The following is a 72089-nucleotide window of genomic DNA, read 5'->3' on the forward strand; positions in this document are numbered from 1 at the left end:
ATACTGTGGCCACCTGATGTGAAGAACTGACTCATTGGAAAAGACCCTGATGCTGGGGAAGATTGAGAGCAGGATGAGAAGTGGGCGACAGAGGATGAGATGGTTGGATGGCATCACCGACTCAATAGACAGGAGTTTGAGCTAGTGAAGGACAGGGAAGCCTGGCATGCTGCAGTCCATGGGGTTGCAAAGAGTTGGACATGACTGAGCGACTGAACAACAACAACAATTCTTATCACATGCTAACTCCACAGAACTTGCTATAATGACAGTGATGAATAGCTAGTGTCAGAAAAGGAGTTGTACAGTGAATGGGAAACATCTCAAATCCTGCAGTATCTTAGGACATGATAAAACACACTTTTCTCACCCTCTGAACTTTGAGGCTTTCCCTGCAGTTCTTTTTCCTGCTCATTGGCAGTGGAGCAATGGTGAATGCAGAATCTGTCAACTTACTTTGACATCCTTAACCTTACACAACTCACTCCAGTCATACAGCTCCATTTACATACCCTCCTCCCCAAATCTCTTCTACATCTGATTTCACATGGAGATCATTACAGGCAGAGTGTTTATACAAGTTTCCATGGTGACAATCCATTCTCTTGTCTCCACGGTGACACGTGCAAATAACTCATAACCTCTCCAATTCATTTTGTTTATCTGAACCGTCTACTGATTGTTATCAGCCTAAGCCATGTATAACAACACAAATTTATGTCTTTCTAGGAATAAAAAGGGAGAGAATAAAGTAAAATAATATTTAGGGCATGTCTCATATGGAAATAATGCACTAAAAGAGCATATGGGGAAACTAAAACTCTAAATTTTATTTCATCCTTTAAATATACTGAGAATGCATAATTAGCACTTACAATTATTTACAAATTGTCTTCAGTGGTAGGACAACTATAATCTCAGTAAAAACAAAGATGGGTAGGACAAACATCGCCGAGTCAGTAATCAGAGGACCTGAAATTAAGACCTAATCTTAGACTGACCAACCATTCCAAGATCAAGGGGGCTTCCCAGCACAGGAGACTTTAGTGCTAAAATCAGGCCATCTCTAAGTGTCCTTTTTCTCTTCATTGTTATGGGGGTGCTGGAGAGAACCACTGCTGTGGTTCCTTCCAGACTGAATGTTTTGTGATTGTACAAAATAGAGCTGGATATTTTTCCCCCAGGACCATCCAAGTTCAGTGTGAGCGTGGTAGATCGTACTTTATTTCCCAATTATAAATGCATATTAGAAGTGAAAAGTGCAGTTCTTTTAGAGCTGAGTGTGCTTAGGTACAACAGAGGTCAAGCAACTAGTTACGTTGTAAACTATAGCAAACCGCCTTAAATCATATGCATTCTTCTCACTTGGGCTTGTCTCCTAACATTTTCACCAAATAAGGAAAATCTGTTTGGGGGATTAAGAGTGACTAACATTTATTTTTCAAAGCAACTGTGTTTTTTTAGGGTACATAGCCTGCCATTGCAAAATACCTCCAACCACCAGTAAGAAAGTCACTGGTGTGCAGACTCAGGCTGAGAAATAAGAATGGATGTTAAAAGGTGCAAGGTCAGTATACCTCTTTGCTTCACAGCATGAGAGAACACATGTAAAAAAATAGAGATTATTCGGAACCAATCTCTTTTATTTTCCCACAACTGGAAGGTTCACCATGTTATTACAGACTGCGGAGATGGGTGAGTCAAGCAGAGATGTTTTGAACAGAAATAATGTATTGATATGCTTCCATTTCAGTTCACAGCTTTGTATGTCCCTTACAACCATTTCTATGTGAAGAAAAATTGTTGTTTTTGTAGAAGGACTATGAGCAAGATTTTTTCATTCCCCTGAAATGCATGTTTACCATGTTAGCTGAGGCTTCTTTCTTCACAGATAATTCTTTGGCAACTTGGTGACTTTGATGTGAAGACTTGCTCACCGGCAGTTTCATAATTGATAGGCTGGGTTGCCTAGCAGGTTTATCTGTCAGTCTCTAGCTGTCTATCTTGAAGAATGGTATTTATAAAACAACAGTTATATACAGAAATATTAAAGGAAAAAGGACTTTTTAGTTATAAGGTTCTATCTTAGAAATCCTTTGGACTTATATCCATCTCTGTTTCTTCCAATTCTATGTTCCCTAAAACTTTCTAAAATTAATTTTACTGATTTTTCCTCATTAGTATAAAATTAATCCATTGCTTATTCTCTTCTGCAGCAGGATGGAGTCCACTGTCACCTTGACTTTTTTATTACTCCTCATTCTTGCCCTTGAAGGGAGAGAACAAGGGCATGCAGACACTGAAGCTACGTGATGAGAACTGATCAATATCAGCAAAAAGAGTTTTGTTTGCTTCCATAGGTGCTGCTCACTCAAGGGTTCGAGGGTCCAGTTTTGTTTCCTTGGGCTGGAAAGAGGGACAGGTGTTGCTGGCCATGATCACAAGGGGCAGGGAAGACCGCAGGCAGGGGAGAGAATACAAAGGGAAAAAGAACTTCCTGGTGTCAACAGCCAGTGAATTCTGTATGGTTTGAAAGGCAATCTTTGTGGGAATGAGAATTGAATATTTGAGCCATCCTCCAAACTCTTTGCATGTGTGCGATCACCTATGAGTACATTTGAGTTCATTCTTGAATTATACCTTACGAACATGGAAGGGGTTGGCATTGCTGAAATGTAGTACGGGGAGTGGCTACATCAAGTGAAATAAGCCAGGACCGCTGTACTGCGGTAGACAAGTGATAGGCAGATTCAGCCTGAGCTGCTGGTGTACTCAGTGTATCCTTCCATGACAAGGAACATCAAGCACTGAAATCTGCTGTGTGGATAATGGCTTAGCAGAAATCTAGAACTGTGCTATGATGTGAAGGCTCATCAGTATGATTCCACAGAATATTTCCTACAGAAGACGCTGGCAGAGTGGGAAATATGGACTCTCGTATCAGCCAATATAGATTTTAAAGAAGGTGGCATTAGTCCTTGGCAGGACGGGAAGGATACAAGTGGAATGCTGGAACTGGTGGGAGGGCCTGTCCCCATCAAATCTGGCCTTCCAGCCTCACACCCCCCAGGACGGTGGAACACAAAGTGGGAAAGCAAGGTGTTTGTGGAGACTGTGGATTGAATGCCAAAGGGAGGAGTATAAACCACTGCTTGCACACATTTAGGAAATACTCTAGGAAACAGACTGTCTCAAAGAGCAGACAATGCAGGAAGATCGTGGTGAGACCCCAGGATCCCACTCTCTACCTGGTCCCAGGGGCAAAAGCGGAGAAGCAGGGTGCCCACAGGACTGTCTGCCGGCTCCAAGGAGAGTCTGCGACAGAGATGTGATTGCCAACAGCAAACACCCAGCACCGCCCAGGAGAGATGAGACCTCCCAGTCTGTTCTCTCAAATTGGTTCAGAAGGTTCAGGAAAGGCTCTGATCTGGAGGGCGGAAGTGGCCAGGATCTGTGGGTTTAACTTTGGCATCGACAGGCTTTAGATCTTGGGGGCTTCTACTCTGCTGCTTCCACAAACTCTGATGGGAGATATAAGAGGCAGGCTTTGTGTTCGGCTGGGATTTCCTCTCTCCTGCAGACCTCGGTACTGGATCATTCAGGCTCCAGTCAGAAAATAGACAGTCAAAAAGGGCATTATATACAGGTATCTGTTACACAGATGACGAAAGAGCTGAGAAGTCAAGCAGGATTCAGCGAGAAACCTACTGATTAGCAACTGAGGAAGGCCCTCCCACCGTCAGATGCAGAGATGAGCAGGATGGTGATGCTGGGACCCAGGAGCGGGGACCACTGGACAGAAGCTGGAGCTTTCCCTGTGGAGAGGAGCTAGTCTGGTGCGGGTTAGCCCTATATCCGCTGCCTCTCCTGCAGCAGAGAGAAAGGAGAAGACAGACTCTGGCTTTTCCCCTCCTCTGGCCCTCCGGGATTCAATCAGTGTTTCCTGTTAGCTGTCTCTTTCTGGAAAGCAGAAGGCAAGAGAGCCTGGGAAATGTCTTTCCCTGAAAAAAACAGCAGAACTTCCCAGGTGGCACAAGGGGTAAAGAACCCGCCTGCCCATGCAGAAGATGTAAGAGACGCAGGTTCGACCCCTAGGTTGGGAAGATCCCCTGGAGGAGGGCATGGCAACCCACTCTAGTATTCTTGCCTGGAGAATCTCTGTGGATAGGAGAGTCTGGTGGGCTATAGTACATGGGGTTGCAAAGAGTTGGACATGAGTGAAGCGACTTAGCACAAAAAGGGAAGGAGAAGACAGAAATATGATTTGCACTGGGGTTGAAACAAATCAGAGATTGCACTTTTCTTTTCATATGAAGGAAGTATGGATGTAAGTTGTCCGGTGTTAATATGGTGACTCCAAGATATTAGCAGGAAGCCAGGCTACTTCTCTCATGCCACGCCCCCTCAGTGTGCAGCTTTCATTGTTCACCCTCCTTTAGGGTCCCAAATGACTGCTGTTGCTCTGGTTGTCACATTTACCTTCTAGCATGAAACAAGATGGCTGAATAGAACATAAAGAGCTTTCCAGAAGCCATGCCCCAAGACTGCCACTTACATCTATTTAGCTATTCTTGCTGGTGAACGAGACTTGAAAGTATTGTTTTTCAGCTGGGCAAATTGCCCTCGCATTTGGCCTTTAACAAAAGGGAAGACGGGATACTGGGTAAACCACAGGCAATTTCTGTCACAGAAAAAGAAAGACTGGCATTTAACATCAAGTGAAAAATAGAACAGGCTGGTTGGGCAGCATCTCAGAGCAGTGTCTCAGACACAGGCCCAAGTCTCATAATCCACAGAAATCCAAGGCAGAGGAATAGGAAGGGAGTGCCAGCTCTATACAGCTCTGTCCAAATTTGAGTAGAAACCTACAGAAAGTATTCAACGTTGAGTACAGTCTTGATCGACTGCAAGTAAAGATAGATTCTTTCTGTGCTAATAGCATAGTGTTCCAGATTATCGGGTACATAAAAGAAATCTCACCATTCATTCATCTACTCATTATTTCAGCAAATACTCATCAGGCACTGTACTATGAACCAGGGTCTCAGAGATGAAGAGAGAGAGCAATGTCTGCTCTAATTGAGCTTACAGTCCTTTCTGGAGGCTCCTTAATGTTTGGCCTAAAGTTCCCAAGTGAATAAGCTGTGAGTCACCTATATGATTTATTTCTTCCAGAGTGTTAACTAAGGCACTATTTTTTAAATGCATACTAATTGATAGCTATTATGAGCTAAATTTTGTGTTCCTTGCAAAATATACGTTGAAGTCCAAATCCTCAATACCTTAGAATGTGACTGTATCTGGAAAGAGGGTCACTGCAGATGTGATTAGTTAAAATGAGGTCAACTGGTAGGATGGGCCTTTAATTCAATATAACCTGTTCAGTTCAGTTGTTCAGTCGTGTCTGACTCTTTGCAACCCCATGGACTGCAGCACGCCAGGCCTCCCTGTCTATCACCAACTCCCAGAGCTTATTCAAACTCATGCCCATTGCATTGGTGATGCCATCCAACCATCTCATCTTCTGTTGTCCCCTGATCCTCCTGCCTTCAATCTTTAATAGGATCAGTGTCTTTTGCAATGAGTCAGTTCTTTGTATCAGGTGGCCAAAGTATTGGAGTTTCAGCTTCAGCATCAGTCCTTCCAATGAATATTCAGGACTGATTTCCCTTAGGATGGACTGGCTGGATCTCCTTGCTGTCCAAGGGACCCTCAAGAGTCTTCTCCAACACCACAGTTCAATATGACCTTTGGTGTCCTTATATGAGGGACAGAAGAGTCACATGTGCGCTTTCCAACCTATCATGGAAAATAATTAAAAAAAAATTATATGTATATATATGTATGCTGCTGCTGTATATGTATAACCAAATCACCTTGATGTGGATGTAAAACTAACATAATATTGTAAATCAATTTTTAAAAATCAGATTTTTTATTTCTCTTGGAAGACAGCAGATCTGGCAAAACTGGGCCCAGATCTTACATGGCCACAGTGCTGGAGCTGAGAAACCACTATATTCTCCAGTTACAGTAACCGTCTGGTTTATTTTCCACATTAACTGGTTTATTTTCCACAGCTCTTAATAGGAATTGGCATTTGTACCCCACTGTCTCCAGCTTTATTTTTTGCTTTTGGTCACAGCCTTATCTGATGGACTTGACATATGAATTCTGTGTTGTCAAAGGGCAACAAGTATTTACTTAAAATCTCAGTGGAGATTTCTCTGCCCATCCTATTTATTATTGCTACTCCACACTCTATTCTCTGCTTTGTATTTCTTTCTTTCTATCCATCTAACTATCTTAGCTTATTTACTTTTTATGCTCAATTCTCAGTAGAACATAAGTTCCCCAGAGGAAGATATTTGTCTCTTTTGTTCACTGTGGCAGCCCCAGTGCCTAGAGAAGTGTCTTGCTGTGAATAAAGGAACTATGGAATGTGAAAGCTATAATAAATCCCAAACATTAACTAACCCAATCTTAACGTTTTAACTCTCAAGGAAACTAACCAGGCTGAGAGAGGACATGATTTGAGAAAGGTCATATAGCCAATCAGCAGGCAAGTGAGTCAGGATTAGGACTGAGGTTTTTCTGCCCTCAAGTCCAGTGATCATTCTGTAGTTCCAGGCTGCCTCTCTAGTGATGTAATCATAGTATTTGAATTTTAAGAGTTAAGAATTTTAATTTTACCATCAAAATGGTAATAGAAAAATGATAGCTCTTATGTATTCCATCTATTTATCTACTAAATGTTTTCAGAACAAAACTGAAAAAATATTAATTCATGTTTCTGATATCTGAAAAGGTGACAGATTTACTGCTTCTTTATGATTATTCATAGTAAAGATTTAATTGTCATAGTTTGGTAAACACCTTTTTGATTTCAGCCTCAGAAGAGAACCCAGCTGATTTCTTGATAGCTATATTATATCTTATTATTAAGGAGGTAGTTTAAAAAAAAGAAAATTACATTTCCATCCACCAGGTTGAAACATAATATGCCAGAAACTCAAGTGATGGTTTTTCATTAATTAACCCATCTAATCTTTCTAAGGAAGTTCAGTTTGGTTGTTGAAAAGAGAATATCACATCAGAAAGAGCTGGTATGTGTTCACCACTATATATCAGTCATTCATTCATTCAGCAAAAATGTAATGAGGTCTTGCTATGTGCCAGATCTCTCCAATGATTAAAACCAGACAAGGTACCTCCTAGATAAAGCTTCCCTAGTGGCTCAGCTGGTAAAGAATCCACCTGCAACGGGGGATACCAGGGTTTGATCCCTGGGTTGGGAAGATCCCCTGGAGAAGGGAAAGGCTACCCACTCCAGGATTCTGGCCTAGAGAATTCCATAGACTGTATAGACCATGGTGTCATAAAGAGTCAAACACAACTGAGCGACTTTCACTTTCAGGTAAAGCTTATGTTCTAGAGCAGTGTTTTCCACAGCTGCCTAATAAGAGGAGGCTCCTTGGCACCTGTAAAACATGCAGACTCCTAATTTCTACTCTAGACCTACAGAATCAGAAACTCGGGGAAAAAGACCTGGGAATCAAGTGTTCAACAAGCATTCGGGTTCAATTTCATCAGGAGTGCTCGGATGCTCAGTCACTCAGTTATGTCTATCTCTTTTGTGACCCCATGGAATGTAGCCCACCAAGCTCCTCTGTCTATGGGATTTCCCAGGCAAGAATTACTGGAGTGGGTTGCCATTTTCTTCTCTAGGCGATCTTCCTGACCCAGGGATCGAACTCGTCTGCCCTGTGTCCCCTGCATTGGCAGGTGAGTTCTTTACCACCAAGTCACCTGGGAAACCTTCCACCAGGCAAGTTTCAGCAAAACTTGTAATGGGAGCTATAGACATTAACAAAGTATTTACACTAAAGCATGTGTGGTTCCCAAAATAAGTGCTATGGAAAATTGTATACAGTGATTGCTCACTAACTGTTTATTCAATATGTTTTTATTGAGCACCTAACATGTGCTAAACACTGCTTTAGATGCTGAGCATACAGCAGTAAATAAAAGAGATACGATTTCTGCCCTCATGGAGTTTTCATTTTAGTGAGGGAAACAGATCATGAGCACACATTCTAATGAGAAACCACAGTTGTGAACACCATGCCCTTTGGGGAAGCCTTTCTGTGCCCGGTAACCAGGCTAGGCAGAAAAGGAAGAGAAGCCCAAGAGGCTGGCTATGAAGGGTTTAAGGACTCAGGTGTGTTGATTTATTTCAGAAAAAGTCCTGGTTTGTCCTTCTCTAGGCCCATCTGAAAAGTCTGCGCTTCCCAGAGAAGCCCCGGGGTTAAAACTATCCGCTGCATCCAACAGGCAGGGAGAGGAGAGTAAAATCGGCTGAGAAAAGTAGCTAAGAGATTGTATGCAATATCCTCTCTGCTCCATTGATTCTCCATGGCTTTCTCCCAGAGTGTTAGGAATCTAGACATTTCTGTGTCTGGGGTGAGGGGCCGGCATGTGGAAATAACTGAAGATATCAGCTGGTGAGTCAGTGATGCCAAGCTGGTGGCATCACCGACTCGATGGACATGAGTTTGAGCAAGCTCCAGGAGTTGGTGATGGACAGGGAGGCCTGGTGTGCTACAGTCCACGGGGTCGAGAAGATTTGGACACGACTGAGCCACAGAACTGAACTGAACTGAGCAGCTGGTGAGCTCACTGGCCAGGAGGGCTCGGTGCAGACCGGCACTATGGCTCTGGAGCTGGGAGCCACAGCAGGGATCAGCCAAGCCCCAAATCTTCTGGTCATCAGAGCTAGGCCTCCAAGCATCAGCAGCACAACCAAACGCAGAGTAAAGAGACAAGTGGGCAAGGGGGAAACCATGAGGGTTCAACCACGACGTGCTAACCTGACTCAACTCTGAAAGTCACAGTCTCTTCAGAAGCAGAGGACCCAGAGAGGAGAATGCCCTGAGAGTCAGACTTCATACCATCCTCTATTCCAAGAAGACACTAGCCATCTTTACAAGGCACTATCTTGAAAAAGAGGAGAGACACTGCTTTGGGTTAGAAAAGATTTTTTTTTAATTATGAATATTTTGAAACTTGAAAAATAGAATAGTATAATAAATTCCATATATAAATTATTCATGTTATAGTTTTTGTCATTCTTGTTTCCTTAATAACTCAATTCTTTAAAAAAAAATATTTTACAGCAAATCCTCATGCCATTTTGCTTCTATGGACTTCAGTAGGCATATCGAGAAATACAATTTCTAATATTACCTCAATGTTATCATCACACTTAGGCAATTAACAACCATTTCATGAATTATCTAATATGCTGCTGCTGCTGCTAAGTCATGTCAGTCGTGTCCAACTCTGTGCGACCCCATAGACGGCAACCCACCAGACTCTGCCGTCCCTGGGATTCTCCAGGCAAGAACACTGGAGTGGGTTGCCATTGCCTTCTCCCATCTAATATGCAGTCCATTTTAAATGTCTCTGATTGTTTCACATTGCCTTTTTCTGTTGGCTTGTTTGAATTGAGGTTTAATCAAGGGTGACATGTTATGTTTGGTTGTTAATGTCTCTTTAAGTGTCTCTTAATTTAGAGCAGCTCCCTTGCAATCATCAGAGCAAGAATTTAAGAAAACAAGATCAATTGGGAAAAACAAATCATTATCCTATTTTGCTCACATGAGTCTGAGGGTGTATATTTTGACCCCACAACAAGAAGAAGCATTAATAGTCATATAGAATCTCATGCAACTGGAAGGTACCTTTAGGAAATCTTCCTGGGTAAATTATGTTAAAAAGCAGCAAGAAGGTACTGGAGCAAAGGCTCTTATTCAGAAAATATTTTTCGGCACTACTACAAAGGCCACTAGACGAGCATGCTTCCTCAATTTCTTCCTTGCCATCCTGTAAATCCTGCAAGACTCATTATAAGCAGCACCTACTCTGACTCACAGACTATTAAAGCTTATTGAGAAATAACCTGGACTTCCCAGAAGACTAATTTACGTCAGCAAGCAAAAGGATAATCACAGCCATAAATCTCAAACCGATCCAAGAGTATAGCTGGTTAAAAAAAATTCCGTAGTATTTTGTTACTTTAATCCAAAAGGCTTTGATTTTTCTTTCTTTAATAATCCACAATGTTTTAAAAGCCACCCAGTTTTATTGCTGTTCCTTTCCTGCTATTGTGCAGGGTAACATCAAATAAGTTATGGCCGAAAGGCCAAAGTTCACTGTTAGCTTCTCTCTGTTCGGTTTTACAGGCTGTTGGGAAACCAGAGAATAAATACTTGGAAGGAAAACAGAATTTAGACAATGGTACACATAAGTATAGAGAAACCCTCACATAATCAAGTATTACCAATCTTCATTTGTGTGGATTCCCATTTTTAGAAATTGAAGCCATTCTCTCTTATCGGTTTATTGGTTAATTGCTTCAAAAGTGCCTCTGGGAATAATTCCTAAAAATGGTGATTAAAACAGTCTCCTGAAATGCAGATGCTCCCCATCGCCAACCCAGCTCATTGCTCTCTGTGTTCATGTTAATATTTCTCTGGCCAGTGTCTGGTCAAAGACAGATTATTTATAGCAGAAACACCAGAGCTCAAAGCATCCTGCTTACCTTGTGTTGTCAAGGTAACAACTTAAGATCCTTTCCCGCTTCTGCTGAAAGGTCAGATCTCTGATGATATGAGTCACAGAGCTCAGGGGGATTGTTAAAATTGAGATAGCACTTTGTCAAAGCCAAATTAAAAATAAGGCTTTATAAACATCCAGACCGTTTTAAATTGGATTGAAACCACTAGGTGGTTTATAGTACGTAATTAACCCTGCCGCCTCCCTGGTTGGGCTCTGGGAGGCGTGGCTTAGCCTCCCGGCCACTCGAAGAGCTTTCTTCCGAGGACAGCAGCGCTCTCAGCTACGTACTGACTCTGTTAATTGCAAACAGAACTGCTAATTCTCATTTGCGTGAGACATGACAGAGACTCCTAAAAATGTTTTTTTTCCTTTAAATTTCACATTTAGAAACTTCGAAAACTACAGTGGGGTAGGAGATTTTGGAGTTAACTTTGAAAAGGAATCACAGACCAATGCAATAGGAGGTAAGAGCGACTTGAAGCATTATCTATGAATTAAATTCTCAGAACAACTTTCTAAGGTAGAAAATATTAATCTCAAATCCTTTTCTTTTTTTTTTTTAATAAACAAGGATGGTGAGACAGAGATTGAGTAAGTAACTTAGCCCAGGTCATAGGAAAACTTGAGGGAGAATTTGCTCCCAACAGTTCACTTGATGTCTACACTCTCACAACTTGGCCAGAATTCCTTTTAACAAGCTCATCTCTCAAACTGAGTTACAGGAAAGTCCTAAGGTGGCGTTCCGCTCCGGAGGGACCCATGCCAACTTGTGTGCTTGTGCTTTCGTGGGATCCTCCAGCACCCACATACCTCCTCCAGTATAGGGCCCCACTTCCACCCTGCAGTGCCCAACAGAACTAATTTAAGAAATAATAAATCTGGGATATAAATAGTTGAGTACCTCAGTCCAACCTCGTCCAAAACAAAGTTTTGAAAATTTAGGTGCATAATGTTAGGGACTTTGTGCAAGGGACTGACTCCTTTGAGCTGACCGCTAAGCAATGAACATGAAAGGGAGCAGACTTTTTAGAAAGATAAATAATCTTGAGCAAAAACAAGATTTACAATACCTGCCAGTCGCTTTGTACTGTGTGTACATGTTTTTTTTTTTTTTTTTTCACAATTAACTGAAGGAGCAGTTTGTTCCTGACAGTCAACTTTGTGTCAGAGGCTTAAAGAAGAGAGGCTGAGGGGTATAGGGCATCTTCCAGAACCTCTCAGAGGAAAATAACCAGACACCCTACCTTTCCTCCCTAAAGTCAATTTAACCACTGTTTTCTGCAGCATCTCCAGGCTCTAATATTCAAAGAGATCGAGAGCACCAAGGAGTTTTAGCTAAATCGATTCTTCTGGCCCTCCCGTATAGCTACATGACAGAGGTTTGTTCAGATTTATAAAAGATTATTTGGATCCTAGGAACATCTGACTCATGTGTGTTTGAGATCTGCATAACTACAGATAAGATTCGACTGGATGCACCAGTTTCATACATCAAAGAAATAATTGCTACCGAGTGGAGGATTATTACACAGATTCGGATGAGCCACCGCAGAAGTCACATTGCCCCTCAAGCGTAGCATCCTTAATTAGTTAAAGCCTGATGGAACAAAGCGGGGACGAATGAACACTTATTTAGCTTCCTGTGTGCTCCCCCTTCCCCAACCCCGCCCCCCCCCCGCCCCCCCTGCCCCCCCTGCCCGTCCCCTCCAAGTCTGGCAGGCTCCTCTCCGTCCTCAGCTCAGGCCTCCCCTCAGGCGGCGCGAGCTGGAGCGCTCAGGCCAGCGTAGGAGCATCTGCTGTCTCCTGCCCCAGACTCTGCCCCGCAGCCATCTGACACTTTCAGGCCCTCGTCACAATTTGCAGTGAGGGATTTTTTTGTTTGTCTATATTCTGCCTACTCAATAGCTTGCAGGTTTTTGTGAAGACAGAGGCCACATCCACACTAACAGCAGCATTCAGGAGTTTGACTCCTGGCCAGAAGCCTGTGTTGTGATTTTTTTCAGGCCCAACCACAGGCCTTTACCAAGGCTCTGCCTGAAAATCTGATGGAGAAAGTCTGCCCTCCCCATATCAGACTCACATCATCAGCCTTCCCACCCCCTACCCCTGACTGGTCAAACTCTTACAGGTATTTATATTTGCAGCCAAGGGATCTTTACATGGGGGGTCTCTTTATCAAGATCCTTAAGTAGAGGCCTTGTTAGGTGCCTCTGAGAGCTGGGAGTGGGGTTGCAGGCGGTGGGAGGCGGGGTAGATGCTGGAGAAATGAAAATCTGAAGATATTTTCTCCACTCTGCTCAGTACTCGGTGCTTTTTGTCTTCCAGCTATTTCCTCTCCGCCTTTACCCCTCTCCCACCGCACGGCTCTGGGGTCCATAACATGGCAGGAGTCTTTCAACCAGGACTCTTGATAGTGAGACAATTCCCCATGTCTGGGCTGAGCCATCTAACCCTCGCCAGTGTCCTTCTCTAGGGAGAGTGGAATAATGGGGGAATCTGTGCTTTCTCTACTATAACCTCATGCTAATATTATCACAGAAAGTGGTTAAAGGCTAGACCGTTTCATTTTGACTTGTCTTAATCAGCTACTCATATGTTGGTGGCACAGTTCAGCTCTCAACAAAGATATAGTAGATACTCAATAAATATTAAACAAAGATTCAATGAGTGAATGAATGAATAATCCCTGTAGGTATCACGTATTACGTTAAGTACTTTACCCACTCTGTGAGCATTTGCTAAACACCTCCTACGTGCCTAGCACTGTTCTAAGCTCCTGGGATTCACACAAAGATTTCCTGCCATCAAAGACCTTACATTATATGCATTCTATTATTATCCCAGTTAATCCTCACAGTAACCCTGTCAGGTGAAAACTGAGAATTATAAAGATTAAAAATTTGCTTAAGGTCATAAAATTGTAAGTAGCACAACTGAAGTTGAAAAATCTCTTTTTTTTGTGGCTATGGCCTTGTCTTCCCAAACCACCCGGGTGAGGACTAACTTCTCTCCTGATCTCAGGAGTCCACAATCTGCAGTCATCACCCAATAACTGTAGCAGCTTCCACTTCGCTGGTGTCCATAGGACCAACAAGGCATGTGCACCCAGAATCCTCTGTTCCTGCCCCCTAGCAAGGCTCACTGAAGTCTTCTTAGCCAAAGAAATCTGAAAGGGGCACCTTCAGTGGTGGCCCACAGAGGCAGGACAAGGAAAGAGGGGACTGAAGGACTGAGAGCTGGTGTTGGCTGTGCACTTTTCCTTTGTGAGTAGAATTCTAAAGAGCTCTTGCATGAAGGCTGAGAAGGAATGGAAGAAGACGTAAGACTGCTCCCTTTCCTTAGTTCCATTACTACGACTGCCCATGATTCCTGTCCTAAAAACCACAAAATGCTGCTCAGAACTTTTATTTATTTATTCCTTTAGACTGGGTAATTTCATGACAAATGCGACCTTAAAAAGATGAGACTTATTAACAAATGTCTTCAGAATTTGTTTGACAGTTTCTGAGAGAGTTAAACATACACTTACCACATGATCTTGCAACTCTACTACTTGGAATTTACCCAAGAGAAATGAAAGCACGCCCACACAAAGACTTACATGCAAATGTTCATAGTAGAGGTGCCAGAGTCAAAACCATGACACAACCCCAGTGTCCGTCAGCCGGTGAATGAATCAATGAAATGTGGTATCACCATGCAATGGCATACTATGCTGCTGCAGTAAAGAACGAAACACCGATACAGGCAGGAGCATGGATGAACCTCAAAAACATTACGCTAACTGAAAGAAGCTAGATACAAAGGACTGTGTATTGTGAGATTTTGCTTATATGAAACTTCTAGAAAAAGGCAAAACTACAGAGACAGAAAGCAGATCAGCGGTTGCCTGGGTTGGAAGTAGGAGCAGGTATCAACTCCAATTATCAAGGGGGAAGTTTTGAGGTGATGGAGCTGTTCTACAACTGGATTGTGGGGATGGCTGCACAATTACTACAGTTACCAAAAGTTTACAAACTGCACACTTAGAATCGGTGAGCTTTTACGGAGACATGAGTTTTCATTCCAATCCCAAAGAAAGGCAACGCCAAAGACTGCTCAAATTACCGCACAATTGCACTCATCTCACATGCTAGTAAAGTAATGCTCAAAATTCTCCAAGCCAGGCTTCAGCAATACATGAACTGTGAACTTCCAGATGTTCAAGCTGGTTTTAGAAAAGGCAGAGGAACCAGAGATCAAATTGCCAACATCTGCTGGATCATCAAAAAAGCAAGAGAGTTCCAGAAAAACATCTATTTCTGCTGTATTGACAATGCCAAAGCCTTTGACTGTGTGGATCACAATAAACTGTGGAAAATTCTGAAAGAGATGGGAATACCAGACCACCTGACCTGCCTCTTGAGAAACCTATATGCAGGTCAGGAAGCAACAGTTAGAACTGGACATGGAACAACAGACTGGTTCCAAATAGGAAAAGGAGTACATCGAGGCTGTATATTGTCACCCTGCTTATTTAACTTATATGCAGAGTACATCATGAGAAATGCTGGAAACACAAGCTGGAATCAAGATTGCCAGGAGAAATATCAATAGCCTCAGATATGCAGATGACACCACCCTTATGGCAGAAAGTGAAGAGGAACTAAAAAGCCTCTTGATGAAAGTGAAAGAGGAGAGTGAAAAAGTTGGTTTAAAGCTCAACATTCAGAAAACGAAGATCATGGCATCTGGTCCCATCACTTCATGGGAAATAGATGGGGAAACAGTGGAAACAGTGTCAGACTTTATTTTTTGGGGCTCCAAAATCACTGCAGATGGTGACTGCAGCCATGAAATTAAAAGACCAACCTAGATAGCATATTGAAAAGCAGAGACATTACTTTGCCAACAAAGGTCCATCTAGTCAAGGCTATGGTTTTTCCAGTGGTCATGTATGGATGTGAGAGTTGGACTGTGAAGAAGGCTGAGCGCCAAAGAATTGATGCTTTTGAACTGTGGTGTTGGAGAAGACTCCTGAGAGTCCCTTGGACTGCAAGGAGATCCAACCAGTCCATTCTAAAGGAGATCATCCCTGGGTGTTCTTTGGAAGGAATGATGCTAAAGCTGAAACTCCAATATTTTGGCCACCTCATGCAAAGAGTTGACTCATTGGAAAAGACTCTGATGCTGGGAGGGATTGGGGGCAGGAGGAGAAGGGGACGACAGAGGATGAGATGGCTGGATGGCATCACTGACTCAATGGACGTGAGTCTGAGTGAACTCCAGGAGTTGGTGATGGACAGGGAGGCCTGGCATGCTGCGATTCATGGGGTTGCAAAGAGTCGGACACGACTGAGCGACTGAACTGAACTGACACCTCAATACATCTCTTAAAAGAGGGAAGGGGAAGAAACTGTTTAGCCATCGTTTTCCTTTAAGATTAAAACAAAAAAAATATTAGACTAAGAAAAAAGGAGTATCCTAAATGCAAGCTCTATTCTTGGGATATGGTTTAATTTTAAAATCTGCTCATAGATTAGTATTTGCTCAAACGCAGCAATCATCTGACATTTCAAGCTGGTCTCTGTGTGGGCTGATATATGCAAGTGCATTCATGTTACCAAGTTCTTGGAATTCTCTGGAGGACTTCCTGACAGGATCAGAGAATAAACTGCCACCACACACAGGAAACGAGGAAAGAGACAAACAGGAACTGTGCTGAACTGGATGTGCTGGTCCACTTCTAGAGCAGCTGATGGGGCCAGACCAAGTCAGGGAGGCGGGAGGTGAGGAGAGTGAGGGACTGTAGCCCGCCAGGCTCCTCTGTCCACGGGATTCTCCAGGCAAGAATACTGGAGTGCGTTGCCATGCCCTCCTCCAGGGCATCTTCCCCACCCAGGGATCAAACCCACATCCCTTGTGTCTCCTGCATTGGTAGGCGGATTCTTTACCGCTGCGTCCAGCGGGTGGCAGGGTTTTAATCTCCTCCCTAAAACTGACCTGAGGGCTTAGGGACAAAAGCGGCAGAAGCGTGTGTCACAGGTCCTGCATGTGGACGATAGTCAACTGGTCCTCAAAGAAATCAGACTCTGGCCCAGGTGGCATTTTAATAAAAGCAGACAGCTGCCTCCTGCCTTGCGGGTCAGCCTCCCCACAGTCTTGAGACTCACTCTTCTCTCTCTGTGGGAAAGCCTGCTAGAGGCATATTGGCTGCAAAATGAGGCTTCTTTTACCATTTTTTTCCCACCTTTTAAAAAACCAGCTTGAAGCTCATTAAGATTAGGAAAGTGAATGAGACACTTGTGAAATAGGAAGAGTGGGGTGCAAGGCCGGGGAAGAAAAGACAGATGCGGACTTGTGTAAAAAGGTGGACTCAAAGGGTGGTCAGGAAGGGCAGGGGCCCTGTCATTGCGGCTGCGATGCTTGGGGCTTCTATTCCCTCAAGTGAGACTATCAGGAGGAGTCCACGTTTTTCAATAGACCAGCATGACATTAAGCGGATGGTTCCTGAACATTGGCACTCCAGACTGCAGGGTCTCTGCAGGTGGGTTTTATACTGTACTCTTTGGTTGCCAGAATATAAATCCCACATGAATTGTGCAGCAGCAGCAGGTTTCATGGGTAGCAAAGAGGATTATGTGCTCTGGGGAAGTGCTTTTCTCCCCCTTTCTTCTCTTGCCTTAAAAAAAAATTTTTTTTTAAATGGAAGCATTCAACTTCCCAGAGAGATGGAACCATGTCTTTACAGCCAAAGTGAAAGGGAGGTTTGAGGCAAAGCCATAATAACTGAGGTCAACGAGGACTGTCTTGGCCACCCCACCTCCTCCGTCACTTCCACCTCACATAAAAGAACATACGGTGAACAAGTATTTCTAAGACTTGTAGAAATAAGTAGAAAAATGGGCAAAGAATATAGACAGACAGCTCACAGACAAAATTGTGTAAATCACAGTTAATACATGAAAAGGCTTATTGCCCCTGGTGACTAGGGCTATGCAGACCAGAGGAACAATGAGATGCTAGTCTTCACATTTCAGATTGATAAAAATTAAAAGGTACAATAGTACACAGAAGATAGGAAGCAGCCCCTTCAACGTATTGCTTGTAGGGAAGTGATCTACAGCAGGCTTTTGGTAAGATAACAATTAACTTAAAAAAATTTTTTTTAATTGAAGGATAATTGCTTTACAGAATTTTGTGGTTTTCTGTCATATATCAACAAGAATCAGCCACAGGCACACCCATGTGCCCTCCCTCCCAGACCTCTCTCCCGTGCCCCTCCCCATCCTATGCTGCAGCCCGTCACAGAGCCCCTGTTTGAGTTCCCTGAGTCATACAGCAAATGCCTGTTGGCTGTCTATTTTACACACGATATTGTAAATTTCCATGTTACTCTCTCCGTACATCTCCCCTTCTCCCTCCTCTCCTCCCACCATGTCCATAGCTAGAACATGGAAGCAACCTAGATGCCGGTCGACAGATGAATGGATATAGAAGCTGTGGTACATATATATAATGGAATACTACTCAGCCATAAAAGGAACACATTTGAGTCTGTTCTAAGGAGGTGGACAGAACTAGAGCCTATTCCACAGAGTAAAGTAAGTCAGAAAGAGAAATATAAATATCACATACTGACACATATATATGAAATCTAAAAAGATGGCGCTGATGAATTTATTTTCAGGGCAGCAATGGAGAAACAGACATAGAGAACAGAACTAACTTTTAAAGTTAAAAGAGGACTCCCAGAGGGAGGGGGGAATAATTTGGGAGAATGGCATTAAAACATGTATAATATCATATAAGAAACGAATCGCCAGTCCAGGTTCGATGCAGGATACAGGAAGCTTGGGGCTGGTGCACTGGGATGACCCAGAGGGATGGTATGGGGAGGGAGGTGGGAGGGGGGTTCAGGATGGGGAACAGGTGTACACCCGTGGCAGATGCATGCTGATGTATGGCAAAACCAATACAATATTGTAAAGTAAAAAAAAATAATAAAAAAAGAAAGAAAATTGACCTTGTTAAATAGAAAAAAATAATAATAATAAAAGAGGACTCCCAAATTCCCCTCTTGGTAACTTGTCCTACAGAAAAGAAAAGGCACCATGTTGGGAGGCAGGAAAACTGGAAACCCAAACCAATCAATCAAAAAGGGATGAAGAATTATGAGGCGTCTATATTATAAGGTGTCATACAGGCAGTAAAAGGAATGAGTTGGATTCATATTTATTAATCTGGGAAAAATTGTCATGATCTGTTCAATATAGAAATACTTCTAATTAATGTAATGTAGTATATCTAATCAGAGAAGGCAATGGCACCCCACTCCAGTACTCTTGCCAGGAAAATACCATGGACGGAGGAGCCTGGTAGGCTGCAGTCCTTGGTGTCACTAAGAGTCGGGGACGACTGAGAGACTTCATTTTCACTTTTCACTTTCATGCATTGGAGAAGGAAATGGCAACCCACTCCAGTGTTCTTGCCTGGAGAATCCCAGGGACAGAGGAGCCTAGTGGGCTGCCGTCTATGGGGTCGCACAGAGTCAGACACGACTGAAGTGACTTAGCAGCAATATATCTAATATTCAGTAGAAAAAATCCTTTACTTCCCCCCAAATAATATGAATAATTTTGGACAGATAACTTAGTATATGGATATAGTTAGGTCATCTGGACCACCTTAAAAGGAAGGAGAAGACAGAGAGCTACATTTTTTTCATACATCTTTGGATTGCTCACTTGTAACAATGAACATGCATTACTTTTTAATTAAAACAAGGAAATTCATTTAGTTAATCTTTGTGCTTAGTCACTCAGTTGTGTTTGATTCTTTGTGACCCCTTGAACAATAGCCAGCCAGATTCCCTTGTCCATGAGAATTCTCCAGGCAAGAATACTGGAGTGGATTGCCATGCCCTTCTCTAGGGTATCTTCCCAACCCAGGGATTGAACCCAGGTCTCCCGCATTGCATGTGGATTCTTTACCATCTGAGCCACCAGGGAAGCCCAAGAATACTGGAGTGGGTAGCCTATCCTGTCTCCAGGGGATCTTCCCAACCCAGGAATTGAACCAGGGTCTCCTGCATTGCAAGCGGATTCTTTATCATCTGAGCTATCAGGCAAGCCCTAGTCAATCTTTAGTTTGCTTTAATTTTAGTAGGGTCTTTGCTGAGGCCCTGCTAAATTTTGAACTGTATTTCTGCCACCAGTCGGCTTACTAAACAACTGCAAACATATGAACAAAGAGAATAAAACCAAAGAAAAATAAATGACCATACATGTCAAGATACTCTGTCCCTTTGGAGGCTGGAGAGCTATGTGGGCCAAGGCAAGAGGGTACAACTATGTGTTTTCTTGTGGGGGCAGCAACAGAGCCAAGATCTTGAAGTACAGGATTTGTGTTATGGGTGCTGTGGGAAGAAAAAAGCTAAATATACATGGTGGGATTATTAGATTGATCTTGCTAACTGTGTTTTTCCAAATCTTCCAAACCATTACTGATGGTTTTATCTTTAAAAATTACTGGAAGAGGTATATTAACATTTCCTACTCTGACAGTGAACTTGTTCATTTCTTTCTGAGTATTATGTAAATCGAGTGGTGGGTACAGGGATCAGTTAATTGCTTTGATGACCTTTACACCTTGCACAACAAATATCCATTGGTAATCATCTGACATGTATAGAAACAAAACAAACTTTCTTCTGGTTAAGTTTTGGTATTTTTATGACTATTATAAATTCAGTATTTTTATATATTTCTGGTAATTTAAACCTATTTTGAATTATGTGATTACTGTTTTATTCTTAGTAACACTTTATTTCTTAAGTTTTGTCAGATATTGATGTTGTTACACATGTTCTTTTGATTGGTATTTAACTGGGATGACAAGTTCATTCCTTTCCATACCTATCTTTCATGTATGTCTCTTGTTAACTGTTAATAGATAATATTTTTAAAAATTCATATTTCTAATCTTTGTCATTTAACTGAAAACAATGTTAGTTCATGTACATTTATTGTGTTTACTGACATATTGATGCTTGTTTTTACCATATTACCTTGTTTGTATATTTGCCCCAAGGTTTCATACTTAATAACTTCTTTCCATGTCTGATGCCTCTGGTGTCTGAACTTTGTCCTTTATCTGGATCAAGCTTCTCTGCCTAAATTTTCAGGTTGACACCTCAATTAGGTTGACACTGCCTAACTTTTAGTTACAGCTTTCTTAACTTGATTCTATTTACACTTGGTACCACATCCTGCAGCCCACTCCACCCCACTCCATATGGCCCTGGAACCTCAGGAGGATGATCAGATCCAGTACTTGGGGCTACTGCTTCTCTGGGAGAAGCTATTAGGCATTCTTGCCATCCAGGCTCTAATTATTGGATTTACCTTCATTTCTGTCTTTTGCAGTCAACAAAACTCTGACCATTGTTCCTTTAAAATCTATCTTTATTCCACCCCCTATTTCCATAACCACGATCCCAACCTGAGTTTAGGTTCTTAGTGCTTCCAAGTTATGCGCTTCATAGCAACTACAGTGGCTGTGCCGGACACAGGGTTTTCACCATATGTCTAGTGGCGTCACGTTCATCTCCCACTATCGCGATCCGGTCATATCACTACTGCCCTCAAAAACTTTCTGTTGCTCTCCAAACAACTTAAATCTGCCCTCAGTGTAGAATTCCTAATCTACTATTTCAACTTTATCTAATTACTCTCTAGTTGATTTTCTAGCATTAGTTCTATTCCCTAACCTAGATTATAATCTTTCACTGTAGGGAATTCCATCTTGTCCGTTTTTTTAGTTTTTCTTATCTTATCACTTTGATTTCTTACTCACCAGAATCTTGATCATACCTCAAAACTATATCAGACTGTGAGATCCTTGAGGGTTGACACTGATGTCTTCATAATTGTATCTTATCATAACACAGGTGACAGGAACAGAGTAGTTACTCAAAGAAGCTTTCCTTACACACTACTATGAATTGGTTGTCCCGCTGTGGGAACAGGACTGTCTTTGTCATAGTTAATATTTATATACCTAGTTCCAATATCTACCTGTAATCATACCTGGTAGACCCCTTAATTCAGAACTTTATGAAAGTATCTGTGGCACATGGAATCTGTTGCCATTTCAACAGGCTATATTCCCTTCTCTCATGTTAAGAGAATCCCTATTTTGTCTAGGTGTTAAGAAGCATGGCCATCCAGCCCCAGGAAACAAATCATGATGAGTCTAGACCAGGAATGGTCTATTCTCCTCATCAGTGATTAATTTTACCTTTAGGCATATGACTTTGTTCTGACCAATGAGATACAGCAGGATTGCTGAAAGATTCTCAGAAAAATTTATAAGAAAAAAAGACACTTGAGGAGAAATGGGCTTTTCTGTCTTGGGGTGTAATTGCATATAGAAGTGATGCCTGAAGCTGAAATCACCATCCTCTTACTATAAAGAGACAAGCTTCAAGAAGAAAATCAATATGCTCAAGATGAGAGCAGAAAGGTAGAAAGAGTCTGACTTATGGATAAAATCAGTCCTGGAACCAGCTACATCCATATTGGACAGTTTCTGCCAATTCTAGGCAAGTCTTCTGGCTATAGCACAAAAACAAAATAGCTTAGGCTGTGAGAGCTCTCACTATTGGTTGAAACTATTTGTAAACATATTTACTATACAGTTAACTTAAAGTAATTATATACCAGTGAAGTTGCCCAGTCATGTCCAACTCTTTGCAACCCCATGGACTGTAGCCTACCAGGCTCCTCCACTGGAATTTTCCAGGCAAGAGTACTGGAGTGGGTTGCCATTTCCTTCTCCAGGGGATCCTTCCAACCCAGGGATCCAACCCAGGTCTCCTGTATTGCAAGCAGATGCTTTACTGTCTGAACCACCAGGGAAACCCCCAAAGTAATTATATAAAGAAAATGATAATATCAATAAGGAAGTTGATGTTTCTTTTGATACTAATTTCACTCACACTAATTTTCCACCCTAAAAAACTTAATAGTTAAAAGGTTTAGCAAGTATAGCTTAAGAAGACTGTTTCTGGTTTCGTTCTTTTCATCTTGCTGTTCCATGCTCTCCATGCCATTATGTCCTTATGCTGGGAGTCTAATTTGCAGATAAAGACAAATCTCAGCCCCTACTCATGTGATTACTTGTATTTCATTTTAAATTCTAGACATTTTCCAAGTATGGATAAGGATACGTCCTCAATACCTGCTGGAAACTAGCCAGCACAAGCTATCATTACCCTTATATTGTGCTGCTACAAGGGAGCTGAGTATCCTCAAAGAAACCTGAGGCTCTGTTCTTAATCTCTTAGAAATGGGTCAGCCTGTTTGCTTGGCCTTGCTGTTCTTGGACTGTCCCCGATCCCGTCCTATTCTCCACCTCTATGCCTTGTGCTTAGCAGAAGTACAGACACCGATGAAGAGTTAAAAAAAAAAGTTAAAAAAATTGAAATGTTTTGTATTTCAGCTCTTTTCTTAGTTAATTTCAGTGAATTTCCTCACTGCAAAGAAACACGGATCCTCTATTACTCCAGCGGAACATCATTAAACCTCCTCCCTGCCGTGTTTGAAGCCCAGTGTCTCTTAGTATGCACAGCACGGGGCTCGGGGTTGGTGGGAGTACATACTGGTTTAGAATTTCCAAGGGACTGAACTACATTTGAGGTTTATTTTTGCAGCTTGCCCAACTTCTAACTGGAGACTGTAATTTAGTTGGTGAGGAAACTGAACCCACTTCCCTTTAATCTCTCTCTGGTGAAGAGGCGAGATAGGGGTAGAATTAGATTGTGAGGACAAAGGGAAATTTCACTTTTGCTCCATTCCTGGGAGAGCCGGGTACCTTACCCAGACTGAAGAGGAGTAAAAAATGAACAAACGTTTAAGCCTGAAGTGAGAACAGTATAAAAATGTTATAAAAAGGTACATAAAAACAATAATTTCAAAGTAAAACTAAATCAGAGTTAGGGTATTTTTACATAGAGGGTTGTGTGATTTCTTGAATGGCAACTGTTCTCTCCTTGTTTTTACAAACTAAATCAATTTTACGAAGCGCTGCTTCTGTTAATTTAGGAAGAATATCTTGGTATATAGGAAATAAAATTATCTGTAGCTTTTATCTGCAGTTTTACTTTATCGATCTTTTAAAGCATTTCTTGATTATTTTTTGTGGTAAAAATAGGGTAATATTTATGTGAAATATGAATTTAAAAAATATTTTCCCACCCCAAAATCAATTGGCCTGTTGTTTTGGACTTTAAGCTGCATCACTGCACCTCACTGAAATGTTTGCATGCATCTCTATCGCTCCACTCCATAATTAATCACTTCCTTTTTGTTGATTCGGCATGGGACCTTGCGTTAGCTTGACATTTAGTCTATTCTCAGCTCATGTTCTTTAGTTTTATCTATTGTCTTACACGTTCTTCACTGAAGTTTATATTCATCATTTGGTCATTCATTAGGCTCCGGCACTGGGATGGAAGATGATATAATTGGCTGGTGGGAGTCTTGTGTGAGAGGAAAAATTGAACATCTTTAGTTCCAAGGAGAGAAAAACAGAATACATAAGAACAAAGGGAGCTTTCCAATGTAAGCAAAGAGCTCTGATGATGATATTTTCTTTCAGTTCAGTTCAGTCGTTCAGTCGTGTCCAACTCCTTGCAAAGCCATGGACTGCAGCATTCCAGGCCTCCCTATCCATCATTAACTCCCAGAGTTTACTCATATTCATGTCCAACCAGTTGATGATGCCATCCATCCATCTCATCTTCTGTCATCTTCTTCTCCTCCTGCCTTTAATCTCTCCCAGCATCAGGGTCTTTTCCAAGGAGTCAGTTCTTCTCATTAGGTGGCCAAAGTATTGGAGTTTCAGCTTCAGCATCAGTCCTTCCAATGAATATTCAGGGCTGATTTCCTTTAGGATGGACTGGTTGGATCTCCTTGCAGTCCAAGGGACTCTCAAGAGTCTTTTCCAACACCACAGTTCAAAAGCATCAAAGATGTTTCCTTAGGGAGCTAACATACTAGACAGAGTAGAAAGAGACTACACTGGCTGCTGATTTGCTTTGGGGCAAATCAGGTTTTATACTCTATAGATTTTTAGAAAAAGAATTGTTTGATTATGGAAGATTAAAGGCAAATACAAAGTTAGAGAGAATAACATAATGAAATCACATGCTACCCATGGTCCAATGGAAACAGTTATTACTCTACAGAGATCTCCTTTTCCTCCTAAACAGTGTCCCCAGCAGCTTCCCTTGGCTAAGTTTGAAGAGAACCAGGGCCTCCTTCAAACAAGAGTAAGTGGAAACATTGCAGATTCCTTCCTCAAATACTTTTATAAAAAGTGAATTATCTTATTTCAAACATTGCATATGTAAAGTGCACATCAGCTGTATAGCTTGATGACTTTTACAAACTGGGCACAGCTGCATAACCAACACACCTAGGTCAAGACACAGAATATACCCAGCATCCCAGAACACCCTGCACCCCATGCTTCCTTCATTACTAGCCCCTCTGGAGATGAGGATTACATGGACTCTATCCCAGTATGTTAGTTTTGCCTGTTTTAGAACATTATGTAGATGGCTGAATTGTGTAGTACGTACTGCTTTGTGTTTAGCTTTTTTTCAACATTGTGAGATTCATACACTTTGTGTACTTTTATAGTTTATTCATCTTCATTACTTATAGTGTTCCACTGTCTGAATACATCACAATATATTTATCCACTCAACTGTTGATAGACATTTGGGCTGTTTTCAGTTTGGGCTTATTACAAATGCTGCTACTATGAGTATTCTTATGTACCTTTCCTATATATGTAGATACCTGGGAATGGAATTGCAGTGTCATGGGTTTTGCTTATAATCAGTTTTTAAAAACACTGCCAAAGAGTTTCCAACCTGGTTGTTTCTATTTATATTTCCACCTGCAGTACATAAAAGTTCAAATTGTATCAATCCTCACCGGGCTTCAGTATTGTCAAGCTTTTAAATTTCAGTCATTCTGGTGAGTGTGCAGAGATATCATAATTTTTTTTGCATATCTCTGATGACTAATAAGGTTGAATAACTTTTCATGGTTTCTATCCTCTCTTATGTACAACATCTTGTTGAATCCCTTACCCATTTGTTTTATTGGTTGGTGCGCCTTTTTCTTATTGAAATAGAGGGGTTACCTATTTTTGATACATCTGGGTCTTCTGTCAAACCATTTAAATTGCAAACATTTTACAAGTGGCTTGCCTTTTTACTATCTTACTACTGTTCTTTGATGAACAGGTTTGTTATTTTTTTAATAGCTAGTACTTTTCATATCTTATTTAAAATTGTTTTGTTTATGCCAAGATAATCTCCCATGTTTTCCTCTAAAAGTTTTATGGTTTCTCACTTCATATGTGGATCTATAACATCTCGAGTTGGTTTTTGTGTATAGTAAAAGGTGGGGGTCGAGGTTCATTTCTTTTCTGTTAGGGATGTGCAGTTAATTCAGCAACATTTGTGTAATGATGACCTTTTCCCTCCTGTACTGCAACATGATTTTTGTCATCATTTATATGCACACGTGTGAGTCTGCCTATTTGTATATGATTATGCCTACACCACACTGTCATTATCACTTCATAATATGCCTTGAGAGTGCATATTGTATCTCCTCCAGCTTTACTCTTCTTCAAGATTGACTCTGAGCTGCTATCCCTGGCTCTTTGTACTTCACATGCATTTTGGATCAGCAAGCCAAAATGACAGTTTACATATACACATATCCCTCTGTTGAAATTTTGGTTGAAATTTCTTGAATATTTGGATCATGTGGGTAGTGGCCTATTGTCTTCTCTATATGCAGCACGTGGGAGAGTCAGAAGAGAGGAGGCTGGAAGGTTCACCAGTCCAGGTAAGGAAGGTGAAAGAGATCATGTTAGGTATTTTGAGCTTTGTTCCCAGAGCAATGAAAATCCACCTCCAGGTGATCTGATAATCACTGGTGGTCCTTATCAGGCCCTCTCCAGTGGTAGGCTCGGTAAGGAGGCAGTTCTGCCTTGTGGATGTCTGAAGCACATGCATCCAAACGTCAACTCTTACGAAGTCTGGTCTTGAGCTGCATTTTCCTCTTCATTACTTTTTAAAAGGACATGGAAGTGACCTCCAGAGATCATCAAGTCCATCTCAAAGGAGTAGACTCTTTCTTATTCCCAGAGCCTCAGATTCACTGTTTCTGAACTAAGTGGCACTAATAAGCTGTGGTCAGTTTAATTGCCTGTGTCTGTGTGACAGGAATCTCGCCTCTAAGCCCAGCTGTGTGGAGAGAGCATGGCATCTCCTAGAGGCTGAGGGGGCCCATTATCTAAGTGCTATCATAGCCTGTCAGCAAACAGGAGGACCCACGTGTTGTTACTGACAGTCTTGGGATAGAAGAGGGGTGAGGCTTGGAAGGGCAGGAATGGAGAAGGATAGCACACACACGGAATCTTGTGTCTGACATTCCACCCAGCCGTGATTTCTGCATGATCGTGTTGCTCTAACACATGATGCACCTCAGTGATCCAGGAGTATAGCTCTCTTTTTACTATGGATTTTGTATTGAGTGCATACTATTTACTATATATTATAGTATACATTATAAAACACAACATAATTTTAGAAATGTCGTGAACTATTCACAATCTGCATTACCAGGAGAACCACTCCCTTTGTAATAAACGAGGAGGGGATTCTCTGTGGTTGTTTATTACCCAACTTGCACATTTAAAAATGGCAACCATCACATCCCATGAGTTTCTTTATCCATGGAAGAGGAGGGGCTTGACCTCAGAAAAACCTAACCCTTGTTACTCCCTAGTCACCCTCAGGTCTGCCTCAAGCTGGCTTAAAAAGCAAAATAGAAATTGTTACGCCTATGAGTCTCTGTGGAAACCTAGATTTATGTTTGCAAGGGCAGGACAAATATTTATAATTACCCTCTCAAAATTTCACATTCCCTTACTCAATTTGTCCAGAGAGCTTTGGATAGCTGAGCATGTCTTATATAAACTAAAGGGGGCTTCCAGGAGTTTTGAGAACCCAATTATTGGGCTGAGTTAAATTCTTCCAAGGTGAACTCTGTACAGAGGTAGTGGGTCTGATATTGATCCTATTCATCATTATATGCCCCCTTCCCTCATCCCAAACTGCTCTTTGGTATCCTTGGTTTTTTTCCACCTGAAAATCTCAGTTTGTGCCATTCCCAAACATTGTAGAAGCTTCAGTAGAGTTGAGCCTCAAAAGGAGACAGAGGGGTTTTGTCTTGCTTCTCTCCAAAAGGACATTATTCTCTAGGTAAATTTACTAAACTTTTCCTAGTGCCAGGGAGAAACCTTTGTCAGCTTACAGAAGGTTCTGCTACATCCTTCCTCCAAGATAATGGTTACCACTCACTTCTTGTACATTTGAATAATAACTCCAAAAATCTAAGAAATGAAGCTTTTTCCAACAAAGATCTATTTTAAGGAACATGCTATCTTCATCTAGAAACAACTATCTAATGACTTCTCTAGATTAAAAGAAACACTACATCTTCATTTGACAAAGTGCCTTGTTCATATCCAGTACTCAAAAAATGGCAGTCATTATTAGGCTGCTGTTATACTTAGGTTTAGTATTTTTCACATCGAAAATACATTGTTGGATGTTAACAAAAATAAGAGAATGGTTCATCAGTGTTCATTGCACATACTCAGTTTTTTGACTGCTGCTTTTCTATTCTGGATATAATTAGATACTGTTGATGACTTCTCGTCACTCAGAAAGAAATATCTGTTTGTAACAGAATACTGAATTCACATAAAAGTGAAAGTCCCTTAGTTGTGTCCGACTATTTGTGAACCTATGGACTGTATAGTCCATGGAATTCTCCAGGCCAGAATACTGGAGTGGGTAGTGGTTCCCTTCTCCAGGGAATCTTTCCAACCCAGGAGTCGAACCGGGATCGACTGCATTGCAGGAGGATTCTTTACCAGTTGAGACATCAGGGAATCCTCAAAGATTATTATAATCACTTCAACCCTGGGATAGACTATTGAATCAAAGGCAGTCCTTCCCATAACACATTGGATTAGCAAACAGTTTTCTCAAAGGAATTATTTTTCCTAACTCCACTTGGTTCTGCTCTGAAGCCTACAGTTGATTATTAATTATACTAACAGGTGATATTTTTAGTCATGTGTCCAACTGTATTAAAATTTTATGAGTTAGTCATATTCTATAAGATTCTCATAAGTAAAGTTACATAAAAGCAAAAAGGAAGAAGTTATTAACAATGAGTGGAATGCTAGAGAAAAATCTTACATACAAGTGTTTGCAGGACTTCCCTCATGGTGCAATGGATAAGAATCTGTGTGCCAATGCAGAGGACACAGGTTCGATCCCTAGTCTAGGAAGATTCCACATGCCTCAGAGAAACTAAGCTCATGAACCACAACTACTGAGCCAGCACTCTAGAGCCTCTGAGCTGTAACTACTGAGTCCACGCGCCCTAGAGTCCGTGCTCTGCAACAAGAGAGGCCACTGCAATGAGCAGCCCAAGAACCGCAACCAAGAGTAGCCGCCACTCTGCAACTAGAGAAGCCCCCGCAAAGCAACAAAGACCCAGTGCAGCCAGAAATAAAACAAATAAAAACTATTTTAAAAGGGTTTGCATTTTTTGTTTCTAACGTATCATGCCATATACCTTAATCTTCTATTTAACACAACGCGTTCAGTGCCATTTCCAGATGCCATCCGGATTCACAGTAATGACAATATAAATTAAATTTCATTCACATGCTTTCAAAAGCCATACTCCAAAGTTAAATCTTTAATCTGCTCTTGGCCAGGTACTTTCTACAGGAGGAATGTTTGTGTTATAGTTTGGAATAAGGTTCAGGTTAAGGCAGTGATATACAAGGAAAGGTCAGAGGCCATCCAGAGCCTTCTAAAGTGGCTTAAACTTTGTGGCTTATTCTAGATTTGTTTCCCAGGTGGCTCAGTAGTAAAGAATCTGCCTGCAATTAAGGAGACATAGGTTCAATCCCTGGGTCAAGTAGACCTTTGATTTAGGAGTCCTTTGTTCTACAGGATCTGAAGCCTGATTCAGTATCTGAAAATAGATCTGTCTCACCGACCACCTTACATTGACCCAAACTGTTGAGATACCAATGTGTAAGAACCTGTTAGCTAATATATTAATTTACAATGAGACTACAATTGATGTAGGGGATGAGACAGTCAGCAGCAGATACATATGAGCCTCTAAATGATGCTCAGAAAGTATGGAATGAGGAAATGGTGATTTAATTCTATGTTCAATGACTTCCCAGTGTGTGAAGTCAAGGGGGCCTTAGGAAACATTACTATGAACAAAACTAGTGGAGGTGATGAAATTCCAGCTGAGCTTTTTAAAATCCTAGACAACGATGCTGTTAAAGTGCTGCACTCAATATGCCTGCTGCTGCTGCCGCTGCTGCTGCTAAGTCACTTCAGTCGTGTCCGACTCTGTGCGACCCCATAGACAGCAGCCCACCAGGCTCCCCCATCCCTGGGATTCTCCAGGCAAGAACACTGGAGTAGGTTGCCATTTCCTTCTCCAATGCATGAAAGTGAAAAGTGAAAGTCAAGTTGCTCAGTTGCGTCCAACTCTTTGTGACCCCATGGACTGCAGCCTACCAGGCTCCTCCATCTGTGGTATTTTCCAGGCAAGAGCACTGGAGTGCGGTGCCTTTGCCTTCTCCTGTGCATTTGGAAAACTCAGCAGTGGCCACAGGACTGAAAAAGGTCAGTTTTCATTCCAATCCCAAAGAAAGGCAATGCCAAAGAATCTTCAAACTATTGTACAATTATACTCATTTCATATGCTAGCAAGGTAATACTCAAAATCCTTTGAGTTAGGTTTCCAGAGTACATGAACTGAGAATGTCCAGATGTTCAAGCTGGTTTTAGAAAAGGCAGATGAACCAGAGATCAAATTGCCAACATCCGCTGGATCATGGAAAAAGCAAGGAGTTTCAGAAAAACTTCTGCTTTACTGACTATGCCAAAGCTTTTGACAATGTGGATCACAACAAACTGTGGAAAATTCTTCAAGACATGGGAATACCAGACCACCTTACCTGTCTCCTGAGAAACCTCTTTGCAGGTCAAGAAGTGACAGTTAGAACCAGACATGGAACAATGGACTGATTCACTATTGGGAAAGGAGTACGACAAGGCTGTATATATATTGTCTCCCTGTTTATGTAACTTCTACAACAAGGCTGTATATTGTCACCCTGTTTATTTAACTTCTATGCTGAGTAAATCATGCAGAGTGAAATGCCGGGCTGGATGAAATCACAAGCTGGAATCAAGATTGCCAGAAGAAATACCAACATCCTCAGATATGCAGATGATAACCACTCTAATGGCAGGAAGGGAAGAGGAACTAAAGAGCCTCTTGATGAAAGTGAAAAGGGAGAGTGAAAAAGCTGGCTTAAAACTCAACATTCAAAAAATGAAGATCATGGCATCTGGTCCCATCACGTCATGGCAAATAGAAGGATAAAAAGTGGAAGTAGTGACAGATTTTATTTTTGGGGGGTCCAAAATCACTGCAGATTGTGACTGTAGCCATGAAATTAAAAGACACTTGCTCCTTGGAAGGAAAACTATGACAAACCTAGACAGCATATTAAAAAGCAGAGACATTAGTTTGCCAACAAAGGTCCATACAGTCAAAGCTATAGTTTTTCCAGTAGTCATGTATGGATGTGAGACCTGAACTATAAAGAAGGCTGAGCACTGAAGAATTGATGCTTTCAAACTGCGGTGCTGGAGAAGACTCTTGCGAGTCCCTTGGATGGCAAGGAGATCAAATCAGTCAATTCTACAGAAAATTAATCCTGATTAATCATTGGAAGGACTGTTGCTGAAGCTCTAATACTTTGGCAACCTGATGTAAAGAACCAACTTATTAGAACAGACCCCGATTCCGGGAAAGATTGAAGGCAAAAGAAGGGGGCGGCAGAGGATAAGATGGTTAGATAGCATCACTGACTCAGACATGAATCTGAGCAAACTCCGGGAAACAGTGGAAGACAGAGGAGCCTGGGTGTACTACAGTCCATGGGGTCACAATGAGTCGGACATAACTTAGTGACTAACCAACAACATTAACGTTATTATGCTATGACAATATGATGTACTAATTTATATAAATAAATCTGCATTCTCTAACCTCTAGGGAGAATTCGAGGAGCATTCCCCATGATTTACTATGTTAAGAGAATAGACCATTGTTATACAGTAGTTTTAAAGTGTAGTATTAGCCTTCTGGTAGAGAGGCCCAATCTCATTGTACAGAACTGTCTAGCATATTATAGATGTTTAGCATTCCTGGCCCCTAATGTTCACAATGATGGTCTCCAATCGTTACAGCAGCAAAAGCAGTCTCAGATACTTTTAGTGTTCCACTTTCCCTGCCTCAACTCTAGCTGAGATCCACAGTTTAATGGAAAGGATCAAGAACTTAAAAATCTATACCTTGCGCGTATGGTATGCCCACTTTTTGATTGGCTTTTTTCCGTGATTATATGACCCTGTGCTTCTCTTTTCTTAGAGAATCTCTCAGAGGCCCACACCATATATATGGTAAGATACCAAGGTACATAAATTGGAGGCCACCTGGGGACCACAGAAGAGTCCTTGGGGGAGGATCCAAGTTGACTTTATCAAAGCAGTGAATTTTTGTAAATTTTTTAGGTGCAGAAACAGTCGCCAAGAGATCTTACATAGAACTGCAGTGTAATCTACAGACGAAAGTGAGCTACTCTGGTGGAAAAGGGGATGGGGTAGAGGGGGAGGCTCTGCCTGTTGAACTTCCCTGGCATTCCTTGAGGCAGCTCATGGGATAACTGCATGAGCCCCTAGGGTCCTGAGGAACACAATCTGAAAAATTCTGGTTGCAGAGAGGCAGACATGACTGAGTGACTGAACTGAACTGGGAATTTTTTTGATAGTACAGAATAGGGGTAGGAGGGTTGTGAGAAATAGGCTACACTAATTGGCAGAGCAGGAGTAAAAAAATCCTTGATCTGTGGCCATAAAAACAATGATGAGTCTCTTTATTTCAGTTCAGCTCAGTCGCTCAGTCATGTCCCAGTCTTTGCGACCCCATGGACTGCAGCTCTCCTGGCCTCCCTGTCCATCACCAACTCCCGGGATTTATTCAAACTCATGTCCATTGAGTCAGTGATGCCATCCAACCAGTTCATCTTCTGTCATCCCCATCTGCTCCCACCTTCAATCTTTCCCAGCATCAGGGTCTTTTCAAATGAATCAGTTCTTCACATCAGGCGGAAAAAGTATTGGAGTTTCAGCTTCAGCATCAGTCCTTCCAGTGAATATTCGGGACTGATTTCCTTTAGGATGGACTGGTTGGATCTCCTTTCAGTCCAAGGGACTCTCAAGAGTCTTCTCCAATATCACAGTTCAAAAGCATTAATTCTTCTGTGTTCAGCTTTCTTTATAGCACTCTCACATCCATACATGACTACTGGAAAAGCTATAGCTTTCACTAGATGAACTTTGGTTGGCAAAGTAATATCTCTGCTTCTTAATATGCTGTCTAGGTTGATCATAACCTTTCATCCAAGGAGCAAGCATCTTTCAATTTCATGGCTGCAGTCACCATCTGCAGTGATTTTGGAGTCCAGAAAAATAAAGTCAGCCACTGTTTCCATTGTTTCTGTTTGCCATGAAGTGATGGGACCAGATGCCATGATCTTAGTTTTCTGAATATGAAGTTTTAAGCCAACTTTTTCACTCTCTTCTTTCACTTTCATCAAGAGGCTCTTTTGTTCTTCACTTTCTGCCATAAGGGGGATGTCATCTGTATATCTGAGGTTATTGATATTTCTCCTGGCAATCTTTATTTCAGCTTGTGCTTCATCCAGCCCAGCATTTCTCATCATGTACTCTGCATATAAGTTAAATAAGCAGGGTGACAATATACAGCCTTGACATACACCTTTCCCAATTTGGAACAAGTCTGTTGTTCCATGTCCAGTTCTAACTGTTGCTTCTTGACCTGCATACAGATTTCTCAACAGGCAGGTTAGATGATCTGGTATTCCCATCGCTTTAGGAATTTTCCAGAGTTTGTTGTGGCTCACACAATCAAAGACTGGGGCATAGTCAATAAAGCAGAAGTAGATATTTTTCTGGAACTCTCTTGCTTTTTCTATGATCCAAGAGATGTTGGCAATTTGATCTCTGGTTCCTCTGCCTTTTCTAAATCCATCTTGAACATCTGAAAGTTCACAGTTCACATACTGTTGAAGACTGGCTTGGAGAATTTTGAGCATTATTTGCTAGCATGTGAGATGAGTGCAAATGTGCAGTAGTTTGAGCATTCTTTGGCATTGCCTTTCTTTGGGATTGCAATGAAAACTGACCTTTTCCAGTCCTGTGGCCACTGCTGAGTTTGCCAAATTTGCTCACATAGTGAGTGCAGTACTTTCACAGAGTCATCTTTCAGGATTTGAAATAGCTTAACTGGAATTCCATCACCTCCACTAGCTTTGTTCATAGTGATGCTTTCTAAGGCCCACTTGACTTCACATTCCAGAATGTCTGGCTCTAGGTCGGTGATCACACCACCGTGATTATCTGGGTCATGAAGATCTTTTTTGTACAGTTCTTCTGTGTATTCTTGCCACCTCTTCTTAATATCTTCTGCTTCTGTTAGGTCCATACCATTTCTGTCTTTTATTGAGCCCATCTTTGCATGAAATGTTCTCTTGGTATCTCTAATTTTTTTGAAGAGATCTCTAGCCTTTCCCATTCTATTGTTTTCCTCTATTTCTTTGCATTGATCACTGAGGAAGGCTTTCTTATCTCTCCTTGCTATTCTTTGAAACTCTGCATTCAAATGGATATATCTTTCCTTTTCTCCTTTGCATTTCACTTTTCTTCTATTCACAGCTATTTGTAAGGCCTCCTCAGACAACCATTTTGCCTTGATGCATTTCTTTTTCTTGGGGATGGTCTTGATCCCTTCCTCCTGTACAATGTCAGGAACTGTCCACAGTTCTTCCGGCACTCTGTCTATCAGATCTAATCCCTTGAATCTATTTCTCATTTCCACTGTATAATCGTAAGGGATTTGATTTAGGTCATACCTGAATGGTCTAGTGGTTTTCCCCACTTTCTTCAATTTAAGTCTGAATTTGGTAATAAGGAGTTCGTGATCGGAGCCAGTCAGCTCCCAGTCTTGTTTTTGCTGACTGTATAGAGCTTCTCCTTCTTTGGCTGCAAAGAATATAATCAATCTGATTTCGCTGTTGACCATCTGGTGACGTCCATGTGTAGAGTCTTCTCTTGTGTTGTTGGAAGAGGGTGTTTGCTATAACCAGTGCATTCTCTTGGCAAAACTGCATTAGCCTTTCCCTGATTCATTCTGTACTGCAAGACCAAATTTGTCTGTTACTCCAGGTATCTCTTGACTCCCTACTTTTGCATTCCAGTTCCCGATAGTGAAAAGGATATCTTTTTGGGGTGTTAGTTCTAGAAAGTCTTGTAGGTCTTCATAGAACCGTTCAACTTCAGCTTCTTCAGCATTGCTGGTTGGGACATAGACTTGGATTACTGTGATATTGAATGGTTTGCCTTGGAAATGAACAGAGATCATTCTGTTGTTTTTGAGATTGCAGCAAGTACTGCATTTTGGACTCTTTTATTGACTATGATGGCTACTCCATTTCTTCTAAGGGATTCTTGCCCACAGTAGTAGATATAATGGTCATCTGAGTTAAATTCACCCATTCCAGTCCATTTCAGCTCGCTGATTCCTAGAATGTCAATGTTCACTCTTGGCATCTCCTGTTTGACCACTTCCAATTTGCCTTGATTCATGGACCTGACATTCCAGGTTCCTATGCAATATTGCTCTTTACAGCATTGGACTTTACTTCTATCACCAGTCACATCCACAACTGGGTGTTGTTTTTGCTTTGGGTCCATCTCTTCATTCTTTCTGGAGTTATTTCTTCACTGATCTCCAGTAGCATATTGGGCACCTACCGACCTGGGGAGTTCATCTTTCAGTGTCCTATCTTTTTACCTTTTCATACTGTTCATGGGTTCTCAAGGCAAGAATACTGAAGTGGCTTGCCATTCCCTTCTCCAGTGGACCACAATTTGTCAGAACTCTCCACCATGACCCATTCATCTTGGGTGGCCCTAGAGGGCATGGCTCATGAGTTAGACAAGGCTGTGGTCCATGTGATCAAATTGGTTAGTTTCCTGTGATTGTGGTTTTCAGTTCTGTCTGCCCTCTGATGGAAAAGGGTAAGAGGGTTATGGAAGCTTCCTGATGGGAGAGACTGACTGATGAGTCTGATGAGAGATCTATGAGTCTCTTAGCTCTACCTTAATATCACAGGCTCATCAGAGTTCATTTTTCAAGCCCCAAGCATCATGAGGGCCAGAAATATTCTCTGATCAAGGAGAAAATTTATCCTCTTTTTCTCCTTAACTCATATGTGTTTGAAAAAGAAACTTAGAAAACTCAGTTAAACTCAAATGGGAAAACTATCAATAAAAAATGAGAATCATGATTGGTGGAAAAGTCCAGGCTTATCATTATTTAATATAAATTTACCATCTGCTCCATATTGAATAACCCATCTGGTGTCTACTGCCAACAAGTATCAACACCTCTTCCAGATGTCTCTGCTGAGCATAATTATGAAAGCTTGTACTTGATTTAAAAGCAGATGTAGACAGGCAGAGTATATATGTTTCACTACGACTGAAATTCTGATGGCTTCACTTTTCAGACAACTCTAATCTGCTCATACAAAATCATTAGCTGGGCTGAAAGTGTCTTTAAGAGTCACAACTGGTATGTGTCGGGGAAACTTAACAGTTGTGAATATGAGCGAAGCCATTGGTAATGGTAACCATAGGCCTAAGAGAGGAATATGCTCAGAGAAATTCCAGCCTCTCATGAGAAACAGAATCCTGGTAATGTAAAAAGATCAACAAGAGTCCTCAAATGCATGTAACAGACTTATTAAACATGGATTTATGCAGGTTCTTTGAAGCTTGGAGCAAAAGAAGATGGATGCAGCACTAACAGAATCATCAGTAAGCTTACAGTCTGCCCCAAATAAAGCCTGGCATTGACTTCATACCAGCAGTCAAGAAGCTGCATGGTGTAAATAGAACACAGCACTGGACTTGAGTCCATGTGATTTGGGTATGAGCTTCGAGTCTGCACTTCACCAGTCGTCTGATTTTGGCAAATTACTTGACCCCCCTGAACTTGCTCTCAATTTGCAGGAGTTGTCACAAGAATCCTGACAGCTATTTGTAAACTACAAATCAAGACAGAGTTGTTTCATATCTTTTAGAACAAGTCAGATACCAATGGATTTTGTTATCAATAAAAATAAATATATTTTTTAAAGTAACTAAAATGTTATTTAATCAAAAGAAAAAATAGTGAAGATCAAATTTAAATCAGACAACAGACACACAAACAGAAAAATCTTCATGAGGAAGAAGTCAGAATAATTATTTTATAAATCCTCAAATTGATCATTTTTAATTCAACTTTTTTCTTCCTAGTTAACCTCACCTTTGCAAAAATGACCAGGCTAACACACAGTAAGAGTTTAATTCAATCAATATTAATGAGCATTTACTACATTTAAAGTTCAATGCTAGACATTACAGAGGCGGTAAGACTGAGAATCATGCTGTAAACACTGTCACGGCTACCTCACTTGTCAGTAGTCAGCACACGTTTTTACAGCTAATGCTTATCCCATGCTGATTTTAAGGATTTGCTCTGAATACAAATATGAACAAAACATACCCCTCTTAGCCTTTGTCCACACCTTAGATCATCTCCGTTTTCCAAATGCACAGTTGGTAAGTGGCACTACTTAAAGTACAGATAGTTGAAGTGCTAGTTAGGTTTGACCAACATGCTAACTGATTCATTGGCTGACAACAAGAGTTTGGCCATTTGAATCTAACTTATGTTTGTATTTTACTGGGGAATCTGTGGCTTCTTATCTTGATCCACAGCTTCTTTAGAGATGTTTTCATTTTCTTGACTGTTTATAATAGCTTCTACTTATTGTGTGTGTTATGTGTGTTCAAGTTGCTCAGTCGCGTCCAACTCTTTGCAACCCCATGGGCTGTAGCTCACCAGTATCCTCTGTCCATGGAATTCTCCAGGCAAGAATACTGGAGCAGATTGCCATTCCCTTCTCCAGGGGATCCTCCTGATCCAGGGATCGAACCCATGTCTCCTGCATTGCAGGCAGATTCTTTACCATTTGAGCCACAGGGAAGTCCTTTTCTACTTATTATTAAACATCAAATATGTACTTATTATTCAACATCAAATACCAGATAATATACTAAAGTCATCCTTATTATCGTGACAAGTCTGTGAAGTTGATAAAACTGTTTTAACAGACACTTAATAGGCTGAGCCAGGGACTCAGAAGTGATGGGTAAATTTCCTAAGATGTGATGACTACCAAGTACTAAAGAAGTTGACTCTGGGTCTGTCTGTCTAACCTCAAATCTGGACCTTTTTACCATTCTCCATTGAATGATTAGCAGAACTTCTTTACCAGCATGGGTGGGCCCTGTTTCTCCTTGATCTGTTCTTCCCTCTAACACTTTCATTTCTCATCCATAAGATTGTAGTCAAAATCAGAAGCCAACATTCACATGGTAAAAAGGAGAAAACTTCCTCTCTCATCATAGCTATAAAGATAAATAACATCCGACCTGTGACCAGACAGGAACATCTCAATCATCAGAACAGAGTGGGTAGTGAACTCCTGTCACCATCAAGAGAAGAGTTCTTTCTTCATTACAAAATCTTGTTACAGGATGCACAGAATTCTTGGGGCTACAGGACAGGAAAATATTGTGAATATCTATAAATCATGGCTCTGAATCCTCTAAGGGTCATCCAAAGCAAAACAGATGCAAGCATAATTCTAGAAGAGGGGTGAGGGAATGGCAGGCAATTCTCATCACCCTATTCTATTATATAAGGCCCTTATTATACATGGGCACTGCATAGAGGACTTTCATCCATTGCTTCATGTAATTTGGTGGCTCAAATGTATTTCTTATCCTCCTTATAGACAACCTTGCAACTCTGGTTCAATGACAACTAACCATGTGCTAACCTGTGTTAACCTTTACGAGTCCTAGTTTTTCTCATTTCCTTCTCTTCTTCTCTAGTACTAGCAGGATTGTGTTTGACAGATCATATTGACAGATTGCTTCCAGGGGATATTTTTAGCACTATGGATAAGAAAATCTCCAGCAAAGGTCAGATCTTTCTGTTTTAATTAAATTTCAGTAGAGAGAGATTATATCATAAGGGTGGCCAGTCAGCTAACTCTACAGCAATATACACAAAGCCATCATAAGTCTCCTTCGTTAGCATGAATGCGTAAGAATGACGTGGGCACCAGGGCCAGGTTTTAATTTAAAATGAGGCTCAATAATTACTTAGAGTTTTCTTCAAAATTGTTGTCAAGGGATATTTAATAAGGTTTTGCAGATCCACAGTGACTGTGATTATTACTTTTTATTGGTATATTTTATTACTTCCCCTTCAGACATGAGTAGGCAATTTTTAACCAGTAGGATTTTATCTTTAGTCACTGAAAGCCACCAATTTAAATCCTTTCAAAAGTATTTTTCCACTTATTTACCTTTTCATGTATTCCGCAGATGAGAAAATTGTTTGAGTTCATCTTGAAATCAAATACCGAAGAGACTATTAAAGACTGTACCTGAAATGTTACGGCTACGAGGGGGTTGAAATATTGCTGCTTTGTAAAGAAATACAAACATTCTCACTTATAATACATCTGCTTCTTATTGGACCCCAAGCAGGCCATAACCCAGCTCCACAGACGATTCAGCTCAAACTGCCTTTTAACAGAGTGGGCAATAAAGAATTTTTACATTGGTTTCCTTGGGTTACAAATCGGGTATCTGCATATTTACTCAAAATGCCAGAAGATATTCTAGAAACCACTTTTAATGGATGTACAAAGCAGGCTCTGATCTGAATTAGAATCACCTGTCATTTGGCTCTTGCAGATTCACAGTAAGTTTGATTTTGTGAGCAAAGAGAGAAGCCGTTGAGCAGAACATGACAAACTAGGACTGGATACTGACTGCGTGAAAACAAGGCAGCGCTACGGCTAGTGACTCTTGGTGATTATTTCTTCCCATGAGGAGCTCCTTTTTCTCTAGACTAGAGAGTCTTCTTAAATGGAATACACAGCACATACAGGAGAGGACTAGAAGGGAGGCAGGGAAAAAGACAGCATGAATCAAAATGTAAATTTATTTGCTTTTTTCTACTTGTTAAATATAGTGAGAAGGATCCCAACATCCCGTCACTGCTTCCTTTGTGCACATTCTTTTTTCTGGTTGAGAGCTCTCTCCACGTACCAGTTCAGCTGTAGGCAGTGGCTACTGAGGGGTATCCATTGCCACCAATGAATTCCGCTCCAGGGACTATCTTGTTCTCTGGAAGGCTATTTGTGGTCTAAATCTGCCTCCCCCTCCCCTTTCACTGCCATCCTAATTGTTTCTTCCCCTTGATGGCCATAGCTCTTAAAAGAGCTGTGCCCACTATCTGCATGTGCTTGCCACCCTTTAATCTGCTCTCTGCTAATTTAGCTCATTCCTGTTCCCTTTCACTGAAACTGCTTTCCAAAGGTCACTGGTTGCTTCTCTGTGAACCATGATCGTATAGACTCCTTGTCCTTCCCACTAGATGCTTTTCTCTTGGTTTCCATGGCACCAAAATACTGCTTTTCTTCCTGCCTCTTTAAGCATTTCCTTGGCCTTTATGAAGTTCTTGTCCTCTGCTCCTGCCTCGTATGTAATGGCTCCAAGTTCATTCTCAGGCTGTCTTCTCACTTTCTCTGGATGATCTTATCCAACTGCCTAACTGCACCTCCTAGGACTTTAAGTGTCAATATTTCCAGATCTCTAACTTCACTTCAGCCTATTGCTGGAGTTACTCAATCCACTGATGCGATGGCCTACAAGTCAGATCAATTTAGATATATTTGTAGGCACTAAAAAGTCAACCTGCCCAGAATAGGATTCATCCTGTCCCTTCCAATCCCAACCATTTCAACACATGGTGTTCTTTATCCATCCTGATGTACAGCAGTTTACTAGGATCAACCTGGATTCCTCTGTACCTTATTTCTATATTCAATTCCTTTCTCCCCATTTCCATTGAACTACCTCAGTCCAGGCCACCAAATTTCCCTGCCTGGAGTCCCCAGTGACTTTCCTAATTTTTCTAACTCCTGCCTTAACTCCCTGCAAACCATGCTCCATGGTGGAGCCAGAGTCAACTTACTTCTCTGCACATCTGATGGTGGGTTTTTTTTTTTTTCTCCCTTAAAACCATTAATGTCTTTCTAAAGGTCTTAGGATCAAATGCAGCTGTGTAACATGATCTACACTTGCCTGGCTGTTCCTGTGGCTTCTTAATTCTCTAGCCTCTTCTGATAAACCCAGCATCCACCCCCCAAGAAAAGTTCTCCCGCAGAGCTTGGCTTGTCCTTATCTAGGGCTAGCTACCCCCACTGGCTGGACTGCTCCTGCCTCCCTCTTCACCTGGTAAGTGGGTTTTCTCCCTTTTGACCTCAGCTGTATTTGCCCTCTTATAATTTCTTGTAATTTCCCTCCCCCCCTCCAAAATATGTAAGGGTGTTTGGCTCATGGTAGTTACTCAGTATATCTTTTTTCAATGATTGAATAAATTTCAAAGGCTAACTTCACAGCAACCTTTTCCCCAAATATTTTCACTATGCACACTTACTTTCAAAAAGATCTGCTGAATTAGTGTTGCTAAGTTGATTGTCTGGTAGTTTAATTAAATAGGCAATCAAATCCAGAAGCAACTGCTAACGACATGAGTCCTTCTATCAACGCTGACATCGGAGTTTTTAATGCACCATGTACATGATAAATGCAGTCTCCTCCCACGTGACCTGGGGACCTGACCTGGGTTCTATAGACAGATACCCTGCTCTGTGTGCATCCTGCCAGTGCACACTTCTCGCTTCTTCAACTTCTGCTTACTGTTCAGTTGCCTCAGTTATACCCAATTGACATCACAGTTCCCTCTCACCTCCTTTATCTCTATCACCAGCCACGCCTTGTGTACCACTTCACGTGTTCAACTGGTTCTATCAAGGATGCTGTGAGAACTAGTCATTACCCCTTATTTGATAAGGAAGAAACTGAAGCTTGTTATCATAAAGTATTCAGTGGCCAAGCTGGGCTCTCACTCCAGCTCATTTTATGCTTTCTGGAGAGAAGAGAGTCTTCTGAATACATCACTGTCACCAGTCATGTGCAGGACATAAAGTAAGTGCTCAGTAACTGCTTATTGGATAAACGTCAGTAAAATAAATTAGGATGTTAGAAACAAGAAAGAGTATTCTTTCTACTTTATGTTAATCTGTTTTAGTGTAGTTTCTTAATGACTATATATGTATATTAAGCACAATTATACTCAAATAATTAACCAGATGAAACAACAAAGATAGAAATGGTATGAAGGTTCACCTTGACCAATAGAGTAAGGACCAAAGACCTTCCAGAAAACTGGGAACACCTTCCAGAAAACCAAGAACAGATTGTGACAAGATGATTGGAAACAATGAGGCAATTTTCACTTTGCAGTTAAATCCTATAATTTGGCCAGTGTGCATTTGTATCAAATGTGCTTCACTTCAAGTGATGTATAATATTTAAGATGGATAAATTTGATGTGGGGTAAAATGAGGCATAAAATGCACTGTTTTTATTCTATTAGTTTTTCATAGCAAAGAATTACACAAATATTTCATTTATTAGCGATACTATTGGTTTTTCAGTAGTCATACATGGATGTTGAGAATTAGACCATAAAGAAGGCTGAGCACCAAAGAAATGATCCTTTTGAACTGTGGTGCTGGAGAAGACTCTTGAGAATCCTTTGGACTGCAAAGAGATCAAACCAGTCAACCCTAAAGGAAATCAATCCTGAATATTCACTGAAAGGACTGATGTTGAAGCTAAAGCTTCAATATTTTGGCCACCTGATGCATTGAGCCAATTCATTGAAAAAGACCCTGATGCTGGGAAATATTGAAGGCAGAAGGAGAAGGGGGATGAAATGGTTGGATGGCATCACCAACTCAATGTACATGAGTTTGAGTAAACTCCAGGAGATGGTGAAGGACAGGGAAGCCTGGAGTGCTGCAGTCCATGGGGTTGCAAAGAGTCGGACACGACTTAGCCACTGAACAATAACAACAAAATTGGTTTCTACTGGGGCCTTGTTAGGATAGATAATATACTCACTTAGACATAAGAGCAGAAGAAGGGGATTCATACTTTATTTTGATAAAGCAAATTGCAATAAGTTATAAAGTGGTGAACTTTTAGAAAATACAAATGATTTAAGTTTCTTAAAAAGAGAAGTGAGATATTTGCCCAAAGTCATCAATTATCTGGAAAAATATACTTATATCACTGCTTAAAAAGAAATGCTTAAATTAGCAGCATGAATCAGGGGCATAAAAACGGGTGTTTGAACATTTGATTTGTGTCCCTGGGTAGCACGCGCTCTCTCGTCCCACTGCCTTGGAGTCTAGTAATCATCTCCAGCCTCTGAGCCTGAAGGCGCCTTCTTACAGTTTGCTTGATGAGGAAAATCTACAGGCCCTCCTATCCTCCCACTCTGTCATCCTCTCTAATGCTCTTTATCCTCATTTTAGACCTCTTGATTATATGTTCAAATTTGGCATTTGCAACCTGGATAATTGAATCAAATTGGGGACAGAAAATGAATATTCTCACCTGCAAAAGACTAGAAAGAGAAGACATACAGATTTTTGTGTTAGCATCTCTTAAAATAGCCCAGCGGTGGCACTGAGAGCATATGTAGCCTGTACCATCACCCTAGGAACACTGGGCACCATCCCTGGATGTCGCAGCGCTATGAGTCAAAATACAATGGTGCTGTTGTCAAAATAATTGCTGATAATGTTAGTGAAAGCAAATTGTCAAGGTGGTTGTCCAATTATTCCGAGAAGTAACTATTTTGTAAGAAGGCTTCACAAAGGCACAACTTAACCTAGGTTGGTGGATCCATTTGGAAAATAAAAGGAAGAATTGAATGGGCCACATAGAGGCAGAGCCAGTCTAGAGATGCTCATACTGTGTGTATGTGTGCCTATGTCTCTACACTCTCTACCCATATATCCATGTATGTACCCCCTGATGTAAATTATCAAAATCTGATTAAACCGGAAGGATAAGTATCCTGCCTAGAGTATGGCGATCTTGCAAATTTTCAGCAGACTTTGTATATTTTTACCTTATGAAACATAAAAAGCAGTCTTTTGAATTTGCAAATTCTGTGAAACTTCCGTTGTTGTTGTTGTTGTTTTAAACTCATTGATCTACCAGTTACCAGATCAACAACTGTGACGGAAATAGAGATTGATGTCTAGCTGGGCTCTTCAGACTTAATTAAAAGACTGCTAAGAATAGACTTTCTTTTTAGCTGTTCACATCATGACTGGCATTGATATGGCTTCTTTCTACACTAAGATCTGTCCACTTATTATTAGACAACTGTGAACTGTATGTACTGCTGCTGCTGCTGCTAAGTCGCTTCAGCCGTGTCCGACTCTGTGTGACCCCAGAGATGACAGCCCACCAGGCTCCCCCGTCCCTGGGATTCTCCAAGCAAGAACACTGGAGGATGTGTTAATAGAGTGTGCATGTGTGCTTGAATGAAAGAGGAAAGAAAAGTATTACACTGAACAATTATCTTCCTACTGATTGGAAGTTGGACTAATTTGCCATGAATATCAGGACTGTCCCATGGGATACTCATGTGGGTAGCCTTTCAGGTTAAGCATAGAGAATGGGCTAGCCAAGAAAGTGATGTCTTTGAAATGCATTTATAATTTTCTTGGAGCTTCCATTTAAAATGTTCCAAGTGTTTGGAATAAATAAAAAAGAATGAGAAATAAAGAGGTAGAGTGATACTGCTCTGGCTTGGCTCTAAAAGTTTCTGAGCATAGCTCTAGCTAAAACATCTTTCTGGATAATTCCTAGCATCACTTCAGAAGTGTTGCTGGGATGATGGTAAGTGGTCAACTTGGCATCAGATAACCATGACATTCTTTCAAGTGAACATTGTTAAGAAATAATCAAGTGATACAAACAAGCCCAAACGTGGAGAAAAATGAGTTTGGTGCTATCTGAAAATAAAAACAAAAACCCCTCGGTGTGAAAAAAATCAACAAAAATAAATTCTAATGAGAAATGTTGTTGCATGTCAAATTTACTCACTCTAACCCTAAATGTGCACCCAAAGGAGCAGCTTTCTTATTTTCTATGGTAGAAGTGATTTTCCTTATGAGATCCCCACCAGCAGGGAGAAGACTTGCCAAGAAATAATATTTTACTTTCTTCTAAACGTTCAATCACAAGTAAAGAAGGGTTGAAATTGTTTCTTCTGGAGACTACTTTTTCCTGACCAAAATAAAGCAATAGAGTTCTGGTATATGAAGGGAAATGAACCATGACCCTATGGCAGGGGTAGCTGAACTCTTAGATCCCCTGACTGTACACTGGATCCTCTCCTCTCTCTACTGTTCTGTTCTCTTCCTGCACTGCTGACCTTTAAGCTGCAACTGTTTCCATCTGGCCATTGGAGAAGATGAGCTGCCCCCTACTCTTGGGAGCTATAGTCCTAGAAACCTCCCCTGTTTGACAGTCTTTTTAGCAGCAACCTCTTATTTCACCCCCAATCCTTTGCCCATCCACGTCCCCTCACTTGAGGGCATGAGAACTTCCAGGATCCCTCCTTGTGACTCATGGACCCAGTAATTTGCCAAAGTAATTTGTGTGATCAGTAGGGCACCCTCTGACCCACTACTGCTGCTCCTTGCCCACCTGCAAACCTCAGGGCACTCAGCCACTCTGATCTGCTTTGTAGCATTTGCTCATTATTTAACAGGAAAAGCAACTGGGTCTGAAAGCTGCTAAAGTTAATATTCAGGTTCCTTTCTTTTGCTTTGGTATGAGATGGAAAGAAGAATATCCAAAGATTTTCATTATTTATTACTTCCTGCAACAAGAGCTGGGGCTTAACATTAGTGGGATTTAGAGATTTCAGCTCCTCAAGGGCAGCAGGAGAAAAGTACCATGGTAACAAATACTCTGGAAGTCATTTCAGATGAAGATGCTACTATGAGAGGTAAAGATGGGGAAGCATGGTCCCAGTTCCTGTCCTCAGCTACTCACCCTAGTCTTCATTTCCCCAAAAGCTGGGATGAGGGTTCACTCTGACAGACCTACTGGCTAGGAAGAAGTATCAGATTTTGGGCAACCAGAATGGCCAAGGGACTCTGGGAGATAACAGAAAGGGTGTACAGATATACAGGAAGTCCCAAGTGAAAGAAGACTGTAGTCAGGAAGAGGGGGGCAGTGCAGTGTTTGAAAGGAGGTTCAAAGGATGAATCCCTCTCATGGATCACAACCTTGTCACAGCAAAGGGGCCTACATAACTCAAAGGAAGCTATGAGTCATTCTGTGCAGGGCCACCCAAAATGGATGGGTCATAGTGGAGAGTTCTCTCAAAACATGGTCCACTGCAGAAGGGAATGGCAAACTACTCCAGTATTCTTGCCTTGAGAATCCCATGAATAGTATGAAAAAGTAACAAGATATGACACTGGAAGATGACCTGAACTCTTTAAAATCCTAAAAGATTATGCTGTTAAAGTGCTATGCTCAGTATGTCAGCAAATTTGGAAAACTCAGCAGTGGTCACAGGACTGGAAAAGGTCAGTTTTCACTCCAATCTCATAGAAGGGCAATGCCAAAGAGTGTACGAACTACTGCAAAACTGCATTCATTCCACATGCTAGCACGGTTATGCTCAAAATCCTTCAAGCTAGGCTTCAATAGTACATGAACTTCCACATGTACAACCTGGGTTTAGAAAAGGCAGAGGAACCAGAGATAAAATTGCCAACATTCATTGGATCATAGAGAAACAAGGGAATTTCAGGAAAAAAACATCTACTTTTGCTTCATTGACTATGCAAAAGCCTTTGACTGTGTGGATCACAACAAACTGTGGAAAGTTCTTAAAGAGATGGGAACACCAGACCACTTGACCTGCCTCCTGAGAAACCTGTATGCAGGTTAAGAAGGAACAGTTAGAACCAGACATGGAACAATGGACCAGTTAAAAATTGGCAAAGGAGTACAACAAAGCTGTATATTTTCACCTTGCTTATTTAACTTATACACAGAGTACATCATGCAAAATGCGGGGCTGCATGAATTACAAGCTGGAATCAAGATTGCCAGGAGAAATATCAACAACGTCACATACACTGATGATGCCACTCTAATGGCAGGAAGTAAAGAAGAACTAAAGAGCCTCTTCATAAGGGTGAAAGAGGAGAGTGAAAAAAGCTGGCTTAAAACCCAATATTCAAAAAACTAAGATCATGGCATCCAGTCCCATCACTTAATGGCAAAAGAGGAAAAGTGGAAACAGTGACATTTTCTTGGGTTCCAAAACCACTGTGGATGATTACTGTAGCCATGAAATTCAGACTCTTGCTCCTTGGAAGGAAAGCTATGACAAATCTTAGACAGCATATTAAAAAGCAGAGACATCACCTTCTTGACAAAGCTATGGTTTTTCTAGTAGTCAGCTATGGATACAGACTTCCCTGTAGCTCAAACAGTAAAGAATCTGCCTGTGATGAGGGAGACCAGGGTTTGATCCCTGAGATGAGAAGTTCTTTTGGAGAAGGGAATGGCAATCCACTCCAGTATTCTTGCCTGGAGAATTCCATGGACAGAGAAGCCTGGTGGGCTATAATCTGTGGGGTTGCAAAGAGTCAGACACAACTGAGCAACTAACACACACACACACACACACACACACACACACATACACACAGGTATGGATGTGAGAGTTGGACAGTAAAGAAGGCTGAATGCTGAAGAATCGATGCCTTCAAATCATGGTGTTGGGTAAGACACTTGAGCGTCCCTTGGATAGCAAGGAGATCAAACCAGTCAATCTTGAATGAAATCAGCTCTGAATGTTTATTGGAAGGACTGCTGCTGAAATTTCAATACTTTGGCCACCTGATGCGACAAGCCAACCTATTGGAAAAGACTCTGATGCTGGGAAAGACTGAGGGCAGGAGAAGAAGTAGGCCACAGAGGATGAGATGATTGGATACCATCACCGATGCAATGGTTCTGAATCTGAGCAAACTCTGGGAGATAGTGGAGGACAGAGGCACCTGGCATGCTACAGTCTACAGGGTGGCAAAGAAGCAGACACAACTTAGCAACTGAACAGCAACAAAAGGAGGAACTACCCGTGGGGTCAGGTTCTCAGGGAACCAAGGCTGTATATAGGGCTTCCCCTGGGGGCAGGAGTAGAGGTGAGCTCCTGACCATCTCCCCTGCATGGGGAGTCTGACGCCTTTGACTGAGACCACCAGCCAAGAGGCAGAGGACAGGCAAGGCCTTGTCTCCTCTTCTCGTCATCTTGCCCAACAGCACAGTTTTTCTTATTGCTATCGTTTTTAAAACAGGCACAGAAGGGCGAAATATCACAGTCGTCTCAGTCCACAAGGCAGTTTGGCATCATCCAGAGACCTAGTATCTGGTCTCAGTGTGCATACTGTCTCCTCATGTGAAGGCATTTCCTGAGAACAAGACCCTGACCAGACACCAGGATGGTTCCTCTTCTTAAATTCAACCTCCCCTCTCCCACTTCCTGACCACAGTCTTCTTTCTTTCTCTCAGGTACTTCCTGGACATCCTTTCTGTGATCTCACAGAGTCCCTTGGTCATTCTGGTCACCCAGCATCTGAAGCTTCTTCCTATGTTTGGGGGAGTTTCTTGGTAAGAGTAAGAGCATCTTCTCATGCCAGAAGTTTTTTTTTTTAAAAACAACATAAAACATAGCCAACTATGCAGATGTCCTTGCAAGCTGGAATTCAGGCCCATGACAGGGGCCCCAAGACATCAAGACCTCTTGCCCAGACTTTGAGTTTGGAGGTGACGCAAGTTGTAATTAGCAAGTAATTTCAGGAGGGGAGCCTTCCCAGGCCCTCGGAAGCACGGCTTAGGGGGTGGCATCTGGTATTTCGTGGGGTTAGGGCTCAGCAGCGGTGGCAGGGGCAGCCTCACTCGTCAGTTCTGGATCCTGATTTGGACCTTCTTCCTGACAATGCAGCCCTATGTGGTTCTTTAGGTCTGGAAAGTTCTGTGAGCTCGCTCAGAACATTTGAATACTTTTGTTTTCTGCTTAAAACAGCCAAAGTTGGTTTCTTATTATATCCCAAAGCCCCAAATTTTATGTATACACACACACACACATGTACATATTAATAACTTCGTTGTTTAGTTACTAAGTCGTGTCCAACTCTTTTGCGACACCATGGGCTGTAAACCCGCCAGGCTTCTCTGTCCATGGGATTTCCCAGACAAGAACACTGGAGTGGGTTGCCATTTCCTTCTCCAGACATACAGCTTACTGGCCCTTTTATGATTCAACCACTACTTTCCTCCCTAGATTCATCTTGTAGTGTGACTTCCCACCGCATATGCTGCAATGTAGACATAAAGTATTTCATCTTGCTAGGAGAAGGCAATGGCAAGCCACTCCAGTACTCTTGCCTAGAAAATCCCATGGATGGAGGAGCCTGGTGGGCTACAGTCCATGGGGTCGCCACGAGTTGGTCGTGACTGAGCGACTTCACTTTCACTTTTCACTTTCACGCAATGGAGAAGGAAATGGCAACCCACTCCAGTGTTCTTTCCTGGAGAATCCAAGGGACTGCAGAGCCTGGTGGGCTGCTGTCTATGGGGTCGCACAGAGTCAGATACGACTGAAGCAACTTAGGAGCAGCAGCAGCAGCAGCTCTTTCTTACTTCCAGATCTATATAAACACTCTTCCTTCCTTCCTTTTGGAAATCCCCTCTGTGTCCTCTGCACTAACTTATCCTTTGAGTCTCAGCTTTGGCTATCACTGGGACAGCTTCTATGGCAGAATCTGCTAGTTCCCCTCATCCCTCTATGTCAACAGAACCGTGATTTTGTACAGATTGGTGTGGCCCAATTAGTGATACTCACCTCCTTAGTCTCTCTGAAACTCTGAATGGCTATGTGACTCCGTCCTGGTCAATGAGTTACAAACAGAAGTTGGTCAGGTGGGGACTCCAGGACATAAAGGGTCAGACCGAGTCCACAGATGCCCTTTCCCTGCTCCTTCCCCTTTTACTTGTAATGTAGACCTGATGTCCAGCTTGGAAATATTTTGAGGCCATAAGAACCACAGTGGGGGAGAAGGAAGTGATTTCCTGGCATGGTTGCACCAGATGTGGACTGCCTACCTCCAATTTCCTGTTAAGTAATACAAATAAATCTCTCGTTAGGCCACTGTTGTCAGACTTCAGAGTGCAATTCTGAGTCCATCAGGCACTCTGACTAGGTGCTCTTTTGAGTTGTTTTCACAGCATCCTTTATTCTCCCTATGGATTTCCTATTTATGTATCTGTATCTTCACTCTCAATGGTAAGCTCCATGAGGACAGTGACTAGAGTGGGTTGAGTTGTGTTCCCTCAAAGTTATATTCCAATCCTAACCTCTGGCACCAGTGAATTGGGATCTTGTTTGTGGCTCAGCTGGTAAAGAATCTGCCTGAAATGCAGGAGACCTAGGTTTAACCCCTGGCTTGGGAAGATGCCCTGGAGAAGGGAAAGGCTACCCACTCCAGTATTCTGGCCTGGAGAATTCCCTGGACACAGTCCATGGGGGTCGCAAAGAGTCGGACACAACTGAGCGACTTTCACTTGGAAATAGGATCTGTGTAGATGTAATCAAGTTAAGAGGACTCTCACTGGCTTAGAGCCCTAAATCCAGTGACTGGGGTCTGTGCAAGAGAACAAAGAAGAAGGCTTGGCTACAAAGACCCATACAGGGGGACAGGGCATGTGATGATAGAAGCAGAGACTGGGGTTAAGCTGCCACAAGCCAAGGAACAGCCGGAGCCTCCAGAAGCTGGAAGAGATGACAGGCCTTCCTCCTAGAGCCTCAGAGGGAGTGCGGCACTGTGAACACGTCAGTTTTCGATTTCTAGCATCCAGAAATGAGACAGTATAAATATCTATTGTTTTAAGCCATACAGTAGTTGGTAAATTGCTAACAGCAGTCCCAGAAATCTAGCATGGTACCCATGCCTGCATTGTTCAGATTTGTACCATGTCACCTTATGTTAGAGTCACCAACGCTAGTCCTTCTCTGAGAGCAGGTCAGCCCTCAAGCCATCATGCAGGTGGATCAGAGCCAGAGGAGATAGTGGCCTGCTTTGTGAGGCAACAATTGGCTAATTCCGTATGCTATGGGCTGGCATCCTCACAACGAAGTCAGCATCTAAGAAACGACAATCCAAGGACGGCAAACGGGTCTTCACTTTGATTGCCTAGAGCACCGCATAGGCTATGCAGTTGCACAGCATTGCAGTGTACCACACTGTGGTACAATGCGTGGCATGGGATTCTGAGGCTGCATTTGAGTCATTTCATTCAACAGTTGTTTACAGAATGCCTACTATGTGAATATGCCAGGAAATGTCCTGGGACTCCAAAACACACAGAAGAAAGAAATCAACCAATCTATCGATCCTTGTCTCCATACAGCTGATCCTGGAAAGAGTGTCCTGACTAAGTAAAGATGTCTTCCACAAACACGGGAGGCAGGAATTGAAGCAATTAACCTTCCACCTACTGTCCTTCCAAACCCCTAGCACTGGATTTTCAGGCAGTTTTACAATTGTCTGTATCTCTTCTTTGAATCCCATTTAAACAATTCACTTCAATTAGTTCTGATTGCAGCTCTTTCTTGTTTTAATGTTTAAAGAGCACAAGAGGAAATTTCCTCTAAAGTCAGGAACAAGACAAGGGTGCCCACTTTCACCATTACTATTCAACATAGTTTTCGAAGTTTTGGCCACAACAATCAGAGCAGAAAAAGAAATAAAAGGAATCCAAATTGGAAAAGAAGAAGTAAAACTCTCACTGTTTGCAGATGACATGATCCTCTACATAGAAAACCCTAAAGACTCCACCAGAAAATTACTAGAACTAATCAATGATATAGTAAAGTTGCAGGATATAAAATAAACACACAGAAATCCCTTGCATTCCTATACACTAATAATGAGAAAACAGGAAGAGAAATTAAGGAAACAATTCCATTCACCATTGCAATGAAAAGAATAAAATACTTAGGAATATATCTACCTAAAGAAACTAAAGACCTATATATAGAAAACTATAAAACACTGGTGAAAGAAATCAAAGAGGACACTTGTAGATGGAGAAATATACCATGTTCATGGAATGGAAGAATCAATATAGTGAAAATGAGTATACTATCCAAAGCAATTTATAGATTCAATGTAATCCCTATCAAGCTACCAATGGTATTCTTCACAGAGCTAGAACAAATAATTTCACAATTTGTATGGAAATACAAAAAACCTCGAATAGCCAAAGCTATCTTGAGAAAGAAGAGTGGAACTGGAGGAATCAACCTGCCTGACTTCAGGGTCTACTACAAAGCCACAGTCATCAAGACAGTATGCTACTGGCACAAAGAAATACAGATCAACGGAACAAAATAGAAAGCCCAGAGATTAATCCATGCACATATGGACACCTTATCTTTGACAAAGGAGGCAAGAATATACAATGGATTAAAGACAATCTCTTTAACAAGTGGTGCTGGGAAAACTGGTCAACCACTTGTAAAAGAATGAAACTAGAACACTTTCTAACACCATACACAAAAATACACTCAAAATGGATTAAAGATCTAAATGTAAGACCAGAACTATAAAACTCCTAGAGGAGAATATAGGCAAAGCACTCTCCGACATACATCACAGCAGGATCCTCTATGACCCACCTCCCAGAATATTGGAAATAAAAGCAAAAATAAACAAATGGGACCTAATTAAACTTAAAAGCTTCTGCACAACAAAGGAAACTATAAGCAAGGTGAAAAGACAGCCTTCAGAATGGGAGAAAATAATAGCAAATGAAGCAACTGACAAACAACTAATCTCAAAAATATACAAGCAACTCCTACAGCTCAATTCCAGAAAAATAAATGACCCAATCAAAAAATGGGCCAAAGAACTAAATAGACATTTCTCCAAAGAAGACATACAGATGGCTAACAAACGCATGAAAAGATGCTCAACATCACTCATTATCAGAGAAATGCAAATCAAAACCACAATGAGGTACCATTTCATGCCAGTCAGAATGGCTGCGATCCAAAAGTCTACAAGCAATAAATGCTGGAGAGGGTGTGGAGAAAAGGGAACCCTCTTACACTGTTGGTGGGAATGCAAACTAGTACATCCACTATGGAGAAGAGTGTGGAGATTCCTTAAAAAACTGGAAATAGAACTGCCTTATGATCCAGCAATCCCACTACTGGGCATACACACTGAGGAAACCAGAAGGGAAAGAGACACGTGTACCCCAATGTTCATCGCAGCACTGTTTATAATGGCCAGGACATGGAAGCAACCTAGATGTTTATCAGCAGATGAATGGATAAGAAAGCTGGGGTACATATACACAATGGAGTATTACTCAGCAATTAAAAAGAATACATTTGAATCAGTTCTAATGAGGTGGATGAAACTGGAGCCTATTATACAGAGTGAAGTGAGCCAGAAAGAAAAACACCAATACAGTGTACTAACGCATATATATGGAATTTAGAAAGATGGTAACGATAACCTTGTATACGAGACAGCAAGAGACACTGATGTATAGAACAGTCTTTTGGACTCTGTGGGAGAGGTCGAGGGTGGGATGATTTGGGAGAATGGCATTGAAATATGTATAATATCATATATGAAATGAGTCGCCAGTCCAGATTCGATGCACGGTACTGGATACTTGGGGCTGGTCACTGGGACGACCCAGAGGGATGGTATGGGGAGGGAGGAGGGAGGAGGGTTCAGGATGGGGAACACATGTATGCCTGTGGCGGATTCATTTCGATATATGGCAGAACCAATACAATATTGTAAAGTTTAAAAATAAAATAAAATTAAAAAAAAATAATAAAGAGCACAAGAGTGGAAGACCAGTTTGATGAGGAGGGGTTGAATGCTTGGTGTGACACCAGACAGACTGCTAGAACCCAGAAGAGTTTAAAGACATTCTCTTGCCTAAATCATAATCTCAAGAAATTCAGAGTGAAGCAAAGAATTTCATTTTCCATCAGAGAGTAAAAGCTAGATGTTGGAAGGTATGTAGATAACTTTAAAATAACAGCTGTGGAGAGCTGTCCAGAACAAGCCTGGCAGGAGGTTGACCATGTCTTCAGTTGAACTTCTGAGAAATAACAGGAAAAAAAAAGTGCAAGCTAAATTTAGACTTAATTGGTTCAATTTGCAAATGCAAAATTCACATACACATGTACACCATATATTCAATTTGAAAAGATAACTATAAACAAAGCTGAGCACCGAAGAAATGATGCTTTTGAACTGTGTTGCTGGAAAAGACTCTTGAGAGTCCCTTGAACTGTAAGGAGATCCAACCAGTCCATCCTAAAGGAGATCAGTCCTGAATATTCATTGGAAGGACTGATGTTGAAGCTGAAACTCCAATACTTTGGCCACCTGATGCAAAGAACTGAATCATTTGAAAAGACTGTGATGATGGGAATGATTGAAGGCAGGAGAAGGGGACGACAGAAGATGAGATGGTTGGATGGCATCACCAACTTGATGAAGATGAGTTTGAGTAAACTCTGGGAGTTGGTGATGGACAAGGAAGCCTAGTGTGCTGCAGTCCATGGGTTTGCAGTCAGACATGACTGAGAGACTGTACTCAACTGAACTGAAAATGTTCTCTTGATCTCAGTCAAGCTGGCTTTAAATTTGGTGAGAGTCAGGAATCAACTGGAAACAGGTGCTGTGTAAACATATTTATTTTTCAGATTAATAGAATATTACTGTCTGTAAGTCATAAATTCTCCAATCTGTGTGGAGAATTTTTATGTCATCATGCCAGACACCTCAATACATGATATATCATCTCTTCTTGACTGTATCTAAGGCCTTTTTACAGTATTTGAAGCAAAGTTTTTTTTTTTATTATAATTTGCTTGTGAAAAGAGAAAATGGAACAAAGAGGCTGAGGAAATAAGAGGATATTTTGGTAGCCTCAGGGAGACACTTCGGTTCTGACACAGGAAGACAAGACTATACCCATTTTGGAAAAGGAATGGGGACTGGCCTTGACCAATACAGACCTTGCAAGCTAAAGAACAAAGACCCTGGGAGCCTGACTCCCAGAGAAAATAAAAAACTAGGTTTGCAGGGATAAAAGGTGAACTTTATTCCTGTTACACTGACGAGTATACCTAGTTGCCATGAGTATACCTAGTGAGGTACTTCCCCGGTGGATGAGAGGTAAAGAATCTGCCTGCAGTGCAGAAGCTGCAGGAGATGTGGGTATGATCCCTGGGTCAGGAAGATCCCCTGGAGGAGGGTATGGCAATCCACTCTGGTATTCTTGCCTGGAGAATCCCATGGACAGAGGAGCCTGGCAGGGTACAGTCCATGGGGTTGCAAAGAGTCAGACATGACTGAAGTGACTCAAAACACAGAACACATACCTAGTGAGAGTTGAACCATAAAGAAAGCTGAGCACTGAAGAACTGATGCTTTCAAACTATGGCGCTGGAGAAGATTTTTGAGAGTCCCTTGGACAGCAAGGAGATCTAACCAGTCAATACTAAAGGAAATCAACCCTGAATACTCATTGAGAGGACTGATGCTGAAGCTGAAGCTCCAATATTTTGGCCAACTGATATGAAGAGCTGACTCATTGGAAAAGACCTCGATGCTGGGAAAGATTGAAGGCAAAAGGAGAAGGGTGCGGCAGAGGATGAGATGGTTAGATAGCATCACTGGCTTAACGGACATGAGTTGGAGCAAACTGTAGGAGATGGTGGAAGGGCAGGGAAGCGTGACGTGGTGCTCGCAGAGTCGGTCAGGACTTAGCGACTGAGCAACAGTTGCCACAACACAAGAAGCTCAGCTTTCATTTCTACCTTATCTGCTCCTGTGCTTTCTTGCAGAAAATTCTCATGCATTTCTTTCCTCTCAAAGAAATGCTCCCTATTCCTGACTGCCACCATGGAGACACCTGCTACTGACCAAAGAAGTTTGAGGATTTCTGGAAATTATCAGTGATCAAGAGACAACCCTCCCTTTTGATATAAAAGCAACCCATCCCTTTTACTTGGAGAGCTGGCATTTTTTGCCCCCACCTTCTTCCTTATGCACAAGCTCTTTTAATAAAAAAGCTTTGTTTGCTAAGAGTCTTGTGACAGCTGTATTCATTTCTATAATATTGTTATTCAAGAATCTGGAAAGGTCCTGGTAACAGATCAAGGTGAGGTATGGCTTGACCTTTCTGGTAAATATTCTGGCAAGCATTCTATTCTCGGTCAGCTGATATCTGTGGAATATGACTCTGGGAGTTACTGATTCAATGTTCAGAATTACGGAACTGCACAAATTTGACCTGTCTTCAATCTGGCTTGTGACCTCAGTCAAGTCACTTATAACTTCTGTAACTCTCAGGTCCTAACACAATTACAAAGACCACCACATCTGTCTAATCTGGCTGCAGAGCTATTGGGAGGAATGTCCTCTCCCCATAGCCTCAAAGCCTTTTCAATTTTGTAATGTGTTTTTGTGCTAAGAGGCCCTGAGGTCAGCTTAACCAGTGACAACTGAGCACTGAATTTCATTAAGCTCTTAACAGTGTGAAAATCTCAGGCCAAATGACATGTGACATCTGCATACACTAATTTCTGGGTGCTTTAAAAAATATGTACTTTCCTTTTGGCCACATAACCAATAACTCTTAAAATAAGCTCCAAGGCTGTAAGTGAATTACTAGTATCAAACACACATTCCTTCTCAGTTCTCACGTGCAAGGGATACACAAAACCATAGACTTTTATTTTCACATAGGACTTAAGGCTGTTTATGGCTAAATTAATGGATGAGCTATTAGAGTTATTTAGATTTTATATTTGCAAAATAAATTAGCACATTAACTGGGCATATCGAGGACGTAAATTCAGTATTCTACTCTGAAGACCATGCTATGTTATCAAATGTGGCAGAGTTTGAATATTTCATGCATATACATAATTTAATTCTAGTATTGCTGCAGCCCCAGTGTTGGCTTAAAATAGATGCCATTTCAAGATGCTGTTCTTTTTTGCCTTTCCATTCTAATTTATCATTATTTTAGCTCCGCTTTAATGCTACAGTGCATGGTGACACATATATGCATAAACTATATTTTTGGCCTATGACCCATGATTTCTATAATGACTAGATTTTATGCATCTGTGTTATGTGGTTTTGGTACAAATCATCCGTTCTACCATTTCTAAAATCAGAATGCCTTCTCTTTCTCTGTTTTTCTCTCCCAGTATGTGTTTGCTTATATAGTGAGACTTCCTTCTCTTCACCTCATTCTTGCTCCCTTTGCGAAGTGGGCCATGGGTGGGGTGGTTGGGTTGGCAAGGGATCTTGGGTCCTGCCAAAGAAGGCCACATTGTAACAGATGGGTGTGATGTAACAGAACAAGGTAGAGATAACAGATTTATGAAAAGCTGATACTTATGCTTTACATTTGTATTCACATCATCTTTTTAACAATTTTAAAGTTTTCGGAAACTTTCTACAAACACAAAATACACATCTACTTGCCCCTTTCTCCCCTTCTATTTGTTAGGGATGCTTCTTTACAGAGATACAATTTTTTCAAAAGACTGCAAATCATCATCAAACTAGAAGACAGTGTCTGATATAAATCATGTGGATACATATATATACATAGTGTATATTATTTGTATAGGAGCTTGACAGTTATTTCCAATGCATTCTATTGTCTCCATTAGAATGAGACAAGAGGTGGTTTGATCTCAACTTGTATTTGATTCCTCAAAGTCACCTAGCTGAGGAATCACCCAATTGGAATAAAATGACCAAGTTTTCTAAATATGCAAAGTTGGTTTCTAATCTTTGGAAATTCCTAGATATAAGAAAAAAAATTAACCTTGGCAGTTGAATTTTTTTTGGAAGAAGGAGGTCACTTCAGATTTTACTCTTTAGTCCAGAGCCTGACCAGCATACATCACCTCTCCACAGAAAACATAATCATGTTCAACATATTGTGACGGGTGTTTTTGAACATCTAGACTGTCAGATTAGAGTCTACAGGCTACATGACGATACTGAGAACAAACACTTGCCCCTGTGGGAGTGCATTTAATCATGCTGATGTACTTTACCACCTATTCAGAAATTTGAAATCACTCGGTAGTTGAGCTGCCACAAAAATTACTTTTAGACACAATACTCGTGAATGAATCATAGCTGAGGTCTCCCTTTCACCTCCTGCCTGGCTCAGTAGTGGAGTTAGAGACACAGAGACAGAATTCCTTTGTAAGGGGTTCTGAACAGTAAGGGTGCTTTTAGCATCAATCTATTAATCGAAGTCAAAAGCAGGGGAGACATGTTCTGGCATAAAATTTAAATTTGTGTATAAGTCAAGCACATATTATTTTTAGTTTAAGTGAAGTGAAAGTCGCTAAGTCGTGTCTAACTCTTTATGACCCCATGGACTATACATACAGTCCATGGAATTCTCCAGGCCAGAATACTGGAGTGGGTTGCCTTTCCCTTTACCAGGGGATCTTCCCAACCCAGGGATTGATCCCAGGTCTCCTGCACTGCAGGCGGATTTTTAGCTTAACTGGAATTAAAAAAAAAAATCTGTTCTAGGCGAGATCCCCGTTATCGTCTGCTTTCTCTAGTTAGTTTTGGAATGCCAAAGAACAATGCATTTTCTGTCTTTCTCTTCCATTTGATGTATTCTCCTCCATTTGACATATTTGACATATTTCCTCCATTCGATACATTTTGGTGTAGGCAATGTACTAATGTACCCAAAAGTTACTAAACACACAAACAACAGCTCCCTTTCCACCCTCATTCCTAATGTTCTTTGTAATCTGTCTCAAAAATTACCTGTTTCAAATAAACTCTAATTGCACTTTCATCGCAATGGCACTTCAATTTTAATTGCATTTTAGCTTTTACATCTTTAGTATTTTATCACATATTGGTCTGTAACTGATGTAAAATAGTTTTATGAATGTAGCGATTTATGATCCTAGCTGGTTTGTTTTTGCATGTTTGAAGTCATTACCATGGGATGGATGAGATAGGCATTCCCCTTAGGCTCATGCTTCCTGGGGTTTGGCTTCAAAATAACACATGGGTTTGAGTACAGTGCAGGTTCCTAAACCACACCAGACCCACTCAGCTAGAATATCTGAAGGACGGGGCCAAGGAATCTGCTTTGTAGCCAGCATGCCAGGAGAGGTTCATGAACACTAGTATTTGAGAACCACTGCTCTAGACAGTGCTTCATCTAGATACACTGAGCCGACAGACAGTAGCTATTTAATAAGAAGGAAATTAGCACTTATTAGGAAAAGGCAATGGCACCCCACTCCAGTACTTTTGCCTAGAAAATCCCATGGACAGAGGAGCCTGGTAGGTTGCAGTCCATGGGGTCACTAGAGTTGGACACGACTGAGCGACTTCACTTCCACTTTTCACTTTCATGCATTGGAGAAGGAAATGGCAACCCACTCCAGTGTTCTTGCCTGGAGAATCCCAGCGATGGGGAAGCCTGGTGGGCTGCCGTCTATGGGGTCGCACAGAGTCGGATATGACTGAAGCGACTTAGCAGCAGCAGCAGCACTTATTAATTGGCCAGTGTAGTGTATAGGTTACATCATTTAAGCTTCACACCAGTATTTTGAGAGAGAGATTATCAACAATTTACTCGAGGACACAGAGTCTCAGATATTAATGCTCTTTTCTGTCCTAGGATCCAATCCAGGGTACCACACTGCTTTTAGAAAGATGGGCTTCTAAATAAATAGTGCTGAAAAAACTGAGTAGCCATTTGGAAAAATATAAAACTAGGTCCACACACAAGAATGAACTTCAAGAAGATTAGGGACAAATACTAAAAATAGTATTATACATACAGGCAAAAATAAAACCATATAAATATTAGAAGAAAAACATGAGTGAATTTCTCTTTAATCTCACTGTAGGAAAAGTTTTTCTAACTATGCTTTAAAATACAGATGGAATAAAAGAAATGACTAATAACTCTGATGACAACAATAAGCATTTGTACATGGCAAAACACACACACCATAATCAAAGGTGAACTGATAATTACAGGAGAACTGAACTCACAGAAAATATTTTCAACCTATATCACAGACCAAGGACTAACATCCCTAATGTAAAAAGAATTCTTAAAATTTAAGGAGCAAAAATGAAAAGCAAATAGGAAAATGGGAGAAAGACATGAAAGATAGTTAACAGAAAAAATAATATAAAATAGCCCTTCAGCATCTGAAAAGATGCTCAAAATTACTAATAATTAGATAAATAAAAATTAAAACACTAAGATAACATTTTTCATTTATACAATCAACAGTTATTAAAATGTATGGCAATGCACTCTTTTGGCAAGGCTGTAAGGAATACTGCTGAAGCAAACATTAACTGGCACAACCATTCTAGAATTTGGCAATTTCTAATAAATCTACGTATGCATTTACCTGTTGACCAAGTGACTTTTAGGAACTTACATTCCCAACAATACAAAAATATATGCATATAAGGTTATATTGTTGTACTGTTTGTACTGCAAAATATTGGAGATACTGTAAACTTCTTATAGAGTAGCTGAATAAATTATGGAGTACTATGCAGCAGTAATGGAGAAGGCGATGGCACTCCACTCCAGTACTCTTGCCTGGAAAATCCCACGGACGGAGGAGCCTGGTAGGCTACGGAGGAGTCCATAGGGTCACTAAGAGTCAGACACGACTGAGCGACTTCACTTTCACTTTTCACCTTCATGCATTGGGGAAGGAAATGGCGACCCACTCCAGCGTTCTTGCCTGGAGAATCCCAGGGACAGGGGAGCCTGGTGGGTTACCGTCTGTGGGGTCACACAGAGTTGGACACGACTGAAACGACTTAGCAGCATGCAGCAGTAATCACAAGGATGATGAAGAGATTTATGAACTGATATGGGATGATTTCCAGGATAAATATAAGAAAGCAAAATTTAAGTACTTTATGGTAAGATTTCTTGTAAGGGAAATTGGATGTGAGATTAAATGTACTTATTTGCTCATTTGTGCAAACAAATACAGAAAGGATAAAAGATAAAATAATGAGATAGGTTATCTACAAAGGGTGAGTGGGAATGGGTTGGAAAGAATGGGAGAATAAAACAGAAAAGAGGAATGATCTGAGCGACACTGCTCTGAATGTACCCTTTCATACAGTTCTGGCTTTTAGAACCATGGTAATGTTTCACATTCTTGCCTGGAGAATCCCAAGGATGGAGGAGCCTGGTCCACGGGGTCACAAAGAGTCGGGCACGACTGAGCGAGCAACTTAACTTGGGTTTCCCTGGTGGCTCAGAGATTAAAGCGTCTGCCTGCAATGTGGGAGACCTGGGTTCGAGCCCAGGGTCGGGAAAATCCCCTGGAGAAGGAAATGGCAACCCACTCCAGTATTCTTGCCTGGAGAATCCCATGGATGGAGGAGCCTGGTGGGCTACAGTCCACAGGGTCGCAAAGAGTTGGACACGACTGAGCGAGCGACTTAACTTAATGTTTCACAACCATTAATTTAATCTTATTTTGTGTCAAAAATTTTAAATTAAGCAATGCATGAAAGCAACTCCAAACAGAATAAAAAGAGTAACCAAATGCACCTAACTATAAAACAAGTAAACAACAATAAAATCACATTGAAGAGGGTAGGGGATAAAGAAGAGGAATCTAAGCAATTCTTTAAACAATATTTTCACGGTAATTCCAAGGCTAAGGACAAAAGGAACTATACACAAATATAGTACTCTAATCAGTACATTTGTTTTTGCTTTTTTTTTTTTTTAAGAGTTATGGGTTAGAAAATCTAAAATTACTTTATATTCTAGGATTGAAAAAATAAGTATATTCTGGATAATGAGATCCAGGTTTTTCCTGAAGGAAAAATTACAAATAAGGCAAGGAGAAAGGCTAGAATGAACCCTGTGTACAGATTGGAATTGGATGTATCGGTTATGAACTCAAAGGTACATAAGCACACACATACACACTCCTTCTCACACACACACACTCTCTCTCTCACACACACAGATGGATATATATATATATGTATATATATTCATATACACATGTGAGTGTATCTACCCATACCTGTATTTCCCAGCTCTTTTCACTAAAATGGTCTAGAAGCAATGAGACTCCAGTTAACAGTGAATACCTTCACACCTGGATCTTAACAAAATTCAGTATCCATCATGATTTAAATATCAAATCCCATATCAAGTGAAGGGGAAAAAACCCAAAAATCCTTATTGGACAAAGATTATCTATAAACACCTATCACATACATTATGTTTAATGATAAGAAAACTGTAAGTCTCTCTCTCAAGATAAGAATAACACTTGCATTTCATATGGTACTGGAAGTCCTAGTTGGTATTGTAAGGTAAGAAAAGAAAATGTATAAGGATTAAAAATGAAGAGCAAAAATTATTATTTATAGATGAATGGTTTTATACATTAAAAATCTAAAGGAATCCATAGCTGTGCAAGCAGCAGGATAAAAAAATCAAATATACAAAAATCTATTTTATTTCTAAATGACAAAATATAAAAGAGAGAGATAAATAGAGATGGCATTTACAGTATTATAAAATATCAAATGTCTAGGGGAAAATTTTATCAGTGTCCAAGATTTTTGCGCATAAAATTATAAAATTTTGACATAATTTTTGTAAGATCAAATACTTTGAAATAAATCTTCCAAAACATATGCCAGACTTCTATAGAGATCATTGTAAAATTACAGGAAAAAGTTTTAAATAAATAATAAATATACTCTGTTCTCCATATCAATCTGTAAGTCCAATGCAGTTCTAATGAAAGCCCCAGCAGGATTTTTGTTAGAACTTGAAAAGCCATTTCTAAAATGTAAATAGAACAACAAATGGTGAAGAAGGAAGCCACCCCAGAAGGACAAGATGGGGGGACTTGCTTTGTTATATGTTATCTTAGTCCATTTGGGCAGCTGTTTAACAAAATACCTCAGGAGAGCTTATAAAAAAGAGAATGACTTTCCTCCGTTCTGGAAGCTGGAAGTCTGAGCTCAGGGTTCCAGCATGGTCAGGTGAGGGTCCCCTTGCATGGCAGAAGGGGAGGACCGTTAATCCATTCACGAGGGCTCCACTCTCATGACCTAATGACCCTCCCAAAGCCCCTCCGACGAACACCATCATCTTTGGGGCTAGGGTATGAATCTGGGAGGGAGACACAAACATTCAGACCAGAGCAGATGTCCAGATTCCTGTAAAGCTAGAGTTGGCAGTGTTCTACTTCTTGACCTGTGTCATGCATGACCATACAAGTATTTACAATATACATTAAAGTATATATTTAGGTTTACTCACTTTATTATGGAATAGATTTCTATTGTGCTGTGTTTCATAGTAAAAGGGTTATTTGACAAAGAAATATGTTTTTTTTTTTAAGGTTTTTTTTCTTTCTGTCATTACAATCAACATTAATTAGTGGGTATTAAGTATTTGGACTGCAAATGGCTCAAAGCAATATAATATGTGACTTGCTCAATGCTATTTTGATTATATGCTCTTTGACCTACATGGAATCAGCTATGGAAATCTCAAGTATACTGACATTAATATGTAATAAATGACTATGTAAAACCTAGGACTTTTACCAAAACACACACACACACACACACACACACAAGGTATAGGACCTGATGTCCGACTCTTTGCGACTCTATGGACCGTAGTCTGCCAAGTTTCTCTGTCCTTGGGATTCTCCAGGCAAGAATACTGGAGTGGGTCTTCATTTCCTCCTCCAGGGGATCTTCCCGACCCAGGGATTGAACCTGTGTCTCTTATGTCTCCTGCATTGGCAAGTGGGTTCTGGGAAGCCTGGTACTTGAATTCAATTAAATAACTACTCCTTACATGAAACCCTACAAATACATCAGAGACAGTATGTATGTACTCATACATACTGTACGAAAATGTACTCATTTTTGGCTGAGCAAAAAGAGTTCCCAAGTAACAAGGGGAGAGAAATAACCCAGGAAATACTTTGCTTACAGTTGTCTATTTCAAAGAGGAAGTGAGCTTATTAAAAAGTCAGATAGCATGTTTCTGCAGTTCTTTTGCAATGTTGGGAAAAGTGTGCTATGTCTAGCCTGGGTACTTTTTCTTTAAACACTCTAGTCTTGCCTTCCCAGAAAATGTATCACATTTTTATATGATAGCACATTATCAAATGTTTCTCTAAGTACTGAGTAGCTTGTCCTTTCACTTTATGCTCCCCAAGCACAGTTATCCCCAATCACAGTTATCTTTGCTTCTACATCCTCCTCCAGATTCTTCCTCTCATTCTACTTTTTCCTCCCTTTTCTCACAATCATTTTCTGAGTCCTCATGTTAAAATAGAATGGTTAAAGACTCAAAAGGTTTGAAAAGAATAAGAGACAGAGGTGAAACAAAGTCAAGTGATCGTAGAAGGTTAAATAAAGAAAAATAAAAGAGAAGTAGATGGAAAGTTCAGATTTGGACAGGGGAGGTGAAAGAGGAAGGAGAAACCCAAAGATTGCAGGAGTGAAATCTGCCTATGAGGCTCAATTGAGGCACTATTATCTATTTTCCACTAATGTGTTTATGACTGATGAAGCCATATGGATGCCCCTTTAACATAAATCAGTATCAGTATGAATGAACAGAATCAGAGTAACAGCTTTTCTCTAAGTGGAGGTTTGTTATTTTCAAGAAAATACTTCCAGAAGAACAGGAATTAATACTGGATTTCTCTCTTAGGTAAGATCAGGGACTCACAGAAAGGACTGGCATTTGTCCTACCCCCAAGGAGCAATGTGTTCTGAAAGTCACTTTGCGACTTTGATAAAATCAATGATAATAACCTTTCCTAAATCAAAAAGCGACCAACCCACAGGATTTTGATTTCACCAAAAAGGACACTTGACATTTTCTTAAACTTTTCTCAGATCATTCTAGTATTTCACTGTGTATCATCAACATACAAGAGGAAAATAAAGCTGAGTTTCAAATCACAAATGAATTTAGAGAAAAATATCAGTTGTCAGATGGAATTTTGTCTCCATGAATGAAACTGGGTGCTTTCATTGTTATCAAGCTCCTACATACTTGTTCAACCATGTCATCCTCCCCAGAAATGAAATATTCAGAACCACAATGGGTAGCGGTTATCATGTTAACAAACATACTATCAGAATATTGGCACTGGGAAGCATATTAGGGAGATGCTCGTTCAGACTTCTTAAATTTTTATTAAGAAATTGATATCTCAGAGAGAGGGTAGTTTCTCAAAGAGTTAAACATACCGTTACATGATCAAATAATTCCACTTCTATATACCCAAGATAACTGAAAATGTATATCCACACAAAAGCTTGCAGAAGGATGCCAAAAGTAGTCCTATTCATAATAGCCAAAAAAATGGAAACAATCCAAACATCAATCAACTGATGAACAGAGAAATAAAATATGAGATATTCATATGCTAGAATATTATTTAGGCCCAAAGTAATGGTTTATGCTACAACATGGAGGAATCTTGAAAACATCATAATGGGTCAAAGAAGCTAGACACAAAAGGTTACATATTGTATGATTCCATCTCTATGAAATATCTACAACAGGCAAATCCACAGAGACAGAAATCATGTTAGTGGCTGAAGAGGTTGGGGGCAGAAATGGAGAGTGACTCTTACTGACATGGGATCTGAGGGGATGAGGGATGATATGTTCTAAAATTAGGTAGTGATGAGAGTTGTACAGCTCTGAGAATATATGAAAAAGCCCCACTGAACTGTGTACTTTCAAAGGATAAATTTTACAGTATGAATTATACCTCTATAAAACTTCTATCTCAGAAATTATATCTAACAACATATAGTTTCTACAAAAGTCCTGAAAATAGCTTATATTTTTATATATTTCTGCCCACAAAAGAAAGTATAAAATTGAGGAAAATGTGAGATAATTCAAGCCTAAAAATACTTTTTACCATGAATATGCAGCTACTTTTTGCAAGCATGACTTTTTCCATCCCATTGCCTTTTTTCTCCACTTCATTTCCATTCATTGGCATAAACAAGGCGACTGGACACCACTTTTCATTCTGCTCTGGCTCTTTGGACCTGAGTTTTATTTCTCCTCTGATCATGTCCTTCTTGCAGTTCTACCATCTCTGTGTTCTCCATGTCCTCAAGCAACTCTTCCCCTTCTTCTGTGACTCTCAGAACATCCTTCTTCCGAGCTAGGTCATGAGAATGCTTGTCAGAGTGTAGCTAAAGTGCACGTTATTGAAACTCCAAACACTTGAAACATGTCCTCCCACTGGATCAGAGAGCCTCTTCCACTTGTCTGATATCCAGGCCTTTGTCAGCACTTTCAATGTTTAACTGCTGTTGTGTATTTTCCACCCCTTTTGCTTGGATGGGTCTGGAATTGTTAACCAAACAAAAGGAGGCTGGTTGCTAAGTCTGGAGAGACCAAAGCAGTTCATGGACAGCTTCCTGTTTGCTCTGCATGATGTGGGCAGAGGGTAACACACGGCCTCCTTATGCTTACGTTGTATGTACAGAAGATGAGGAAAGCTTTTTGTGCCTTGCTTACTCAGATACACTCACTCAGAGCTGCTTCCAGGACTCCCCTGTGGTCAAATCTGAAAATGTGCTATGCACAATTACACAAGCAAACACAATGTCCCAAGACAAATGTACCCTATTAGTAAGCAGGCCAGAATGGAAGTAAAAACAGGTGTTTCTTATATTGGGTCTGATTGCCTACATGTGTGGCTACTCTGAAATTATTTCTTAATTACGTTGAAGGGTTAGCTCCAGCAGAGAGGGAGAGAGAAAGCTCTGCGGGAGTCTGAGGGCTCTTTGGTCTTCTGCCGAATTAAAGCTTAAGCAGCTGAATCCTGTAATTAGTTCATTTTTTTTTTTTTAAAGAGCCATCATGGCCCATTTTTCCCTAGCCAGCAATTATATATTTCAACTACTATATTAATTTTCCTCTCAATAATCATAGGCTTTATTAACTCAGTTACCCATTTTGATAGGAACCTCAATTTGTGCCATCAATATGGGTCGATATGCAATGTCCCTTAACTTGTGATCTATATGATAGCATCTGACCATTCAGTTTCAGTTCAGTCGCTCAGTCATGTCCAACTCTTTGCAACCCCAAGAACTGCAGCATGCCAGGCCTCCCTGTCCATTACCAACTCCCAGAACTTCCTCAAACTCACGTCCATCAAGTTGGTGATGCCACCCAACCAACTCATCCTGTCGTCCCCTCCTCCTCCTGCCTTCAATCTTTCCCAGCATCAGGGTCTTTTCAAAGGAGTCAGTTCTTCACATCAGGTGGCCAAAGTATTGGAGCTTCAGCATCAGTCCTTCCAATGAATATTCAGGATTGATTTCCTATAGGATGGACTGGTTGGATCTCCTTGCAGTCCAAGGGACTCTCAAGAGTCTTCTCCAACACCACAGTTCAAAAGCATCAATTCTTTGGCACTCAGCTTTCTTTACGGTCCAGTTCTCACATTCATACATGGCTACTGGAAAAACCATAGCTTTGACTATATGGACCTTTGTCGGTAAAGTAATGTATCTGCTTTTTAATATGCTATCTAGGTTGGTCATAGCTTTTCCTCCAAGGAGCAAGTGTCTCATAATTTCTTGGCTGCAGTAACCATCTGCAGTGATTTCGGAGCCCAAGAAAATAAAGTCTGTCACTGTTTCCATTGTTTCCCCATATATATGCCGTGAAGTGATGGGAATGGATGCCACGATCTTAGTTTTTTGAATGTTGAGTTTTAAGCCAGCTTTTTTACTCTCCTTTTTCACTTTCATCAAGAGGCTCTTTAGTTTCTCTTCTTTTTCTGCCATAAAGGTGGTGCCATCTGCATATCTGAGGTTATTGATAATTCTCCCTGCAATCTTGATTCCAGCTTGTGCTTCATCCAGTCTGGCATTTTATATGATGTACTCTGTATATAAGTTAAATACGCAGGGTGACGATATATAGCCTTGACAAATCCTGTCCCAATTTGGAACCTGTCCATTGTTCCATGTCCAGTTCAAACTGTAGCTTCTTGACCTGCATACAGATTTCTCAGGAGGCAGTTCAGGTGGTCTGATATTTCCATCTCTTTAAGAATCTTCCACAGTTTGTTGTGATCCACACAGGAAAAGGCTTTGGCATAGTCAATAAAGTGAAAGTACATGTTTTTCTGGAGTTCTCCTCCTTTTTCGATGATCCAATGGAGGTTGGTAATTTGATCTCTGGTTTCACTGCCTTTTCTAAATCCAGTTTGAACATCTGGAACTGCTCAGTTATCTGACCATAGGAGAAATGAATTACATAAAAAGAAGTAAAAGGAGGTATTCTGCCATGTTTGTGTTGCCAACACTGGACTGTGCTGAGCAGCCCTGGAAAGCAGTCATTTATTTCTAGTAAGTAGAAAAGACTTATGATTGCATTTGTTTCTCAACCTCAGTATTTTCTTTGGATAATGCAGAAGAGACGTTGAGAGCCAGGAGTCTGCTGCATCAAGGGGACTAACTGTATATGGTATAGGAGCACTAATTGTATTTTTGGTATCATATTAGGCACCAAACTGTTGCAAAAATGACAAATTGTGGTCTCTGCCTTCGAGGATAGTAAGACTAATTTGGTACTGGAATGTACAAATAAAGGCGATGAAAAACAAATGCAAAACATGGGATATATCCCCATGCTATGGGCATGCTCAGTATGGTGAGATCTGAGGATGTGAGCTGGGTAAAAATAACATGATGACCTAGAAACCTTTCATTTTATTGAGATAACACTAAAAAGATTAAGCCTTGAAATTTTTATGACATCCTTTAAATTAAGGAAATTAAAGATTAAAAGGGCTAAGTAATAAGACCTATTTTCCACAGATATAGGAAACTGGACCTTGGACTCAAAGGAAACTGGACCTTGGACTCAAGCCAGTTAGTTTTAATTTTAATGCCCCATGCTCTGAAATGCACAATATTATCTTTATTCTATGAGTATGTTCATTCTCATTTCTTCGTGCTATAATACACTTTCTTTTGTTAGGTTCTGGTGATGAAAGCAACATTTGCTTGTCTTCACTTGGTAAGAAGCTAAATGTTGGCAAGCCCTGTGCTTGTTTCCTCTCCCCTCCTATTCTTTAATTTTACTGACCCAGGAAATCCCAAAGTCTAGTAATTATTTCTCTAGATTTAAATGTCTGTAAAGGGCTAGATAGTAAATATTTTAGGTTTTGTAGGCCATATGGTATCTTTTGCAATTCAGTTCAGTTGCTCAGTCATGTCCAACTCTTTGTTACCCCATGGGCTGCAGCACGCCAGGCCTCCCTGTCCATCACCAATTCCTGGAGTTGGCTCAAACTCACATCCATTGAGTCGGTGATGCCATCCAACCAGCTTATCCTCTGTTGCCCCCTTCTCCTCCCTCCATTAATCTTTCCCAGCATCAGGGTCTTTTCAAATGAGTCAGTTCTTCACATCAGGTGGCCAAAGTATTGGAGTTTCAGCTTCAGCATCAGTCCTTCCAATGAATATTCAGGACTGATTTCCTTTAGGATGGACTGGTTGGATCTCCTTGCAGTCTTTTGCAATTACTCAACTCTGTTACTGTAGTGTAAAGGCAGTCCCAGACAATGCCTAATCAAGTAAGTGTAGCTGCTTGTTAATGAACACAAATATAAATTTCATAAACTTTTCACGTGCCACAAAATACTATTATTCTTTTGATGTTTCAACTACTTAAAAATGCAACGACCATCCTTAGCTGTCAGACTGTATACGAATAGGTGACTGGGCATTTGGCCCTTGGTCTGTAATTCTGTGACAGCAGACTGGACAAGCTGTTAGTTCATGAAAACAGGGAACATGACTTATCTTGACAATCTCCTTTCATGTAAACATATATATATATATATGATTTAAAATCTATTTTCTAGAGCAAAGTCAGCAATACAAGAAAGAAGAAATGCATAAAGTTTTAAAGCCCAACTGAAAGCTGCACCAAGGAGATATAAACCCAGCACAAAGAAGTCCAGCTTCCTGCCTAGGTGGCCTTCATCAGGTGCACGTCCCAGCAGAATAGCTTTGCTGGGAGGGGTGGCTTCCAAATGGAGGACAGTAACTGGTCCACCCTGAGTTCAGGGGGAAGAGGAACCTCCTGGTCCCATAAAGGAAATGTGAAAGATAGGAGAGTCAGGAATTCTAAGGGACTCACTTGTACAAAGTTGTGCAGGTAGGAACACATGTTGAGTTTGAAAGACAATGCATAAGTCATAGGCTGGGATTTGGGCTCAGGAAGAATTAAATATACATTTGCAAGCATGGCTAGAGGAGAGCTTAAGGAGGGCTAGAAATATGTATGTTACTATGGAGAGCAGAGGTTAAAAGGAATTGTCAGGAGCTATACCTAATATATGGATGTTTTGTTTAGTCTCTCTAGAATTTTATAAATTCGAGGCAATCTTTCAAAATCCAGTTTCTCTTGAAAAATTAAAAGATCTGCCAGTACTAGCCCAACGTTCCTATTATCTTATAAGAATATGAATAACCCAGTATCCCACAGTTCCAATTCTTACTGACTCATTTCTGTCTCATTTCATTCATTTTTTAATACAACCCTATAGAAACTTCTCTCAGATCTTTGAAGCTATCATGCTCTCATTTGCCTCTGGGTGTTTACACACACACACACACACACACAGTCACTCATCATCCCTCTACAGCCCAACATCTCTTAGTTGTCCTTCAGAGCTAACATTAAATATGGCCTCTTCCAAGAAGCTTTCCATGATGTGCCAAGTCTGGGTGAGATATTTCTAGAGCATTCTGTATCTTTCTGTATCTTCATCCATTCACAGACATTTATTGAGAACCTACAGTGCCAAATACTGTTCTGGGTACTGGCAATATAAAAGTTTACAAAATTAAGTCTCAGTTCTCTTGGAGTTTAAATACTAGTAAAGGAGACAGGTACTAAGTTAATAAACAAGTAAATAAGTAGGAAGATAGTGACAGATGTTATGGGAAAAAATAGTGTAGGATAAGGGGGCTGAGTGCTCCTCCTGTAAAGTGTTTAGGGCAGGCCTCACTGACAAAGTGACATCTGAGCAAAAACCAGAAGAAAGGTGAGGGAACAACTCATGTGGACGTCCGGGAGAAGACTGTGCCAGGTGGACAGGATACAATCAAAAGCCCTGAGGCCCATGTGGCAAGTAATAGGTCCATAATCATCATCAAAACATGCTTTCAAGGAGGGATATGGAATGTTTTTGTGTTAAACTATACTCACTAGTGGGAGTTAATGTCACCTTTCTTGGTGGAGGTGGATTTATATTTTAATAGTAAACAAAACTTTTAATTGATAGAATAAATGATCTGTGGCACACTGAAATGAATCAGCAGAGCTCATGGAGACTGGAACGTGAAGACCTCATTACCTCTGAAAGGATGTCCTTGGGTAAAACAGATCTGACCTTGGGAAATCTGTCTGCAATGCAGGAGACTTGGGTTTGATCCCTGGGTTGGGAATATCCCCTGGAGAAGGGCATGGAAACCCACTTCAGTATTCTTGCCTGGAGAATCCCATGGACAATGGAGCCTGATAGGCTACAGTCCACGGGGTGACAAAGAGTTGGACACAACTGAGCGACTAACACTTTCACTTTTCACCTTGCGAAATTACTTGGCACAGGCTTAAATTCAAGCTGTAAAAAACTGAATGAGCTTCAGAATATTATTCAGTTCAGTTCAGTTCAGTTATTCAGTCGTGTCTGACTCTTTGCGACCCCATGAATCGCAGCACGCCAGGCCTCCCTGTCCATCACCAACTCCCGGAGTTCGCTCAGACTCACGTCCATTGAGTCAGTGACGCCATCCAGCCATCTCATCCTCCATCGTCCCCTTCTCCTCCTGCCCCCAATCCCTCCCAGCATCAGAGTCTTTTC

This window comes from Bubalus bubalis, chromosome 9 (assembly GCF_019923935.1).
Source record: "Bubalus bubalis isolate 160015118507 breed Murrah chromosome 9, NDDB_SH_1, whole genome shotgun sequence".
NCBI classification, from domain to species: Eukaryota; Metazoa; Chordata; class Mammalia; order Artiodactyla; family Bovidae; genus Bubalus; species Bubalus bubalis.